General features: G+C 31.6%; 5 protein-coding genes across 5 annotated transcripts; 1 reads left to right on the forward strand and 4 right to left on the reverse strand.

The window, feature by feature from the left end:
• Positions 1-1795: 1795 nt before the first annotated feature.
• On the forward strand, positions 1796-2832 carry HELRODRAFT_167893 (hypothetical protein; the record flags this gene model as incomplete). The annotated part of the gene is made up of 3 exons (XM_009013615.1): positions 1796-1858; positions 2056-2171; positions 2703-2832. 3 exons carry the CDS (start codon positions 1796-1798, stop codon positions 2830-2832), a joined length of 309 nt encoding a protein of 102 aa, XP_009011863.1.
• A 315-nt stretch (positions 2833-3147) lies between these two features.
• HELRODRAFT_190363 (hypothetical protein) lies at positions 3148-23244 on the reverse strand (the record flags this gene model as incomplete). The annotated part of the gene is made up of 17 exons (XM_009013616.1): positions 3148-4656; positions 5037-5114; positions 5400-5540; positions 5953-6035; positions 6302-6401; positions 7259-7399; positions 7607-7760; positions 8373-8596; positions 9006-9371; positions 10570-10795; positions 12700-12833; positions 16416-16552; positions 17134-17239; positions 18589-18721; positions 19353-19497; positions 21492-21641; positions 22995-23244. The coding sequence occupies 17 exons, from the start codon at positions 23242-23244 to the stop codon at positions 4534-4536; spliced, it is 2691 nt and encodes an 896-aa protein (XP_009011864.1). The 3' UTR covers positions 3148-4533.
• Positions 23245-26569: 3325 nt separating this feature from the next.
• Positions 26570-26950, reverse strand: HELRODRAFT_72732 (hypothetical protein; the record flags this gene model as incomplete). Its single annotated transcript, XM_009013617.1, has 1 exon — positions 26570-26950. A coding segment is annotated over one exon (381 nt), but the record flags the coding sequence as incomplete, so codon positions are not given.
• A 3196-nt stretch (positions 26951-30146) lies between these two features.
• HELRODRAFT_167896 (hypothetical protein) lies at positions 30147-30981 on the reverse strand (the record flags this gene model as incomplete). The annotated part of the gene is made up of 3 exons (XM_009013618.1): positions 30147-30263; positions 30347-30658; positions 30745-30981. The coding sequence occupies 3 exons, from the start codon at positions 30979-30981 to the stop codon at positions 30147-30149; spliced, it is 666 nt and encodes a 221-aa protein (XP_009011866.1).
• A 29414-nt stretch (positions 30982-60395) lies between these two features.
• On the reverse strand, positions 60396-60656 carry HELRODRAFT_72750 (hypothetical protein; the record flags this gene model as incomplete). The annotated part of the gene is made up of 1 exon (XM_009013619.1): positions 60396-60656. A coding segment is annotated over one exon (261 nt), but the record flags the coding sequence as incomplete, so codon positions are not given.
• Between the last annotated feature and the right edge of the window lie 11433 nt (positions 60657-72089).

Raw genomic sequence — 72089 nt, forward strand, 5'->3', positions numbered from 1 at the left:
AATGGCGCCGTCTTCAATTCTCAAGTCATTCTTTCAATACTGCAATCACGTTGTTACTTTTTTAAATTTCATCTTTTTAGAAAGCTCACTGTCTTGTTTATCCATTCATCGGCGGTTGTATTAGTGATGCAAACGAATTCAATCGGACGATGTTGAATGTTCGAGATTTTAATACTTGAAAGCTTCTTTCGTTCGTCCGTGGCACATGAAAATAAAATTTCGCCCTCGCCAACAACTGCTTGCTGCCCAACAAATCAAGACACGCCAACAACTGAGACGATGCCGAAACATGTAGTGGAACTAATTCCTTGTTGGTGTAGGTGCGTATAAAGGTGACTCAAACGCATCTGCGCAGTAAACGGAGGAGAGAAATAGAAAGAAAAAGAGAGAAATACATGGTGCCTCGGTAACCATCTCTATTGTTGAACCTGTCACACTTCGTTACTCAGTAGCCATGATTTATTTATTTACAATTATATCATGGATGTATATGCATTATATGAATTATATGCAGAAGCAAACGAATTCGGCTCTTGATAAGAGACAACATTTTAAACGTTCGTCTCGATCTCAACGTTGATCGTTCTATTTAAAAGTCGAAACGATTTGAAGCAATGACGTAGTTTAATTTTTAAAAATTTGAAAAAAATAGAAACAATATTAAAATACTTAAGGTCAAATAAACAAAGGTCTGTATGTATGCAATAATATAAACTCACATTCGCATTTATCAATTTGTTATTCATCACTTCATAAGGGACGCAGAAAGACAAGGATAGGAGGGGACGTGTTGACAATCATTTTTATTTCACGAAAATGTGTATCAAATAAAAATAAAATGTTGATATAAAAAGTTTGAACACATCATAATGGGAACATAACCTAAAGATACAAACATTCTGTGTTTTAAAAGCAGCGATGATAAATAAAGATATTTTCATATTATAAGCAATAAAAAAAATATGATCGAACTAACATTATTTAGCGATGTTATTAAATTAAAATTGATTATTAGAACAGTGCATGTTTGAAATCTTAAATGTTATCATCACCATAAAATCTAACTTCAAAATAAAATATCATAGATATCTAGAAGCAAGTCGCCTGCTAAAAAACGTGTCATTAATAATTTGATAATGAAATAAAAATAAAGAAAATAATCATTTGAAGCAATCTACATAATATACACCGCTGGCCACGAAACCAAATGAAAGATAAACTCAAATAAATAATTCACGTTCAGACAGACATTCTTCAGAAAATGGAACAGATTATAATGAAACAAATGTATGAATGAATGATAGAATAAATAAATGAATGAATGAAATAAAAATATTTAACAATATTCACACATTTAACTAGTAAGCAGTTTGCAAGGCACAAAAGATTTTGAATTTTGAGTCCCATTCTAAAATAGCTTGGCGACACAAAAATATTGAATTTAATAAACTTAATTTAATGTCTCAGGTGTCGTGAAGAATGATGAGACCGACTACAAAACTTGAATGATTTGTAAATATACAGCACGTTATTCAACATCAGTCAGGTGATGCCACATCGTAAAATCAAGAATAAACAAACGATTCGAATTTTTAAAAATTATAAACCTGAATTTCTATTCATTCCTAACTAACTTACTTACAACAGACATGATAGTGCTCGTTAAATCGAAGGAAACATTTGTATGAACGATGTTGCGTGTGATCTTACATGAATGATGTGTGCGATTTGAAGTGAGTATCTATCTATTGCTTTCACCGCCAACGAAAATTGATGATGCATGATGTTTAATGAAATGATCAACAAAAGAAACGATCAGCTGAGCCAGGCAGCAAGAACTTTGAATGAGCCATTGAAAGTAAGCTACTAACATGAACAGTCTCAGACAAGATTAACAAACGAAGCGTACTTTTCAAGGTCCCCCAAGAGAAACACAAAGAATCATACATTCCAATTAATGAATAATACACTCAAATTACATTAAAAACTGTACACATGACAATGAAATTGACATAAAACACATTAAACATTTTTGAAAAATATAAGTCTCAACAGTTAAACGTAATTAAAATTAAAAAAAGACAAAATAAGGGTAGAATATCGAAAACAAAAGCCTTAGAAAAAAGAAAGTGTGCGTGCAGACAGGCAAGCACGAACGTTCGTAATAAATGGTGAGACGTTTGGATGTAGTTGGAGATAGGAAGGTGAAGATCAGGAGATGGCAGTGGACGACGAACAAGCAGCAAATTCAAACAGTGTACAGCCTAACGATTGGACTAGATGATGTTTGTATGAGCCTTTACTCTACGTGCATTTTCATTTTTAGTGATATTAATAGCAATAAGAAAATTTCAATTAATAAAATATAAATTAAATAAAATGATAAAAACAGCAGAAATAATATAAATGAAAATAGCTAAAAATTTAAAAATTAATTGAACACGGACACAGTTAATATTTTTTTTAGCAATAAACATTAAACATTGGCATTTCAACATTAAAATAAGAAACGAAAATGGAAATGACACAAAAGAATGACGATAAAAACATGGACGAAGAAAACATTTTGTATGTTGCCAGAAAAAGTGGTGCAAAAACTTGCCAAGTGGACGACACAACTCATTCCCAAATCAAAACTCACCTCCAATCTGTTGAGCCTAATCAAACCTCTTCCATTCAACAAAAACTTTCCATAACAAAAGGAAACGAGTGGTTGTGTCGAACACGAAAGCGAGTGATTCGAACTGGAATAATATAAACAATGCAGTTAACACACTGAGAGGAAACAGCAAACTTGCGGCAGACGTGTATAAGAGGAACCGAAAAAATTAGAATAGATAATAATAAAAATTCTTCTGAGACACGCAGTAACAAGGATGTAACTGGGGTACCCACTTGTCCATTCATGGCAGAGCAATGTTGGAGCAAGAAAGCAACGTGACAGCTATGTAAAAATCCTGTCAGTGTGTTCTCTTCATTTCATGACAGCTACCCTGACAAGCGTCACAGACCCTGATGACGTGAATGTTTATGCAAATCAAATACACAATGTCATGTCCCATGTCCATTCTTAGCATAAGTGGCACGAGTGAAGCACTCCTAACGACCATTCACAATCACAGCAGAGAAAAAAATGACCATGAGACAAACCAGTCAGAACAAATATTACGCAACTAACTTCAATATAAATAAATCTGTATATGTGCAAACAACATTCGAATGATGATATTGTAATGTAGATTTAGAATTTATTTAAAGTTACAATTAGACAACATAAAATGATCAACTGAAAATTTAATGTGCAAATCATATTCATGATCGGTTTAATTCAAAGACAAAGAAATAAATATTGTTGGAGATAATCAATATTTCTAATAAACTGGTAAAGAAAGATAATTCTTTAACATATTTCAAGCTGTTAAACAAAAAAAAAAAAATCTAAAAACATGTTAAAAAAGGTTAAAATCGAGAAAATAAATTTCGAATACTGTTACTGATCCAAACGAAGGGTGATCTACTTATTAAAAAGATGGTCACAAATTTGAAATAATTTTTTTTTTGTAATATACGTACTTCTAATTGAAAAAGTAAAATAAATTCATGAAAAGTGTATGAAATAATAAATTAATATCTTTACACGGAGAACAAGGAGCGCAATGGATGGAACGAACGAAATTAAACTATCACGGCTTGACCTCAGAAAAGATAAAACTCACCCAAACCTTACAAATAATTGATCATTAGCAAACATCATTAACATTACCCATTATCACCACATCTGTCATCATCATCATCACCACCATCATATTTAATGATCTCTTTTATCACTTTGAAAACATTTTTCCTCTTTCTAATTCTTCATTCCAACATTCAATTATTCCATTTTAAAGCTGTTTAAAATTTTTATTTCTAATAAATATATTTCATATTTCAATGAACAAAACGTGAAATGACGTTGATAGCACTATCATTATCACTGATACCATATAAGAAAGAACTATGAAATGGTTTACCAAAACATTATAATCATTGAAGATATTATATCACATCATCAGAATCATCATCAGCATCAGAATCGTTATCACTATCATCATTCCAAAGAGGCAGCAGTCAAATTGAAGAAGTAATGTGTGTGATCTATGGACGGAAGATGATAGATGATGATGGCAGACGATAATGGCAAATGGCCGGTGGAAAATTATAAAAATCTTGAAGTATAAAAGATATAAAATTAAAAAGAAAAACGTAAGTTGCGTCGCATACGTGATGGCCAATCTCACCATTTTTATGACCACCACCATCAAAACATTTATTAGGACTACAAAATTAAAACCCAACAAAATTTCAATAGACCGTACATCAACTAAACCAACAAACCATGTAAATGAACTTGATGTGATTGAAGAACAGTAATGAAAACATGAACACGTGTCAGATGACATCAGCGTAAAAGGATGACACCAACATTAATATTAAAAAAATATTTAGTCACTGTTCGTTATTATATAAGCAAAAATCCACGAAACATCATCATCACAGAACTGTAGGCTTAGCTGACGGTGAGGACGACGATGATGAGATGAGCGCGTTGACGGTGGTGGCGATGGCTACGATGTTGAAGTCGTCGGTGACGCTCGACGCTGCACATATGTGGCTCTGTGGTTTGGTTTCAAAATTCATTCAATTACAATCAATAAAATTCATTTTTCAAAATTTTAATAAAATGTTTTATTTCTCAATGTAATTTATTACTTTATTAAAAGATATCTATTTTTAAAAATTAGTTTTGCGAGAATAAAATTATCAACCATAAAATTATCAACCAAGAAATCCGCCATAAACAGACTCAACGCAAAAGGTTAGGACTCAGTGAAACAGCAAAATATAATAAGGGTAAAAAAATTCCTCAGTTTTAGATTGAAATGATTCTACAAAAAATAACTAAAGAATGATGGTTCATCAACTAAACAACAAACAACAACCATCACACAAACACAAACCAACCCCACCAGACAACATGCAACAAAAGTAGCAACCTGATCGACTCCAAATTTTCTACAAGCCTGCAGAAAGTTGTCAACATTTCTTCGAACTTTTGGAGCACTGAGAACCGGCTGTGAGTTTGAAGACAAAAAAAATTCATGAGCAGTTACTAAAACAAAAAATGAAAATTAATTACAATTAAATACGATGTTATTTTCATATTAATGTCACCAACATTCCAATTACTTTTAAATATAATATTCAATTTAATAATTTTAAAAATAATCAAGCGAACAACTTGCATTAATGAGGAAAATTTGAATAATTACTGAAATACATTAAAAAAAAACCAGAATGAAAAATAGAGCCATGAGAGTTTTATTTACAGAAAAAAAAAGGAAATGACAAAAACCCACAGCTGTATGTGAGGTAACGTGAATGCATGGAACGGCTCTGGGCCGCACAACATTGATGAGGTGACACAAGATGACCCCGTCCTTTAAAGAGGACTCCAGCGTTTCGAATGGAAGATTCGTCTTCAGTAATGTTTCCATTGACTGGATGGGTGGTGGGTTAGCGTTTAGAATTTTTAATAAGAAGCAAATTATTTGAACCCCAAAAATGAGCCAGAAAACAAAATTGAACTCAACGTGGGCGCCATCTACATGATCTCACAAAACAGCTGAATCTAATGAATGAGTGCCTCTTAAAGCCTAATAAACCTTGCGCCTTTGACAGCCTCTCATTTAAACCACCCATCGCAACAACTAAAATATATTGAGACTTCATTAATTTACCAAGTTTCCTACTATAAATGAACTGCAACAAATTACAAATCTTTCTACCATGCTTGTTGATTTCTAACCTCATATTTCAATGAAAAGTACTAGGATACCAGTCCAAAAATAACAAAAACATATAATTTATTAGTTTCATGAATAAATTGAAATATTATTAAAAAAAAATTACTTTTCTCATTTTTTCAACTTGCGCTTTCTCCTTGTCGTTCATCACATCCCTCGACTTGCTTCCTGCAGCGTCTTGTTTTGAACCTGTGTGAGAGTAAGAGAGAGATGGCCGATGAATGAATGAATGTGTGCAGCGTGAAGGATAAAATGCAAAACGATAACATTGTTTTGAACCTGTGTGAGAGTAAGAGAGAGATGGCCGATGAATGAATGAATGTGTGCAGCGTGAAGGATAAAATGCAAAACGATAACATTAAGTGCATTGATGCATTAATGCAGTTTTATCGATTGAATGCAGACCATACAAAATCATAGAACACAAATCATGGAAGACATACAATGATGCAGACCTGCATTAACGTTGTTGGGGCCACTAGATGTCAATCCATTCAGGCGATTCGCAGATGTTTTTGATTGGTTCGAGTTATTGCTGCTGCTGTTCGTCTTCAACTGGAAACAAACGTCACTTTATGGTCAATTTCAAACAAATCAACAAAACATTACTTTGAAAAGAACTCAAATGAAGCTTTAATTAAAATCATTCAAGTGTATTTTATTACAAAGAACTATAAACAATGTATAATATTAAACTATCAACAATACATCAACTTGCCACAACATTGAAAACAGCTAAAATCAAGCTACACTTTAAAAATTTCCAAACAATGCTTGCACATGTTGGCAGCATTGACTATGACACAACTTACCTCGTCATATACCACACATGCAATGTTAAAAACCAAAGAACATGACAAAATGAAATAACATTTGAACACAATTTATGTATGTCCTTCCAGGAACATTACTTTCCAACAGATCATATAAAAAGTACTGCTTAAATTCAGATAGTATTCTTAACAGCCCCTACAAAATTGTATTAAAAATAAATCTTATCAGATTGAAAAGATTATCAGTCAGCCCACACAAACAAACACAAGGCAACAGAATTATTAAAACTAGCAATTATAATGAAACATCCTGCACACAAAATTTGATTATCTTAACCCGGGCAATTATCTGAAAAATGAGCCATCATAAAATATACACAAATGAAACAAACATCTATAATAGTTTAAAAGGTCAGGGACGAAATGATCAAATTTACTTGTGACAAAATCAACGCAATTAACATCAACTTTTGTTAACTAAAAACGCTTCTCATTGAATCAATGCAAACTTTCATTGAATGAAAAGAAGGTATGAAAGCTTTAAAAGTTATATACATCTAAAACCACCCAGCACAGAAACATCAAGCAATAAACATTAATAACGTAAAATTTATTATGCAGAAAAATGTTTCCACTGACATTAGATGTTATGCTGTTAGTTGCTGCACCATTCACTCTTGCGTTGTCTTCACTGCTGTTCTGCGTTATTCCTGGTGCTCCTGCTGTTGATTTGCGAAGGACAGGCACTTTGAAGTTTTGAAGTTTCGACTTTGGTTTGGCCTGGTGAGGTGAGTGAGGGGAAAAATGTTTAAATATTTTAGAATATATAGAGTTATCAAGAATCTAATTTACAAACGCAGAAACTGTATTTTTTTATACAAAAATATTGGTATTGATAAGTATTGGAATAAAGACTGCAAAAACAAAAACGTGATAGAAGTATATTAGAAGATGTGAACATATCTGCGAAGAGAAACGCATCAACACCTGTTCAACAGCTTCCCTGCCGGAGCCACAGCGAGGCAACGTGTTTGCATTGGACGAGGGCCAACCATTTGGATAGGAGGGCAGTGATGTTGATGAGGAGGAGGAAGCTGATGATGGAGAAAAAACTGTTGATGCACTCTGCTTATCTTCAGCACTGTTGAGTATAACATGTTGTTCATATCACGTTAATACATAACTTTGGATAACGCTGATAGAATGTTAATAATAATTAATTGAATAAATAAAACTTATCATTGTTTCATTTAAATTTTCTCACATTAATGCGTCACATTATTGTGCAGTAATTGAGTTTCAAAAGCAAATTCAAGATAACTAATTGGACCACGCATCAATGTTATCTCACATACACCATCTGCTGTTAATCGGCTTTGTCAGCACAATGTAAAGAATGGTACATGGAATGACAAAATTAGTTGACTGATTTAAACTGCTTTACAGAAAACTTCAGCAACAATTTAATTTATTTACGGCAGAAAGTAATGAAAAAAATTAACCATCTTCAAAAAAAACAGATGAATACAGAATCTATTTAAAAAAATTAAAAAAACATAGAAAGGAAAAAATGGAGAATAATGTCGAGAGAACTGAGGTAAACAAAAAGAATAACTAAACAAACGAGTTAACTAGTGATGAGATATTTGACAGAAGGGCGAACACGTATCTGAGGTTCTTCATAAAGGGGCGCTATATAAATCATCGCATACAAATACAAAAAGAAAGTAGCGCCTTCTCCACAATGGCTTACCTAGACCCATTAACGAGACAGTCTGTTGTGACACTTTTAGTAGTGCTGCTGCCACTACTGCTGCCGTTGATTGTGAGGTTGTTATTAATGGAATTGACTTCATTGAGATAGTGCTGTAGGATGATGTTTCGCTCAGCATCATTCTTAGCAGTGTCCAGCTTCTGCTTCAACAGCTCCACCTTCTTTTTCTTCGATTCATACTCGGCCTTCTGCCTCTGCAGCTCCTTATTAAATGAATTTGATAAAAAATTCATAAAATTTTAAAACATTGAAACGTAAGCGTGGAAAGACAATATGCAAATAATCAAGGCTGTTAAGAAGGAAATAATAGTAGAAGTAGAAGTGATGTACGGTGTGCAAGAAGAAATGAGATACTTTGATACTGTGAGAAACAAATAAAATGAAAAATGAAGATAAATAAATGAAACATTTTAAAATATAAAATAGACTTAATAGTAAATAATGAAAAATTAAACCTGCAAAGACAAAAAAGAATCTTGATGAAAAATATAAAGTGATATAGCTAAAAATAGTTGATAAAGCTTACAAAAATATTTTTTATTGAGAGTGTTGTTTAAAGCCTAAACATGAAAAAGATTTAATATATTTTTTCACATTCTCTCCTTGACCCACCTTACTTATGGCATCATTATCAGGATGTTTATTTCTTGCATCTAATAAATTAGGCTTGTCACTTCTGAGAAGGTTGTTGTTGTTGCTGCTGCTGTTGTTGTTGTTTTGACGTTGCTGTGAGTGTTGAAGGCCAGTCAGCCACACTTCCAATTGATGAGAAGCAGCACTCGCTTGACTTGCCAATTTGTTACTTTTAGATGCAGTTGTTGTTGTTGTTGTTGCTACTGCTGCTACTGTGGGGGTTAATGATGGGCTTATGTTGTTGTTGTTCATTATGTTTTCATATGCAGAAATGCTAGTTGAGTTGTTGGTTGTCTTTTTCCCAATGTTGTTGCTGTTGTTGTTGTTTGAATCAATATTTCTTCTCTGTTAAAGATTTGAAATAAAATATTAAAGAATTCTTTATTCTGTTTAATATAAACTAAAATGAAGCACTGATCTACTATTATCTGCATGCAGTTCATTTTCTACCTCATCAGCATCATCCAATCAAGCCCAACTCAAGAGTTTATCACCAAAGTGAACACACCCAAACAACAATACATTATCCAGACTGTTGTTGGTGGAGAAAACAAATCAAAATATAACATGATAAAAAGAACCAAATAAAAACCAAACAAAACAAAAATCATGATAAAAAACCATGATAATGCCATGGAGATACATAAATCATCACTAAACAAATAATCACATAGAAGGTTGCACTCAGCATTATTGCAAATAAACAATTGGACACACCCATATCGTTAATACTAATAAGACATAATTCATTCTAGCATAGCATATTTTTATATCTACATTTATTCTCAAGTATATTAATAGTAATTCAATTATATACTTAAAAAATAACGGATAGTTAGCTTAGACATAAAAAAAAGAATAACACCACAAGAGAGTTAAGCAAGAATTTTTGTAGAAGTAGCATATAAAGAGAATAATCTCTAGATTGCACATGTGCACATAAACATTACAGGATCGGTTTATAGAACTTTGAAATATGAACTGCTTACCCACCAGTATCAGATGATGATATGATTGATACTGTAAGCTTATTTATGATATCTTTTAAAAAAGGTTTTGGGCATAAACAAGTCTAAGTATACAAAGAACATTATTTCGCATTATGGGAAATATCCAACTTGAAATGGAAAAAATGATGTTAATGTACAAAAAAGACATCAAACAAAGGATATCATTGAGAGAATGGTTAACTAACATTATCACAGGTTAAGGAAGATTGCTTGGTACTATTATTGCTTGTTGTGGCTATATTCTGCTGTAAAGGAGACCTGTTATTGATGTGATTTCTCATGTTGTTGCTGCTGCTGGTGATGTTGCATTCCTCCAATATAAAACCTTGCCCATTGGCTTAATATTTGTTCATGGTCAGCAAAAAAAACGTATTTGTAATTAATTATTCAAGATAAAATAAAATAAAACCTTTAAAAAGGTTTGACATGACAACAACAACTCTTCTTACAACAAAAACAACAAATAATCCGATAACAACCATAATAGAATGAAACAACGTGGTAAAATATCTAAAATGAACAAGTGCACTGACATCCCCTTTCAATGACTTTGATCTCTCATAATAATCAGCCATTGAACTTTTAAAACTTGTTGATGGGTTTGTCATGCTGTTGAGATTGTTGTGGTTGTTGTTGCTGCTGATATTGTTGTAGATGTTTACATGATTGCCAGTGTAGTTGGTGCTCGTATTGTTGATGACGTTGTTGTAAAAAAGTGAACTGGTATTTCCTATGTTGTAAGATTTAGATCTATCGATTCTGTTAATGTAAAAATTATAAAACTGTGATTAAAAAAGTTATCAACGTTTGTAGATGTGAGATTCAGGTCAGGAAGCTAAATTAACAAAACATGAAATAAAGTTCAACATTCTCAGAATCAATGTGTAAATGTTAATGTGTCCATTGTATAGGACGCTGACTGCTAACTACTACAATTACATTTCCGGATCATGATTAACCCAATTTTATTATCACATAATAACTCTTAAAGTTTTAAAGTTCATCAGAGATAAATATCAATTATCTTGAGGTAATGATAAACCATAGAAACATGTACGGCTGTGGACTAAGGCTGAAGTGGGCCCTAAGCAACATTGTAATTCCGGGCCTGTCTTTCGGCCAAGACACATACTTTGTCAATCAAGTTAATTATCGGATACCATAAAAAGTATAAAAGTCAATTCCATGCAACATCAAATAAACTAATTAAAATTTATTTATAAAAATTAAAAAAGTTAAGACCTAATTTTAGGGCCCTAAAATTACGGACCCTAGGCAATTGCCTAAGCCTTAGTCTGCCCCTGGAAACACATCAAACATTCGAGTTATACTGTGAGTATACTTATTTATTCCACTATTTTCTCACAAAAATCTCTTAAGAAGCCTTTAAAATAACAATTTGGGGAGTTCCCTACAAATCTGAAATAATGTACAACCAGAATGTCGGAATCGGAGATATTCAAAGAGCCGAAGTCGGAGTCGGATATTTTTCATCCGACCCAAAAAGATTTAAAAATTTGAAATTAAAACAATTCTTTTAAAATATGTGCAGTGATATGCTATCATCTTTAACGCTGAAAATAAAAGCTAATAACGAGGATAAAACCACATAAATATGTTTCAGTATATTTTAAAACGTAAATATGAAGTAATTTTACAAACAAAAACAATTACATTGACTGATTTCAAGTGTTTTTTAAAGTACTTCTCATTTGGTAGAGATAATTGAGATTATGATGCAAAAGTTGAAAATTTTTTCATGGACTGGGAACTAGGAATCGGAAATTTGTAACGTTAATTGGAAATTTTAAGGCGCCTGAGTCTGATACTTTTCATCAGACTTCGAAACCCTGGTACAAACACAACACAACACAGCACAACACAACACTGTACAAAAACAACACAATCATTGTATGTTGTGTTGTAATACAATACAACACAACATACAATGATATTTTGATCAATAGTGCCTGTGGTTTGAATTTTATTTTAAATCTTTCAGACTTGTCAACATTAATATAACATTCCATGCATAAATTTTTGTCAAAAATATTCTTGAAAAAATTACATTAAAATTAAATTGTGGCCTAAGGTTTCTAAACAGCAGTGTATCATTTGATTCCATAGCATGCAGAGATGGTGTTGCTTGGAAGTGCATGGTTGGATCAGAAGGTCATTCCACTTATTTAATAAATGCACGAAATCACATGACTGATCACCTTAAACTAGTTCAAACATTCTTTGCAAGTTTCATTGTTAGGTTGATCAGTTTAATGAAACACAGATTTCAAACAAATAGCATTATATGCACGCATTGTGTGCATGCCAACAAGTACATACAAATAAATTTGTTTAACTTAATTAAAAAATCTGACCATTAAATCGAAAAAGCTATAGATTTAATGAGTGATATTTTCAAAAAAGCAGTCCCTCAAACAATTGAGACCTTCCTAAAATTTTAGTATTGTTGGGTGTCATTCAACAGTCACATCCATCAAAATATTCAAGAAATATTTCATGAATTTAAATAGAAGTCATTTAAAATTTATTTTGGAGAACAGAGCTGTAGTGCTGTTCAAATAAAAGTCAAAACAGAAGCTGAGAAATTTCTACAGTACCATTTAACAACACAAAAGAGATGGAAGAGAGAAGGATGTACTAACGTTGTGGAGAAGGAAGATGATCGTTTCATGCGCCTGTGCAGCGAGCCACCGACTGCAATACTCGATCGAGATTCATGTTTCGTGGCTTCCTTGTTCAAAAACTTCATGATGTGCACCAGACCTCGCAAGCACAACTGCGTGCGTGTAATTAATTATTAAAATACAATTTCAAACTGGGAATTGATAAATAAAAAAGTTCCACATAATGTAATTAATTTCGGTTTTTGATGAAAATAAAACCAAACTGTTAATTCACTAAAAAAATTAGCACACAGCAACACACACACACACACACACACACACACACACACACACACACACACACACACACACACACACACAAACGATAGTTAACATATTAGGAAGTGACAGATGACAATTAACTGTTAATAAACAATAATGAAAACTTGTTCAACACTTGTGTCACATTAATACTCTCCACTGAAAACCAGATGGGATGTTTGTGATGATCTGCGTTGTCAGCTAATTATTATCACATGTACAATTGTACATAAAGAAAGTTTGTGTCAACTAATTGTCATCTTTTGTGATATGTACAAGGTACATAGAAGGTATCAATGTTGCATTATTTATTGTTAATCACAACTGTCATTGGAAGTTGATGCATTTCACTCAGCCCATGCTAATTAATAATATGTCAGAGCACAATGTAAATGCCTTGGTGCACATAAGAGGTTCAGTTACTAGATGTTTTAAAACAATAACAATAATAATTAATATCATAATAATAATAAAGCTATAATATTCACCTACCTAATAGACAAATAATGTGGCATATAAAAATGATAAATAGACATCATTATGTCTAATGCATTATAACAACAAATACATTTATATAGAAGCAAACAAAACAACAGGTTTAGAGGTTTTGGTTCAACATCATCATTCATCATTGGCGTCAACAGAATAATTTGTAGGGATCAAAATAAATTCAGTAAGTGAATCTAATTCCTCTGTGCCTATGTTGAAACACATCATCATGAAAATATTGTTATTATTTTTATTGTTGTTGTTGTTGGGTGTATTTCAAATTTGAATTCAAATGTTTGCTAGCACACACAGACACACACTAGCACACACACACACTAGCACGCACACACACACAAACGCACGCACAGCATAATATATTACAAAACAATATAAAATGTATTTAAATTTATTTATTCATTTATAAATGTAAAATAGGTGAGATAAAAGCACACACACAAACCAAAATCATTCGTCAGGGTCATACATATTAAGAGCTTAACCAGAAGAATGTAATGCTGTGCAATCACACATATAACACATAAATGTCATGATATAATATATAAATGATATAGATATGATATAAATGTAATAAATAAATGATATAGTGACAACAATAATCTCAATGTGCGAATATATATATATAAATATAAATAATAGAATATTAAAGTAAGTAAATGAAAAGCTTGAAACCCAAAACTTATGTGTGATAAAGTCTGAAGAAGTTGCAAAAATTTTCTAATAAACATTTTTCTTTTTAAAATTACATATAAGTAGGTAAGTTCTATTAAAAAAATATTCAACCCAGTAGAACATCTTCAATGATGGAAGTTTTCTAAACAAGAGATCAATGATCCAATAAACCATCAAATGCAAAGGTTGTTGTTTGAATCTCATGTGCTTTACTTCTGTTAGGTCTCTTAAAAATCATTTGCATTACTATTCAGTCAGGAATTAGGCCATGCTAAGTCTTTTTATGTGAAGCATTTTGACATGTGCGTGCGTGTGTGTGTATGCGTGTGTGTGTCATCGACAGAGTAATGCTTCATCATCATGATGATTTTGTTGTTGGTGTAACTGATGTTCACCGTTAAAAAAACAATCAACTATCAATTATTATTGAGAATCAGTCACACAAGTATGGATTATATAATTATAAATCACTCTGGAAAGTATGGTGAAAATCATAATAACAATGACCACAACCACAATAAAAAAACAACAATACAAATAGCAATAATAACGGCAATAATAATAACGATAATAACAACAACACAACAACAACAACAATAATAATAATAATAAAAGAGGCCAACGAAGCCAAGAATATTATGACTGTGAAATATCAGGAGCCTAACACAAAAACAAAAAAAACCATTATTAAAAATACAAAATCAGGTACATCTCCATCAAACCAAGAGAAAACAATCAATGTTTGCATTGGTAACATGTACTTGAGAAAAAAAATCAAGAAGTTAAACAACAGCTGATCAAATGAATACCAGCACTAACAGACATCACATTATGATGGTTATGGCCGTTTATAACATGGCATGATGGTATAGCCATTTATTGCAGATATTGTAGCCAAATTTTAGTTCAATATAAAAATTTGTTTAGCTTATAGTTTTATATATGAAAAAATATTTAAGTGGTTTCAAAGCTATTGGTTAAGGCATGCGTATTGCGTATACTTATACATACATACATACATGTATGTACCTATGAATGTATGTATGTATATATGTATGTATGGTATATATATATATATATATATATTATCTTCCTTACAACGTTATGCAATCGTCATGAAGCTACACTAAACATTTTCTAATCATTTTATTACATGGAAGGAAACTGCAACATCAACCTCCTAATCTCACAATGCACACACACAAACACGTTCACACAAACACACAATCTTTAATATCCGTATAAAAATGTACATGATACGGAATAAAATGTGTAATATGGATGTATGGTACACACACCATATCAGAAAGTACACACACACGCATAAAAAAATATTTATATTTATTTATCTATTTACACACGCACACACACACACACCACAACAACAAAGACAGCTTGAAACATGTGAGATCTCAAAATATGCATAAAGATATGAAAGTTAATCAGCATTTCAGACGTGTTTATGCCAGGCAGTGTAGATTAAACATGTTAATTTGTTAACCCTAAGAGTTAAGATAAAGGTTACCAATGCAGTTAAAAACATAAGATAGTAAATTTAGAATTCTAATTGTAGAAATTCAAAAATAAAATAATACTTTTTAAGATGAGCTTTACGGAATAATTAGGTGATAAATAAGACTTTGAAGTAATAAAAATCATAGTAAATATTAGAAAAAAAATAGATAAAGCAACTTAACATGAACATCACAACTTGAGTTTATTTGACAAGAACCATGTTCACCTAATTTAATTTACTCAGACAATGTTTCTAATAAAATTTTACATTTGATGGGTCATTGCCCTAGTGGTGAAATATAAAATATGTAACTTTGATTCAGTCATTTTCAACAACAATGTTGTCCGAACTAAGCATCAATGTTACTACATATACATAATTTGTATAAATAATTTTATATTAACCATCAATTGTTACTCCACAAATTAGACATAGCAAAAACAACTGTTAAACATATTGAAAACATGAAACTTTATGAACCTTTATTGAAAAAGTTAAATGTTAAAAAACAACTGTTAAACATATTGAAAACATGAAACTTTATGAACCTTTATTGAAAAAGTTAAATGAATAGATTATATATAGAAATACTACAAAAGCACTTTTAAAAATAGTCTACTAAATAAAAAAACGAAGACAAAAATTATTCACTATGACAGCTGCTTTAAAATGTAACCTTGCATAAGGTGTAATGCATTTAACAGTAAAATGTAATGAGACCTATAAGGTTAAGGCTTACCTGAGCAGGTGGTGAAACGAATGGGTTGCCTTCCAATTTGATGACCTCCAATGTTGTGACCTTCCTGAAGTCACATGGTATATGTGCTATTCGATTACACGAGATGTCCAGTTTTTGTAACATTAATCGACTTAAGCCTGTTCAAATCACAAAAATAAAATTAAAGGTTACAATTTTATGATTAAAAACAAACAACATTTATATGAAATGTAAAATAATGTATCAGACAAATGATATTGGACCGGTCTCTATGATGTTGGTGGTAACGTTCATCTTCTTCAAAAAACATTAAAACCTTATGTTATTTTTTACTTAAGAGCTATCAGGTAATTAATATTAACATACTATCTTCTCTTTTTCAACATTTTATATTTTCATTATCTGTTTCCACATCAGCAGTGAACTGCAGCAGCACTTGACGTGTGTGGAACCATTTTTCCCAGAAAGGCAGAAGACTCTTTGGAGGATTGCCGTAGTCCAATCTCATGATAGAATTAGGCAACTATCAAGAGTGCTGAGTGACAGCAACATCATTCGTCATTGTATGTCCTACATGTTTTTTAGTGCAGAAGTGGAAAATCCCAAGACTTGTAACATATATGAATTATGGTTACATGAAGTCAAATATTTTCCAAATAGAGTCTGAAATTGGCAGTATAAAATATAAACACGCAGACACCATAAATAAATGATTTAGGGGTTAAAATTTAATTCTAACAGATGGGTAGCTCAATAAGCATGTTTCTTCTGAGATTCAAATCTTTCAATGAGCACAGGTCACCAATTTGGTTAGGCAGTTGAGTTAGTTCATTATTGCTGACATCCTGCTTGTGCATTTCAATTTAATTAGATGTATGAGTGTGTATAGAGTTTGTGTGTCATAATTTTTTGTTAAACATGAAATAACATGAATGCATAATATTAATAATAATAATTTTTATTATTAATATAATAATAATTATTACTACTATAAATCATATTCTATCCCAAACCCAATAAAATCTAAAAACTTGAAAATATAACAAAAATCTGAACAATATCGAATTGAAATCAAATTTGATGTATTATAAGACAGTTGTAGGAGTGCATGTAGTTAGTAGTAGTATAGCTGGTTAGTTGCAGACAAGATACAGATAGGGACCATGGAACAAAATGAATTAAATCTTATCTCAGATATCTAATGTTTTAGATAGCTGCACAATATTGAAGTAGAGTGAAAGATCTCTTAAAGATAAATAATGCATATAACAAGGAACTTAAAATCTAACCAGAAAATGTTTTGGTGATCAAATCATACCGCTAATAACATTATGATACAAATAAATAAACACACCAGCTATATCATTGACTGAATGTAGACACATAAATGTCATGGATACGTCTTCAAGAAAAATCAATAAAACTAATATATTGAAGAAAAGACTTATGTATTCATATGACAACTAAGAAAGAGAATGTTTAAATATATATAGAATACAATAAATAATATGAGCTGATTTTCGTTATTTCGTCTAAATTTCAAAAATAAATTTTGTTATTCCAAAAAAAATTCATCTCATTGGTATTGCATTTGTAGATAAATAAAAATGATGAATACAAAAAGCAAAACATAAAACGGTGAAAGTGATCATCATCTGCCAGTATCAAAATCATGTTACACATAGTAATGTAAATACACTTTACAAAATATTTTTTAAACAAAACAATTTTGCAGTAAAACTGGACCAAAAAATAAAAAGGCCAGAGAAAATGTTTAAAAGGAGAAATATCAATAACATTACAAACATCATTGGCATAATTTCATCATTCAACAATACAAAAAAACCCAACCAAGATTGGATGTATACAGCATTTTTTAAGTACCAGCATTTTTCTTCAAATAAATTAAACATTAGCTAGGAATAGCATTGCAGATAATATAGCTAAAGGCAGCATGCACTCCTAACATAATTTCAAGAAAATTTTGAAACTATAACCTACCATACAAAAATGATGATTAAATTAAAAAGATACAATAAATGAAAAATGATGAGTATTGAATAACCTTAAGAATTAGTGCTGGTATTACATTATTATTAATCATTAATGACATATGACTAATATGCCTAAAAATATTTTGTAACTTTTTCTTTTATTACAAATTTTAGAAAAGAAAAAAAAGAAAAAATCTAACGAGAAGGGAGAGCTTCAGGAGCTGACCAATCTCATCGGGAATGGAGGATAATTTGTTTCCACTGAGTATGAGGATCTGCAGATGATGTAGTTGCTCACATATGCAACCAGGAAGACTGCTCAGCTGGTTGTTACTGCAAGTTAGAATTATCAAGTTATTTGAAATTCATCAAAAAATACTTTTAAATAAAACAAGGGGATTAATATTAATAAATTTGTAAAAATAAAACCAATAAAAGTTAAAAATAATTAAAATTGAAAGCTGATAAAACACAAAAATATATTCAACAAAATGATAATATATGTAAGAACATTAGCTATACATCCACGCTCAAAAAAATCATGCAACGACAAAACTGACAATATCAAACAACAGCAACAACTTAATTAGAAACATGTAAATATTGCAGAAAAATACTGCAAAATTTTTTGCAACAAATAAAGAATAATTAAAATATCTCCATAATGATGTGAAGTGCAACAAAATCATCCATTATTAAAAACACCAGCAGCTCCTAAACTTATTGAAAACAAAAAGATTTCCAATAAATAATTATGCTGGAAAATTATCTAAAAAGGAAATTAATCAGAATAAAATTTCCTCATCTACTTTTTTGAAAAATTTAGCTTCATCAAGTCAAGTTGCTATTAATTTGAACATAAAACCTTTATAATAAAAAAATGTTAAGAACAAAATTAAACAAGATAAATAAAAACAAAAAATATGTAAAGTATAAACAGTATAAAAACTATGAAGTATGGAACCTGATGTTAAGTTCAACAAGTTCTTTTAAATCGGTGATGGCAAAAGGTAAACTTTTGATGGAGTTATGTGATAAATTGAGGAATTCCAATGAAATGAAAGAGCATACTTCAGCTGGTACATCGGAAAATAGGTTGTGTGAGAGTTCTAAGAAGATAAATGTTTAAATCAAGGGTGAAAAATTATGAAAATTAATAAATATTCAAGAATTAGGTTTCAAATTTAGAAAATATAAATAATTAAAGTAAAAATATTGATGTTATTTTATACTATTGTTAATTAAAACTGTTGAACATCATTTTGAACACCACCAAATATTGATATGAAAATGTGATTAAACATCAGTCTGGGTATAGTATGATATCCACTCAGCATTCCTTTCAACAGAGAATGCACTACAAAACTTTAGTAAAGATTATTAAACATAAATGTAGATTACAACAATTACAAGGCTAGAATTACAACATGCTAACAAAACAAACCAACATTTCATTTTATATTCTGTGGGAATGATTCATGTGCTTATTTGAATGAAGGGAACAAAATCACATTAGTTTGATTTTCATGATAAATAAATCATTATGCAATTAAGCTGTGTTGTGTTTCTAGAGGAAGTGCATTTTATAATTAATTTCTTTCAGATTTTCACCACAAATAAATCATAACCCAAGTAGAACAGACAAAAAAAACAAAAAATTGATTTGAGTCCTTAATGCAAATTATAAAAATAATAAAGAATTGATAAAAATTATTGATGACATTGCAGTTGTTTTGCATCATATCTGTTTTGTTTCATAGCAGGATTTTAACCACATTCCTGCTAAATATAAACTATTTTCCTTCATTTTATCAAGTTACGTCACAATCCGGACAGATAAAACTTCTTTATTTCTTTCTTATTCTTTTACCATGACTTTTCTGAGAGCAATGAAACTTGCACTACCATGTAGTTCTTTCTTTTGTTCATAGTGTGTTCTGAGTAGATTGTCTTCTACCTGGCTACCAAAAATTTGTCATATGCAATGGGAGTCCTAGTAGTCATTAATACCATATTTTTCCATCATTTCATCTATTAAGGTTAACCTGAACTTACTTGTTTAGTGTAAGCAACTAACGAATCCCAAATTAAATCATCCAGACAATGAGTAAATAAATAATTTATTCAGTAATATTCAAAGATGACGATGATAATCTACTCTCCGAGTTTGACAAGGACTCTATCATCGACAACACCACATCATGCAGCACGGACATCAACAAAACATTCAACTCACACACAGACAACCCAAAACCATCACTCCAATCCAGCAGCCATAAACGTCATTCCAAAAAAAAACCGATAGGAACAAACACACAAAGGAGGGAGAAGCAGAAAAACATACACCGTCCACAACAGCAACAACAACAAACACATCAACGACATCTGACACAAAACCAATCACAGCAATCATATGCATATTGCCGCCGTTTAGCATTGTAAAGTTTATAAGAAAGCATGGAAGTAATGATGCCAAAAGGCATCAGTATGCTGTAAAGGGTTAAATATAAGATAGCTTGACAGATGTTAGTCTGTTCTGTCAATACCCTCCACTTAATTGTTTTAATTATTTTCAATTTTTTAAATTTATTTTATATCAATGAAAAAACATCATTTTAATTAATGGTAATCCTTTTGTTTTACTTTATGACAGAAACCTTTTCTCCTTGACAAGCCTAGCATTAAAAGTGATCTTGATTTAAAAAGCCATTAAATAATGAACAGCAATGATATGATGAGAGCCATTTAAAAGCCATTTTCAAACTGGATAATAGTTGCAATTAGTAAATCAAAGTAAAATTAAGAATGTAATATAAAATAAATAAAATCTCTTTTAGGCAGATATTCTCAAATCCTAATGACCTAATAATCTAATAATAAATAAATGAATCACACTTACAACAATAGTTATTATTTAATTATTAATATTTAATAGGTAATATTTAATGTAAAAATTAAAATAATAATTAATATTGTGTACACTTTTAATTTGTTTTTTAAAAATCCAACCAAACTGTCAATAAGTCTGGGAAGAAACTTGAAGACAAAATTACAAATTTTAAAAAAATTTGACGCCGCTGTCAAACAAAAAAATTTAACCTACCTGCTTTGCAAAGATCAATCAAATCAAATCTGGATGAGTTCCTTGGGAAATGTTTCAGCTTACGTCCTGTTAATATCAATTCCCCTGTGAACTGACTCTCTTCAAAAATTTTTTCAATGTTTCTCATAAAACCAGTCTCCAACATTTTAACTACAATTAATGTTAAAGAAATAGATCCATTTTAAAAACCGACGAACAACAAAGAGGAAATGTACTCTAGAGTAAAAAGCTAAACATTACAGCCGGAAAATAGTTAATTCACTTTTAATCACACGAAGAGTTGGCGTGTAAAGCAAGAATAACTAAATATATTTTAAGCATGCAGATTGCATACCAGAGATATTTGTCACATCAAAAATATGTTTAAATATTTGATCGAAATTGGCATCATAAAGAATATATAAAAAACAAAACAAAAAAAAACAGTTCAGTTCAGTAAAAAACAGTTCAGTAGACTAGCATCTTTGCAAAAACCAGTACAAAATAAATGTTCTAGACCTAGCCCTACTTAGCTTGATTTTAAAATTGTTGATTGAATCCACTGAAAAAATTTCATCGCTCAGCTCGTTCCAAGCGTTTACCAACTTGCTGCAAAAGAATCTTTGCTTTATTGGATTTTCCGTCATCTTGAAGAGCTTGTATCTACGACCTCTTAATCTTTTTCTTTTTTCTAGTTGAAAGAACCTAGTGAACGGTGTTTCCTCTTTTCCAGTTATTAACTTATATGTCAGATTTCTTCTGCATCTTCTCCTTCCTAGTGTTGTTAATCCGCATTCTTTCAGTCTATCCATATATTCTAGTTTTCCAACTCCTTCGATCATCTTTGTTGCTGTAAGCTGTACCCGTTAAAGAATGTCTTTGTCTTTTTGCAGATCTGGACTCCAAACCTGTGAACAGTATACTCGAGATGAGTGCAAACTAATGTTTTATACAAATTTATGTTAATCAACTTCTCTCTGCCCACCACCATTCTTCTAATACATCTAAGTATTTGATTTGCTTTGGCTGCTGCCAAAGTTTATTTTCTTGATGTTTTCGTGTTTTTATGAATAGTGATTCCGAGGTTTTTTTTCTTTTGCAAATCAAAGGTCCTTATACTGCCCAGTTTATACTGAAAGCCATTGTTCTTTCTTCCCATATGCATAACTTTACATTTGTTTATGCTAAATAGCATTAGCCAATCTTCAGACCATTTGTAGAGTCTTGTCAAATCTTGTCTTTGTACTTCCGCATCTTCCTCTTAGATTTAAGGCTAAAATTATTACGATTATTTATTATGAATTATTATCATATATCTTTTATTTTACTTTTTAAGACAAGTAAACTTACGTTTTTAGTTTTTGAGTTTTTTCTTCTCATATGGTTTAACAACTTGTCTCTAATTAGTATTTTGTCTCTCGTTCTATTTTATTTTAATTTTTTATTGCTATTTAAAATTATTTATTTATTATTTGTTTATTTAATGATTTTATTAAACTTGGTTATATCATTTGGCTATGTTACCTGGATGTGAACATAAGGACCCGGCTCGCGCCCACGATTTTTCTCTTGAGTAGGATATTTTTCCAAATTTTACTCTACAAAGCCAGGTAATCAAAAAAGACAAGCTTGTGCGGATTACCTTAACTAAAGTGCAAACCCTATCAATGTGCTCTTTATTCTTTAGAACGCTATTCTTCAAGCTGATATTTTTCTTCGTTGAACATTTGGAACTTTGTTGGAGGATGTATTTCGTCTGGCAGAGGAGATACATTCAGTCGATAGTATTGTAATTTTCGTTGGAATTTCTGAATAATATATAATTGAGTAAGTTTGAAAATGAAGCATTTAAATTGTAAATAAAGTTTATGACATCAAAGCTGCTCTTGTTCTGAGTAATGTTTATAAACAACAAAAAACAACACGTCTAATAATGTTGTAATAAACAACACGTTAATTCTTATCTGAAATTACATGGCTCCAATCTCTAACATTAACTAAATTTATTTACCAGATTATAACTTTTTTTTAACAAAGAATGTATTAAAACAATATTTTTTTAAAATAAAATTAGCTGTAAGTTGGGTGAAACTAAAGTTTAAATGCCTTAAATTATTCTATTAAATATAATTTTGGTTATTCCTATTGCTCTATGCATTGTTCAGAAATTTAATTTTTTCAACTTGGCTAAAAGTGAGATTTGACGCAACCATCAAAATAATATTTGCGATCACTAAATTGTTATTTTAAAATGCAATGTTGTAAATTTTACATTATTTTTAAAGAAAAGATTTAGAGTTCAATTTTGCATGAATAATTCAACACAAAATTCAGGGCAAATAAAATATATTCGCAGGTAGATGATTTGTAATTGTGAGTTTGAAATTAATACGTTAAATAATGTTTTCAAAGTTTGGCTATATAAATTTTATTCAATAATTATTATATGAACTAATGTATTAATAAATATTTCGTCGAAGTTGCATAAGAAAATGTCAGTGCCAATTAAGAAAGGACAAACGGCAATTATTCCATCAAGTCAGAGGAAAGTGAATTTTTTATATTTTTTTTATTAACAACTTCCCAGAATATCTAAAAATAAATTATCAATAAAATTTAGTTTTTAATTTCAATCTTTAAATTTTAATAATATTGAATGAAAATACAACTAATTAATAATTTCTTTTATTTTTAAAACCTCTCATTAGGTAATGTCAAATTTACGGCGTAAAATAAAAATTTTAATGGAATTTCGTAAGGTTTGTTTTGGAAAGATTCGAATGAATATGTAAATTTTCATGTTCAATTATCATTTTATGAAAAAAATTAAAAAAAATTAAATGAATAATTTTTAAGAGATTTTTGCGTTTCACCGTTTGCAAACGTTTCAACACGTGAAATAACAAAAATGAATAAATTTTATTACGAGAGAATTGTTTAGAATTTTATTCTTCTCCTTAATGTTATCAAGTGTAGTCGTTTTTCTTGAAAAATGTCATATCTTTCAATTATTTAGTAAATCATTATTTCGAAAAATTGTAATATCAGATGTGTGTTAAACACTTTATCGCACAATAAAGACGTGATAATAAAATTGATTACTCAAGTCAAATAATTTTTTGTTTCACAAGAACAAATAAAATAATTTGATTTAATACCAATGACAATTATGACAACCAATCATGACATTAACTACAACAAAATTCAAAGTGACAAAATCGTCGAAAATAATTTTGCAGTCATCATAATTTCGATTTTGTCCAGACGCATGGCGCGCAATATCCGAGAGTTAGAATGCGAAGGAAGGAAGAACGAAACGAAGGATTGAATACCGTGTATATGATTGGATTGATGAGACTCGAAGTGTAGCCCAACCAGAGTACGTACTTGAAGAAGCTCTCATCAAATTTACATTGAGGACAGACGCCCATGGCGAAGTTGACGCAAAAAAAAACAAACCAGCAGACGACAAACATCAGAAACATCAAACCAAGAACTTTGACTGCTTTGCGTTCGTTGTTGACAGTTTTTGACGTGCTGTTGCTGCTGACGTTGTTCTTACTGCTGCTGTTGCTGCTAAACGTTTTCAACAACAATCGACTCCCATGTTGTTGCTGCTGGCGAATGTTATTTGTGTTTCGGCAGTAGCGAGAGTTTGTGGTGGTTGACGACGAGGCAGATGCCGTTGATGAGCGATTGAATGATTGAAGTCTGATTCTGAATGTTAAACAATTTTTTGACTTTTTGTTGTTGTTGTCGTCGTCGTCATTATTGACGATGTAGTTGCAGCTGTGAATAATGTTTTCCTCGGTGCTAGATTGATCGAAATTAGTTCCTTCTCTTTGTGACTTAGAATCATGGCAGTTGCAATTATTTCCAATCTGTTCATTAAAATTAAAAGAGCTGCCAGCAGAGATATTAACATCTTCTTCTTGATGGATTCTACGTACAGCCAGATGTTTCTTAGCGTATTCGCTGCGTAACGTAGAAGCTTTGTTTAATGGTTGTTGTGTATTTGCACTAGTCATGCTGGTTTTGTTGCTGGTTTGTGTAAATATATTGAATTCAGAGGAATCGTGGGAACGAGTTGAATGTTGCTTTTGTCGGGTGAGTTTATTTCGCTTGTTTGTATGAGGAGATGAATGTTCACGATAATGGTGACGTTGACTGGGATGTGGATGCATGATTTTTATATCCGTCATTTCCGATGTTTCTGTTGTAATTTTTTTATGGATGTACTTACGATACCACTGCAAATAAGGTTGCTCGTTGAAACTCAAATTAGAACTTGGGTTCGACAAAGAATGAGATAAATTATTTTTCGCAATGTCCTTTTCATTGTTCTCATAATTTTTAGTATTTTCAATTATCAAACCGTTCATTGAAGTGGTGAAGACTAATGATGGTGGCAATGACGAAATGACGCCTAATTTGAGTTGCTTCATATTTTCGTCGTGCTCTGCTTCTTTTGAAATATTCATCATTTTTATTTTAGCAGGCTTTTTGTTTGTATATTGGCTGCTTGCGCTGTCTCTACCATCGTTGCTGTTGTCACGGCTATTGTTGTAATTCATGCCACTACTATTGTTACATATACTTGTTTTGTTTGCATAACCATCAGTTTCAACAACACTTTTTCGAACTTGACTTGATTTTATTTCGTAACATTTTTTATTCTCATTACTTAGCAGCGTTATTGTGTTAGCTTTGTGCATCTGCTTTTTCATATCTCCGTTAGTTAAATAGTAAGTAAGATTTACATTTGGTAAGTTAGCAAAGGAGTTACAACGACTCTCCAGGCTTGTTTTTTGGCTGTTTGCGTCGCAGGCACAACGATCAATGATCGATACATTATTTGAACTTCCAGTTTTTACTTGATTTTTTATTAATCTATCATCACTGTTGGAATAATATTCGTCGCTACTGACTGTTCTAAATCTTTTCAAAACGTGGTTGGGTTTGAATGTGTTGGGTGTTTGCGATCTGTTTGAGGATTCATAATTGAATGAGTTGGCGTGTCTAATCGTTGTTTCCAATCGTTTCGTTTGCAACCGTCTCTTTGAAACCGTTCTTCGCAGACCTCCACTCTTTTCAAGTTCTTTTGCTTTTTGACTGAGCAACCTAATTGTAAGTGAATATGTTAATAACATGACGACCAGCGGTAAGAAAAATGCAGCAATCGAACCGTAGACCAAAAAATTTGGATTTGATATAATACATTCTGATTTTGAATTGAGTATGTCCAATGGTCTGAATGTTGCTAAAAGAGCGAGCGGCGAAGATATCGATATGGCGAAAATCCAGACAGCAGCGATCCTAAAAGCCACCGATCGTTTGGACCTGTTTCTTAGGGACATGGGGTCTCTAATGCATTTGTACCTATCAAGGGAGATGATGCACATGTGCATGATGGACGAGGTGCACATCGTCACATCTGACATTTGCCACAATGTACACGTCACCAGCCCGAATGCCCAGAATCCTGTTGGGAATGTTTGTTTAAGATTAATGATAGGTATAATTTTTTAAATAAATACATGTTTTCAAAAGGTTTTTAATTATAAGTACGATATGATACTAATTGGTCAAAAGTTATGCAATGATTATAAATTGGGTATATATCTGAATAACAAACAGACGCTCACACGCATAATATTGAATGAGATCAATATGCTAATGTTTCTACTTAATTTATTCAAATCTTTTTATCAAATCATTTAAAAAATACATTTTTCATTTTTAATAGTTTTTTTTGTAATTCAATCCAATTCGTTCATTTTTTTAGTTTTTTCTCAAATTTATGACATCAATGTAAATTTATATCTATGGTTCTAACAATTACGATTCATTGTTAAAATAAATATAAATGCCTTCGCATCTTTCCAGACTGCGTATTATATACATAATTAGTGCAGAATAAAATATATTAAGTGGAGATTGAAAATATCTCAAGATGGATTCATGTGTTATCGAACGAACCATTTCGGATAACAGAGATAGTGTTGCAGAGAGCAAAACCTCAATGAAGAAATCAATTTACAAGAAGTTCTTAAGGACGATTGAGAACAAGAATTTTTTCTACTGTCAGCAACGATATAGAGAAAATAACAAACCACGTTTTAACGGTAGGGTCGGTTAAGAAGAACGAAGAAGCAGTGTGATCGGGCGCTTCTCGATAGTAACCAGCAATCTGATATCTACAAAGAAATCCAGAAAATTTTTTTCAATTTTCCGAAAAAAATTACGGTAAAATTTAAATGTATAAGTCAACATTTCTTTTCAAAGATTCCTACTTTGAAACGATTGTAAACTAGCGAATGTAAATACTGCCCTGTTGAAACGGGAGGTTTCTGCGAGTGCTCGATTTGCCTGGAAAACTTTAAAGAAAAACTACTCGTGTGTTAATTGAAATGCAAACACGCTTTTTACACAAATTGTTAACATGGTGGTTCAATAATAAAATGACGTGTTTGCTTTGTCACTAGGAATCAAACGCTCATCCGCGCCCGTCTTATTATTACACGGTCAAAGAGCCGGGAGGTAGTAAGAGGAGAGTGGAGAATTATATGGTTACTGGACCATATTTATTACGCTAGTGACAACTTGCTCATTATTTGTGGTTTTGTTATTAATTTTTTTACATATACTTATTAGAAATTGTAATCACATCTAATGATTGAAATAAATATTAAAGTTACAAATTTGTGATGTTTGGCGTTTTATCTTGTGTTTGCAAGAATCGTGTGACGGGTTATATCTATCGTTTGATTGCAAATACGTGAATATGTATAGGGAGTGAGAATTTGTCGACCTGTTTCATCAAGTACGATGGGCAGTACGGGCAAACAATTAATAATCGTTTTAAGATATTAGTTGTAATAATAATAATAATAATTGCAATTAACAATATGATTTTATTGTTATAATTAATACAAATATAAAAGCGGCATATGACAACTCATGTTAAAATAATGCAATGCAGGCAATGATCTGCCGTTGATTTACTTAGTTCAAGTACAGGGTTTCTTCAAGTTGTTTGCAAAAATGTTTGTGTGTGCGTGCGCTTGTGTGTATATGTGTGTGTAAATTTCAAACACATGTTTACAAATATTATTTTAAATGGTTTTATCGTTAGAAAAAAATGAACAGACAAAACAAGGTTATTTTGACAAATATTTCATGAATGAAGTATTAATATTTTGGAGGCTAGTGTTAAACAACTGATTAACAATGTTTAATGACAATGATGATTTTAGATTTTTCCTACTTTTTTTAATTTTTTAAAATTTGTAATTCCTTGAAAATGTTACGATTTGCTTGGATTGTTAATTGCTTTATTTTGATCTTTTTGGTTACTTTGCAAATCTATTTTTACATGTTAAACTTCAAGTGAAAATCGGAAAAAATTGTAAATACTTTCCAGTCGTAAATTTAATTTGTTGTCTTTGCCAGCACTGAATTTATCGATTGCTTGTCAAATGATGGTTTTAAAAAATTGCTTTTATTTTTGTTTTCAAACATTAAATAAAAAATTAGCAAAGAAATTATTATTTTTCGATTATTTTCAGGTTTTCATAACAGTAACAAAATTCAAATTCATATGATATGGTTGTTCTTATTTTCAATGAAACCCACCAAAAATATAAACCTCCTGATAATCTAAGGAAATAGTCACGGTCGTATATCTACACACATTCAATACGTCTGCAGATAAAAAACGCTTGCTTTTAGCTACACATGCATACACACACACATATACACACAAACATACATTCAGACACACACGCACATATTATTATTATTACTACTACTATTATTAGTGTGTTTGCAAGCGTTCTTTTAAAAAATTTCAGAGGTGCTAACTATTATAGAAGTACATTGCGTAGCTCTTTATTACAGCAACGCAATGAGTAAGCTTCGACAAAAAGACGGTGTTTTAACCTTCTACAAAATAATAACAGACAAAGCAAGATTACGAAGATCCCTAGACAAACCATTCAAAACAGCAGGACCCATTACGAAAAAATTTCAACGACCAATAGCTAAGTTAGTGTCAGGTACAAACAGTAAACCTGACTGTCAGAGAGGAACGTTTGACTCAGCAGTGGCATTGTTTTAGGAGTGAGTCTGTCAGATAAATATTTAGGGGCAACTCTCGTAATAAATTTAAATGCATAAACCAGTCAAATAAACTTGACGCAGATGCATCATTAGCTCTCTCAATGTGAACATTGAAGAGTCAGCGTTAATCAAAGTATTGCCAAGAGTACTATATATAGTATATGTTCCGATACAGACGACAATTCACTAAAAAACAATGGCGAGGCAAGTTTAGAACCAGGTCTATAAATACCAAAATAATTTTTTATGCTTTTGAGTAAATTCTACTACTTTAAATTAAAAAATGGAGAAAAATGGAAAATCTAATTTTCTAGCCCTGAATCTACTATTATAAAAAACAAATTAGACCCCCATAAGGAGGATTATGAATGTGCAAAACATAAAAAAATTGAAACCTGAAGACATGGTCAAATGAAGAGATGGATCATCAGAAAAACCATGCCACGTTTCTGTCAAAAGAAAAATATCTAAACAGCAGTTCCTAAATGTCATTCAGACTAGATAGGATTGACCTGACGTTGAGTAAAACAAAGTTTAACTAAATTTTAAAAGAGTCTATGGAAGTTTTACGATCTTCCATCGACCGGCCACTCCCCTGACCCGGTACAAAAAGTGCTGATTGCCAGCTTCCTTAAACTTAGCATCAGCAATAAGACCGCGTAGCTCAGTGCTCTGATTGCAAGTTAAATCATGACTAAGTCTGATCTTGCTATGATTTCCGTTAAATGATTTAAATTCAAAATTGTAAACATAACTTTCATTTTAACAACTAAACTGAAAAATTTAACAATGACAGGACGCGGAGTATCAGCTCTAGCGACTCTACGACCCTGTCCGTAAATTTTTAAGATATTATTAGCTTTTATAGAATCACCGGTCAGCTTATTAACAACCGACAAAACGGTGTTCTTATCCTTGCCATCAGTCTCAGCAAGATGAAAAATAGCAATATTGTTTTCTTGATCCTTGTTGTCATTAGCGACATCAAGGAATCGCTGAACATATTTGAGGTCATTGCTAACGGAGTCAATACCCCTTTTTGACAATGCCCGACCATGACTTTTTAACTTTTGTCATAAAATCAGCAAGTTCAAATTGACTGTGCGATTCAGATCATGGATATCATTCCCTGAGAGCAATTGTGACATCCGACAATTTTTTTGATGTCAGAACGAATTTCATCACTGATATCATTTTTAGCAATAACAGGTTGGATGAGACAACGAAATCCATCCAAAAGTTTAACGCAGTCTTCACAAAAGCATTTCAGGTTTTTAAAATTTCCCGGCAAGTTGGCATTAAAATTAATGTTGCATAACCAATATTCAACATTAGAGAAAGCAGATTTTAAAGCTCTGCCTTTTTTTGTTTTAACCTTGTCGTCAGCCATAGTTAGCTAAAACGAGGAATAATCCCATAGGAGCGACCGAAATGAAGTAACTTCACTGTTCACTGTTTTAGCAAAACTGTAAAACTTGCAACAAACCTCTAGTACCTCTAGTTGTAATTAAGATAACGAAACTAAGAATTTTAAAACATCAAATTCTAGACAACAAAACGATGCAAAAATATATAATTTGCAACGAAAACAATTATTAACACGGAAAAATACGAAATAAGCGTGAGCCAAAAACAACGTGCTACGTCGTACGTCAATAACAAAAACCATATACATTATACATACACATTATATATATATAATATTTATGATATATACAATATATATTATATATAAAATATATGTTATATATTATTGTTGTTGGTATTTATATAGCGCCAATTATAATTTAGAATTCTCATTCTAAATTCTCATTGCTAAAACACCTCAATATCTTGAGATGGTTATCAAACAAGTATATGTTTTAAGTCGTTTATATATATCATTATATATAAGTCGTTTTTAGTCGACCATATATAATATTATATATATATATAATATATATATATGCTAGTAAAAGACCATAATTAATGCAGAAATTCATGATAGTTTCTTTATTACGTTTCTCAATATTTCTAACCAAATTCTTCTCTCCATTATTTATTTTATTAAAGTTAGAATAATATACAGTTTTCAAAATTCATTCTCTAGTACATAGGACCTATTTCGATTTTTCAATCATCTTCAGCACTTGTTGCAGTTTATATAAAGAATATGTATAACCCAGCACTTTAATAAATAGAAATTAAAATTGTTGTGAAATAGAATAAAAAAAACTATTCAACGCTAGAAACTCGGAAGATTTCATAAATAACTGCATTAATTATAGTCTTTTACCAGTATATATATATATATATATATATATATATATATATAATAGGAATAATAGATGATATAAACATACAAACAGGCATAAAATTGCACGCACACGCACGCACACACGTACCTGCACATTTTGTTATGTATGATGGAGAATGATGAATAAACACATTCCACAAATAGCTGTTACAAAAACTGTAACGAGAACAAAATTGTAAATTTTTTGAAACGAGCAAACTTTTGTGTGTATGCATAATTTGCTGCTGATGTGTGCATTTCGACGACAATTGGAGTGTACGTTGATGGTAATGAATTTTTTTTCCCTGCATTCCATTCGCGAAAATTTTTTCCATGATGAATAACTTTGCACGTCGTCTACGTAAACTAATCAATTATTAATTCCGCTCGTGCGTGTTCAACGACATTCTTCCATTTTCACACACATGCTACAAAATTATTTTGTCAGCTTTTTGTTTTCCCTCTCGGTGCAGTTACATATTTGGAAGATGTTTCTTTCCAACATATCAAAATTAACACTTATATAAATTGTAATTTTTCAACTTATTATTTCTAGTTATAAATAAATACTTTTAACTTGTAAACAAATTAAAGTAAAAAGTTAATTCAAAGTTGCTTGGTTATGGTAAAGCATATTTTATTATAAACTGACATAATAAAAAAAAAAATTGCGGTTTATCGCTTGTCAGTAGATGTTAATAGAAAATTTCCAAACACGACATGTAAGAAATGAACGATTACGGAGTCATGGAAAGATAAAAACTAAATGATTAAACGATGACAAATGACAAAATGATTAGAAAATCATGACGTAACATTAACAACTGACAAATAGGGGAAAAACGTTTGAAAAATTAACAAAATGATGAAATGGTGTTAGTTTAACATTTTACATCAACAGCGGAACGAAAAAAAACGACAACATTTTTAAAGAGATCATAAAATTGTCCTTTAATCAAAATCGTTGAAATTATTTTGAACACCACTCATTTGTTTGCAAAACTTTTAGAAAAGTTGAATGAACAATTATAATTCACCCAATCAGCAGCTGATTATTATTTTTTCTCCAGCGACAAGACAGCATCAACACTTATCAACATACATACAAAGCCACACTTTTTAATTTCTCTCAACAAATATATTAGCGCGAAAAATAATCTATCAATTTAAAAAAACTCTAATCTGCAAAAATGAATTTTTTAATCATTTCATGTTACACCAGGAAAAATTGATAGTGGAAAAAGTCAACCTAGCAATTAATCTTTTAAGAGTTGTTGGCTTCCATTACGTGCATGCAAAGATAATGTTAACAGCAACAAAAAAATCAAATGTTCCTATGGACTTGAGTATAAAAAAGAACTCTTCAAATTGGAGACTGTATTGGAGTCAATATATCCAAAATGTTATAAATACGTTTTACGATAATTTCAACCAACTAGATTAAAATAATTAAAGACTTGTTAAACTAATTGAAGAATGTAACAAAAATATTTCGACATTAAAATTTCTGCAGATTTCATCAACTACAATCTCATATTTTTATTCATTTTATAGGCATCTTTGTTTATTTTTATTTACTTATTTAATCACATTTATGCAATTGCAAACCGATGTGCCACATTTATCTGGAATAAACAGGCGATTGAAAAATAGAAAAAAGAAGAAAGCCCGTCGTAAAAAACGAGGTAGAGAAAGAAGGCGGCATGGCAAGAATTGTGCACTAAAGCTTGTGAAATCGTATGTTATAAAGTGTGCAATAAAGAACATCTGCCATGTAACCTCCACTCCACTCCACACAACACACGATGACCAATACTGCTAATGAAACATGCTGACCACTGCCGCGTTAACGGTGCTTGTGATCACCGCCCTGTGGGCTACTTATGATGTAATGATGACATGATGAACAGATGACAAGCAGTGAATTGAGTAGCGGACTTGAAAAAATTACTAGATGATGATAATTTGTAAGTAATTTGAATTACTCGGTGATGAAGATGATGAAATGATATGACAAAGGGAAGATTACAATGATAATGATAACAATGATTATTTCTAAACGCTGATGACATAATGATAATATGATGATAACATATTGATAATATAATGGTAACAAATTGATAATATCTCGGTGATATATTAGCGACAGTAACAACAGCAAGAGAATCCTCGTATAATTCTGGAAATATGAATCATGTGTTTTCTTTGTTGGACCATATTAATAGAAAGTAAAGAGAGGTTATACAGAAAAAAGGACAATGGTATGTGGACATTGAAACTGCCTAAGACGACTAACATTGAAATACGATTCTTTCTAAATTACTGAGAAATGATTCTGTGCGATTTATAACGCGCACAAAACTGTGAAAAACCACAGAAAAAAAACCTATAATAATGGGTGCGAACAGCAGCTTGATGATGACGAAATGAGTCAATGAAAAAGTTGCAACAGTTTCGAAGGAGTTAGGAGGAAGTAAAAAGAGTGCTTCGTAATAAAAAGTCGTTAATTCATAATTGAAAGGCTCTTTGAAGGGTGTAAACAGATGTATTGACCTGCTAACGATGGGCTTGTGTTGGCTGCTATTTGTTGTGTAGTTGGCTGTGTGTGGTGGACTGTTGTGTGGCTGCTACTGTGTGGTTAGCTGCTGTCTGGCTACTGCTGCTGTGTGTGTCGGAGTATGCTTCTGTTGAGGTTTGTCGGCTGGCCGTCGATGATGATGCCATTAATTAATTTATTCAAATTTTGTTTAGGATTTGCTGACTGGTGAATTTTTCAAGAGCAAATAAAATATTTTAAAAATGGCCCTTGATACAACTGTTCGTAATTTAAAAATTAAAATGGCTAACTCGGATGTCTCAAGTTAAATTTCATTATTTCAATTTTTTTGTTTAAATATTATTTGTCCCTCCAATAAAATGAAATGGTTAAAAAACAAAAAAGTGTGAAGTTTTGAATTTTGTAAATAAAAAAATATTAACTAAATATTGAACATAAAAATGATGCTGATAAATTCAAGAACAAAAGCATTTTTATTTTTTAAAATTTGACAAGAATTCACGAAGAAAAAATTTGACAAGAAAGCATCAACAAAAATGAAAAATATCACATCACATCGTTTGAAAAAAATTTTGTCATTAGCAAGTAACAAGTCTAAAAATATTTTTTGAAAACTTTCGTATAATTAAATAAAACAACAAAGCAAATAAAAAACATGTTATTCGTTAGTGAAAAACGCTCGCAAACTTAGAGAACGTGTCACTAATTGCAAAAAAAAAATAATTCTTCAAATATAAGTGTAAAAAGTAAAACAAAGAGATTCGGAAATGTTGTAGAAAAAAATTTGACTGAAACAAGTTGAAACATTAAAGTAAAAACAAATTATCAGATAGATTTTGAAATTAAATGTAATGTACGCCAAGTTGCGAAGAAAAGTTATTTGCGAAGATGAGTTATAGAGGCGATAGTGTAGCGGTAAAGGGCCTGGCTCTGCTATTGTAGTGACCGCATTCGATTGCAAGGATATCCCCATTTATCACATGCAATGTGTGTGTTGCGTTGTTTCACTTGCACTGTGTGTGTTTGTCAGTAGCGGATCCATAGGGAGGCAATAGGGGCAATCGCCCCTTACTGAAAAAAGAAGAAAAAAAAAACTTGAATAAGAAACAAATTGGCGGGTCGATGGGGAGAAGCGATGTGGGCAATTGCTCCCTTACAAAAGTTGGCAAGAATTTTTTTAGAATTTGTAGTTTATTTTTGTCAACTCTTTATTAATGTTTATAAAAAAGCATGCAATGTCATCAAAAATCTGAATGATGTATATGAGTCTAGATTTAATACTTTATTAAGAAACATAATTATCCCATCCTTATTTATTTTTTTAACCCCATCAGTATTTTCATACTTATAAATAGTATGAACTATAGCTGCACCTACAAACATAATTCATTCTCAGCTAACTTAAACCAACAGTAAACTCATTAAAGGTTAAACTATCATAATTTCCTGTCTATTCCTATTAATTATTATAGCCAATCTTATAGGAATAATTTCATACTCATTTAGAATCTCAACCCATCTGCTATTCTCTTTAACTCTAGGCCTACCACTATGGCTATCAATTTATCACCTCAAGGCTTATGCACAATAAAAAACAATTCATCGGTAAATAACTACTTGATGGAGCACCTGACTGACTTAATCCATTCTTAGTCTTAATTGACATGATACGTGGCCGTCTTTGCCGCTGCAGATACGATCGCGTCCCATATGATGTGGTGTCTTAGTCACATAGATTAATATTCAAAATGAAAAATAATTTAAACGTTTTTTGATTTGTGGGCTTTCCCCGTTGCCGGAAGTTGTGGGTTGCCAATGCTACCCAAAAATCGACCCTCCCATTACTAGATGACCTGCATCTGCCACTGGTGTTGGAACCTCTGAGAAGTGTTGATGAGAGATTCATCATGATAATTTTTATTGTTGCTGTGGTTGTTGCTGTGGCGGTCGTCGGGACTCTTGGGTCAGTCTTTCTTCTTTTTGTATATTTTCGTGAACTCTTTTATTATCAAAGCCAAGTAAAATCAAAATAATCAAATAAATAGACAAGCAAAATAAAATATACAAATAAATAAATACAGTTAATTGTTAAAAAGATATGGCTAGTCATCGCTGCTCGTCATTCAAAAATGAGTATAGTGATGATAAAGTAGTATAAAAATTATATATTGTTCACGCATTATTTCTATCGCAATATATGGCATACATGGATTGTTTCATTGATGCAACAACCAACTACCAGATAACAATAATGGTAAGAATAATAATAATAATAATAATAGATTTCATAACTTTTGTAGTTTCAACACGTCAGAGCATCACTTCAAAATTTTGGCGCCCGTGTGAACAGCAACGCATTCAACATTTTAACTATTATAGATGTTTTACTTAGATCGTGTCATGCTATTGGGAAAGCGCTTGTAACCGAACCAAATGTTTTCAAAATTGTCGTTGTAGACTTTGGCAATGCCGCAATTATTTTATTTTTTTTTCACATTTGATTATATATTTTGTTTTTAAAATTACTTATAAATGAGAATCTGTAAAGAAAAACTATATAAAAGCAATAACCATTGTGTAAATTCTGTAAGTTTTAACATATTACACAGGTTATCCAGTATTAAATTTATAACGAAGTTTTAAACTTATTTGTAAGATATTAAAAAATGATAGCATGTATGAAATAGTTTTATAAGCGGTACTTAAAAACCTAAATAAATTATAATTAATTATTCATATGTAATTAATTTAAATTAATGTCTACATGGTGATTTCTCGTCAACTTTTCACCTCCTCAAATTCATACGATATTAATGCTGAAATGATTACATTAACAAAGACGAAAATCAAAAAATTATTTTTACAAAGAGTTGTTATCATCTAGAAGCAAGACACTTGAATGCTACATTTAAAAAATTCGAATTAATAAGAATGTGCTGGTACTTTTAACAGAGGGTACAGTATGATGGTGCTACATGTTGCTCTGAAGTTTCTAATATAATCTTTCTAGAAGTTACGCACAATTAATTGCTTAAGTTTCCGCACTTGCCACATCATAAACACAAAGAGTCGACGATTATGATCCATGTGTAAGAAATGTAATAATTTTATAAATTTGGTATGAGCCATACTTTTTTATAGCAAAAACTAATTTTGATAGATGCATTTTGTTTGAGTAACCGCGAACCAATCAACATGTCTTTACTTTCTTTCGTGCACCTCTCTCCTTCACGAGGAACATTTTATAAAAGTTTGCTTATTTCAATCACTAAATCAATCAATAAATCAATCAATCAATAAATCAATCAATCAATCAATAAATAAATAAATCAATAAATCAATCAATCAATCAATCAATCAATCAATCAATCAATCAATAAATAAATCAATCAATCAATCAATCAATCAATCAATCAATCGATCGATCGATCGATCAATCAATCAATCAATCAATCCACCGATCTGACAACGCAACAAATATGTTGACACCATCAGTCTTTATTTTTAAGCTCATGGCATTTTGAGATGTTTAAAATTTGTTGAAGAAAGTATGAGACTCTATATGCTTGAATACCTAACTGCAAAATTAACATTTTGAATACCAGCTCTAACATTTATGAGGCAGGCCCTTCTTATCAAACTCACTAAACACGACCACCAATTTTTGGTTGAATACAGATGTGTGTGTGTGTGTTTATGTGTGTGTTTATATGTGTGTGTGTATGTGTGTGTGCGTGTGCGTGCGTCTCGATGTTGTTTACAACATAATCAATGCTTACGCACCACAACGCAGTGGATGGATTTAATGTAGAGTTCAGTGCAGAAATTGTTGCGAAGTTCATGAAGACGCCTAATAAACAATAGAATAAAGAAATAAAAAAATGTATGTATGAATGGATGAATGAATGGATGGATGGATGGATGGATGGATGGATGGATGGATGGATGGATGGATAGATGGATGGATGGATGGATGAATGGATGAATGAATGAACGAACGAACGAATGAACGAGCGAACGAACGAGCGAACGAAGGAAGGAAGGAAGGAAGGAAGGAATGAATGAATGAATGAACGAATGAATGAATGAATGAATGAATGAATGAATGAATGAATGAATGAATGAATGAATGAATGAATGAATGAATGAATGAATGAATGAATGAATGAATGAATGAATGAATGAATGAATGAATGAATGAATGAATGAATGAATGAATGAATGAATGAATGAATGAATGAATGAATGAATGAATGAATGAATGAATGAATGAATGAATGAATGAATGAATGAATGAATGAATGAATGAATGAATGAATGAATGAATGAATGAATGAATGAATGAATGAATGAATGAATGAATGAATGAATGAATGAATGAATGAATGAATAAACAATTGTAAGACAGATAAATGTTTTGTTTGTTTTAAAGTCTTCGATTGATTGAATATGTTCTGTGCCTTGATGTGACACGAATGTGTAATGCAAGATATATGTAAATAAAGTAAACGTTACTTCGATTATCACATATCCATGCAAATGTTTATGAATTTAATTTTAGAAAATTGTTCATAAAAAAAAACTTTTTCATAAAAAATAAATGAATTGGTTTCGCTTGAGAGTGCACGAATTGTCATGGGGCACGTTGCTTGTGTGCACTGCTTCAAGTACAAGGAAGATTTGACCGGCCTTGTTATTTATTCATAATTTGTTTTGATAGATGCTCAGAGAGGCGTGTCATCTGAATGTCATCTGAGACATTAGTTTCTTGAAGGCTAATGTTCAAAAGAAGATTTTTTTGGAGAGTGTGCAAATTTGAAGTGTTTTAATTTTAATTATGGTTTATTCAATGAAAAAAAAGTAGAATTTTTCACATTGGTGCAAACTTTTATGAAATATTTCAATGAATCAACAACATCGTTTCTCGTCATTGAACTTAAATTCTTCAAAAAATATTTCTGCAATTTGTCATTTGAAATCAAAAAATTGTAAATTCATTTGAATGACAAATAGCGTGAATTAGCTCAGCAGTTTCACTATTCAACTTCTCTCGTCTGATGCGTCGACAGCCAGTTCAAAAGCAAGATCAGTCCAACATTATGTTACCGTGATAGAATAATTGTAATATTATGATATATACATTGTGCAAAATCATCGTTAATTGTATAGTACATATTTGTGGTGATGCAAATGTTGGCTGCCAGCTAAACCATGCGGAATACACTTCAACTATTATTATTACAATTAGTTTATACATATTTTCGAATAATAAAATTTCAAAGTTGAAAAAAGGCTTTGTTTTTTCTTAGTTTTTGTAAGCGGGAGTCATTTGAAGTTGAAAAATGTAAATTTCCGAAGTGAATTTAAATATGAATGACAGCTTTGCACGCAAGCATTCATGGAGTTTTATTTTCATTCTCTTGTTAGAACCCTCGGTGTCAGTTTTGAAAAAATATCTTTCAGTTTACATATTGTGAAGCAACATGAAAACGTTTGTAACCAAAGAATAATTATTTTTGTATTTTAAAAACATTTTGGCTGTTCAGAATGATAATAATATTTGTGTTTGAAAGTTTTCATGAAGCACGCCATTCAAGACAACAACATTCATTGCAGTACACCTTTACTTCCAACTGAACAATCATCATCGTGATTACATCAAAAGTAATCGTTGTTATTATTGAAAAACAGCCTCAAATGGCTTCTTAAAATGTGTTTTTGCTAAAATTTGTATTAATTTTCTAATAAAAAAAACTCAACTTTTAGAACAATAAAATTGCTCAAAACGTTCTCTGACGCATCATCTCAATTTTAATTCTTATTACTAAATGCCAATGAAAATATGAATGCACCAGATTCATCTACTTGCTGAAAAAAGTTTAACAAAACTTCAACAATATGCAACATAAATTTTGAAAACGTTTCTAAAAAATTATAACTGTTAAGAACCTTACATTTGAAAGTTTTTTATATAATTTTCTTCCGCCAGACTCTCATTTTGTTTGTTTAACCATTTGTGGCATTAAAAATGTTTACTGAAACTGAAGAATGCCCACGTGTCTGGATTATTGAAAAAACACATAAGTGTGTGTGTGTGTACGTGTGTGTGTGTGTGTGTGTGTTGTGTGTGTGTGTGTTGTGTGTGAGTGTGTGTTGTGTGTGTGTGTGTGTGTGTGTGTGTGTGTGTGTGTGTGTGTGTGTGTGTGTGTGTGCGTGCGTGCATCTGACGCAGACCGTGACCACACAAAAATTACAAATTCAAGTCAGGGTGGCAACTATTCTTTCCAACGTTTAACTGGCATTTCCATGAAACTAATTTTTCAGATGAGATTTTTAAACAATAAGACGACCTTTTTGATTTACTTGACTAACAAACAACCATATTTAAAAAAGTATGTGTGGTTATTTTATATGGGGTAAAATTTAATTGCACATGGAAATGTATGTTGTCACTTGATTTTGGCATAAAATATGAAGATGAATTTCTTTTCAAAGCTTTGTTAAAATGCAACATCGTAAGCATCAACATATTACAATCCCTTAATCATTTCGTAGAAGTAGTTAAACAAAGGTATAAAAACTTTTTGCTTATATTAAAATTAATAAATTGTTGTTACTCAAACTTGTGTAAATTAAAAAGAGTGACGAAAAGTAATTATAATTTAGAATATTTGTTGAGAGGGTTTGTGTTAAAAATTTGGCGTGCATTCTAGATTGGTAAACTGGTACACATACAAAACAAACAAACATACATACAAACATACTTACATACCTTCGTACATACCTACATACAAACATACAAACCTACATACAAACATATATAAATACCTACATACAAACACGCATACATACCTACATTCAAAACTGCCTATGAACAGTTTAGGTTTGAAAATTGTTTAATTTAGTCTCCTTATAATAAGTAATGTAATTATCAAATGATAAAAAATCATAATTGTTAAAAAACTCAACTCATGCTGGGGCACGTTCTACATAATCCTGTTTGTAATGTTAACAAATTTTAAATCGTAGTTATTTTCAAGTAAAAAGTATTACAGCAATATTTATTTTCAATTATCACAGATGTTTTTAATAATTCATTAATCAAAAGTTTAAAAAATAGAAAAATATTTTTTGGAACAATTAATTTGTGTGTTTTAAAATCAAATCCATTAAAACTCAATCGTAGCATGGCAATGTTTATAAATCGAACAGAGGACTGTGATTTAACAAAACTTGGCTGCCTAAACAAGCAAAAATTAGTTGAATATAAGTTTGTTCTTTGCATCTTCAATCTTTTTTAAACTGATTAATAAGATAAACTCTATCAAACAAGATGCAGCGTACAACGAACACATCAACACGAACGAGAGTGCATTTGAACCCAGCTGCAGTGGATGAACTTCATCAACAGCAACAGCAGCAGCAACAACAACAAAAATATTGTTGCCGTCAGTATGATATATTCCTATAAATTTGCAATCTCTCAACATACGTGCTCGTGAAGATCGTCTTAACAAAACAAGGCACACCATGTCAACGAGATTTAGAGGCAGTGCTGCCAGGAAATTGTGTGGGCCATAATAAGAGGAGCATTCTGACGTGTTCCATGTTGTTTATTGTTATCCAAACCTGTGTTAATAATATCTCAAATGATAATTGAATAATAATAATAGTAAAATATTAAACCTTTCGTGATTATTGTTTAAATATATTAAAAGGAAAATCCATCAATAAATTATTACATGTATTTTATTAACGTGAAAAATATTATTATTCGAGAATTAAGAAACGCATTGTTTTCATTTACAATCAGCTGTATTTGCAAACTTAAATAATTAAATATAGGTATATTTTCAGTTTAATTAATGAGCAACATTCATTTAAAGTTTGGTCAAGCGATGTCGTACGGAGATCTTATTAAAAAATTTTCATAAGTTACTTTGAAGCAAAACTACAATTTAAAAAAAGATAGATATTTGGATGTTACAACTCATCGTCAAGGATTTTGTTGACAGTAAAAACGTCATGAGTTTAAAAGGTTCATAGGCATTTCCCTTCCTACATGATTAGTCTTTGAAGAGACTGAAAACTTTTGTTCAGCCTTTCGTGATGTTAATAATAATAAATGAACTGCTGGTTGTTCGTGTGGACAATCTGGAATCAGCATCTCATCGATTCGTTGATATTTTCCAAAATGTTTACAAATTTATCATCATACGGCAAATTCATTTCCAAATTTCCAATTAAAGCCTTCACACTGTTTAAATTAGTCATAAAACTTTAGCGGCCCAGCAGTGTATGTGACATAAAATTATGGGAGCAATAATAATGCAATGAAACGTCCTTAGTAAATGGTGTTTGGGTGGTGCCGACGCTTCCAGCTTTGTCCAAGGTACCAACTTTAATATTTACAAATTTAACTTTTGAGTTAATTTTAAAGATAGCATAATGAAAATTTCAAAAAAAAATGTATATTAAGAACTTTGCAAAAAATTTATAATTCAAACCTAAATTGTTAAATAGAGATTAAATTATTTAATTTAAAAAATCTCCTTTATCTACAACAATCTACAACATTTATTGCAAACTGTTTAAACTAAGCTGAGAATTGCTGATGTTTATTTGTAACATTCATTCAATTCATTCCCGTGAAATTACTTTTTCAACACGTGTCTGGTGAATACTATCTGTGAGACTTTTCAAATGATTAGAACACGAAACACGAAAACCTGTTTGCACGTCTTATAAGCATGACACCCGCACAGACTAATAAGAAACAAATCGAAGCGAGTGCATGTCAAAGACCGGATAAAATTTAAACGCAAGACACGCATGTACGTTGCATGCGAATGTTCGTCTGAAAATGTGTGAACTAAAGTGACTAATTCCATTTTACACTTAAATAATATCCACAACACTGTTTATATAACGCATGCTCATTAAGAAGGATGGATAACGTCGTCAAATCTTATTAGGTAAAAAAAATTTTGCCGAAAGGATGACACATTATCTTAAAATAATCTGCTAGTCATCAAGTTGGATGTTGCGTGGAGAGACAGGCATTTCAAGATGTTTCTTAATAGCTCTGTCAGTACTAAGGATTGATAGCCAGGCAGGCAGGCATGCAGTGACGTCGTCGTTGTCAGACCGACAGCACGTGAAATGGATTGCACATGCACTCATTCATTCTGAACACCTATAAATTTATATGACGTTTTCAAGAATCACACGTAATTAAAGTGGCCTGTAATTAATTCTCGAGAAGACGAAGAGATGTACGTACGTCGTATGTGAGGCTGCTTTCCAACAGTCCGCTTCAAATTAATTCCTCGTGATAATTATTTTTACAAAGCCTGTTGTTTGTACCAACAGCACAATTTAATATATTATAAAGTTCCACATTTCAGCCATAATATATAAGTTACTTACAGCATTGCATGGATATTATCACGTTATGTTTTCAAACGCAAATAACATCAACCGAAGTATGTAGCGATCAATAATGAACATTTGCGAATGTTTTAAAAACATTTAAATTGTGTGTTAAAGTAAATGTAAAGATTAGATAGTTAAAATAGAGCGTTCATTGGTTGGAAGACATTAAGAAGAACGTTTCCACTGAAGCATCTTGATTAGTTTTGTGAGCAGAGAAATTGTTGAAGGAGATAAGTTTTGATTGACAATCATCGTCGGCATCATCGTAGGAATGATGACTTGGAACGATGATGATGATAAGACGGAATGATGATGATAAAGTGGAATGATGTTTTGAGTCCAAGAGAATGTGATAAGATGGTATAAGATGATGATGACGACGATGATGATTATGTGAGGTGATGATGACGATTATCAACAACATCAACATCATCAACGACAACATCAACGACAACAAACAACAAAACATGCAGAATTAATAACATGCGACATCTTGCTCACAACACTTCCAACAAAACTTTGTTAACTTGGCGAAAACAAAATTTTACCTTCATCCATCATGCCAACAAAAAATTTAACATCACCGATAATCATCAAACACATCCGTCGCATTAAATTATCATTCAGAACATCATTAACAACAACATTAATTAAAACAACATCAGTAACATCAAAACAACATTAACAACGTTAAGAAACATTAAAATAACAACAACATAATTAGAAACTACCCCTTGCAACAACCATCCAATAAATGCTTATCATTTATTTTTATGATTAAGGATTTAAATTTTTAATAGAAGCAGTGTGATCGTTACGATTGAAAGGTTGGAAAAACTTCAATTAATATTGAAAAATATTGAAAATAATTCATGATGAATAATAACAGCGTCTTAATATATGCCAAACGAGACACCTGTATCCTATAGAAAGTTAATTTGTCACAAGCAAGCAACACTCCCAACTAACACGCACACACACACACATGTATATATATATATATATATATATATATATATAGTATATAACATGTAAATAATCTATATATATATATATGCACACACATTAATTTTAACGTTGATGATTCACTTTTGCACATACATAATGATGTACGTGGCCATATGTGTCTGCCTGCCTCACACAAGTACTTGAGAATTAATTTCAGTTTATTTGTTCTATGCACTCATTTCAGGCTGACGTTTAATGACAACACTGTACCGTATCAAGTGAGCCACTGGAGCCAGAGATCATTCATAGCTCTCTAACAACTTCTCATCACATCTAAGTGGTGTACTTTTTTAAATAATTATAATTAAGAAATTGAAGTTATTAAAATTATTCAGCGTTGGTGTGAGTGAAATAATAATTTATCCAACAAATTACATTTGATCCTTTATAAAATTGCAAGAGAAGAGAAACGAACGTAAGAATTCAGTAAGCACGAAGCTGATGTTTGCACGGAGGGCTTATTAAGTTTGTGTGACGAGTTTGTTACTTCGAGAGCGTCTTGTTTGTTTTCCTCTAACGAATTCACTCTCAATTTCTTCCAGCAGCTGAAATGTTTGTTTTCACTGTCGGAACATTCTTCTACAGTGGAAACATTTTCATCAAAAGTTTATCAGCGAATCCAATATTTTTGAATATTTCTTTCGCATTTAGAATCGAACGAGAATAAACATACTCATTGAGAAAATTTGTTTAACAATAATTTTCTTTGCATACATGCAAACATACGCACACTTACACAAATATATATATATATATATATATATATATATATATATCAAATCATATAAATTATTTATATTTATATAGCGAGCGAAGGAAAAAATCATCTTTCTTGTTATAATTTCATCAAACCCAAAAACAACAAAAATTCAATAAGAAAATAAAAATTTCTTTAGACTTTTCTTGAATTCAGCAGCAATCATTTCGGGTTTCTGACACTAGATTCACAAGCAAGTTTCTCTTTTTTCTCTTTCTCGCTTTCTTTCTCTTTTTCTCTTTTTCTCTCTCTCTACATATATATAAAGAGATAGAGAGAAAGAAAGAAAAAAAAGAAAGAGAGGAAAAATATGTCTGCATTGATCATGTTGCATGTAAAGATATTGCAGAAGTGTAAATAACCATCAACATGTATAAATGTAAGGTAAACAGTAAATGAAAAAAAAATCTTTTTTTCAATAACATATGTTTTGTATGAAATTGTTCTCCGTCAATTTTTTTTTCTGCTAAACTAGTTTGTGACTTTCGGTACAGGAGTAAAAATGTTGTGAGTGATTGAAATATTAAATGTTTGCAGGATGAAGGAGGTGCTGTTTGTCTGCTGGCTGGCCTACTTAACGACTTCAACAAAATGTAGCCGAAGAATCAAGCGCATTAGAAATAAAAATTTAACAAAATTTTGAACTGGAAAATTTCTAACTAAATGAATTTGCTTGTTTGCTTTTTCGCGTAACAATTCAATTCAGAAGAAGCTTTCCGGGCAAAACTTCTGAGCTCCACGTGCCAGAATAATGAGGATGTCGTATGCAGGGAGACCAAACTACTCAAAAAAACTTTTAATTCATTTTTACACTCAGAAGAACTACGTTATAAAAAAATTTTTTCTTTCTTTCTTCATTTCTTGTGCAATTCTGTTGGGTGCCGCTTAATTAATTGTATTTTTACACCAAAAAATTTATGCACAGACACCAATGTTGTCTTAGTGCTGCAGTGCGTTTATACAATTTTTAAGAACACAAAAAACATACAAACATACAAAGCATCCACACAATGCATTTCATGCACATAACGAATTCACTCCTTAATGCAATGTCTAACATTTTAATTTGTTGTTAGAATAAATTGATTTTATCATTCAACGTTATTTTAGGTAATTTTAACCTAAAATAATCAGCAAAATTTATTTGTCTAAATTATTAGATTATTTAAATTGCATTAACAATATATTGCATTATTTTATCTTCAATGTCTGTTAGACATTTTTTAGGGTCCAAGGTGTCTGCTGTCTAATAATTTTTCAACTTATTTTTTTATCAGTGGCCAAGTTTAAAATGAATAATGTATGCATATGGTATGTGCGTGTGTGTGTGTGTATGTGTATGTGTGTGTGTGTGTATGTGTGTGTGTGTATGTGTGTGTGTGTGTGTGTGTGTGTGTGTGTGTGGTGACAATAAACCTAAGTGTTTGTTGCAAGTGTTTGTGACAAAGTACATTAACTTTTCTAATTATTTTATTAATTTTGATTATGGTTTGCTTATGCTGATTTTTTTCAAATAAGAACTTAAGTGTTCTTTTTCAAAATGTATAATTACACTGATTTTTTTTTGTCAAATGTTTGAAGTTCATTGAACAATTATTTTTGATTATTTGATTTTTTCAAATGTTTGAAGTTTATTGAACAATTTTAAAGGTCAATTCAAAACCACTGGCTGTGACGAAATGTAAAATTTTTTCATTCATTCCATCCATGATCCCATCGTAAATTCTTATAATCTTTGCTAAAATCTGCTTAGCTTGAAACGATAAGGTTTTAAACATTTATTACAACTGTCAAACATTTTTTACAGGTAATTTAAATGTTGCCAACCAACTTTTTGTGACCCTTCGGTAATTTTTGTTATTTTATATATTTATTCAAGGCTTTTGATCTAAAATATATTCCTAAACAAAAATAAACAAAATACGTCGTCCTATAACTTATCTACTGCAATTTAAAATTATACCAAACTGCCAACTTCAACGGCATTAAAGGAATGTCGGGTGGGTTGCAAAGAGAAGCTATTCTCTCTAACAAAAAATCTAACTATCCAGCAAGATTTTCGGTATCTAAAAACAAAATATTGAAAACTTACATTCTTTCAATATTGCAAAAAAGGGCAGATTTGTATCTATTCAATCTATTGATCTTTCTTCAAACTTTACATACATTCCCAACCAAACCATCCATCATAACTTGATTAATAAATTCGCTAAAGATTGGTTTGCTACAGTCGGCATCCATCTGCTCACGATCCCACATGAACACGTCAACCAACCAAGTTTGCAAAACCATTGACTTTAACCGTTGTCTTTAATCGTAATTAATTCGATAATATACACATCATTAATTTGTTGTAAAACAACTGTTGGTTTTTTTTGACTTTTGCGGCCAGACAAACAAATTTATGTTTTTAAGTTTTTGCCAAAAAAAATTATTTCAATTTTTTTTTCTTGAAATTCCAATTTTCAAATTATAATTAAATTCAGCGCGAATATTTGGAACATGATTTTTAAAATAATGTTTCGCAAAGTGTTGGCAAAGGATTTTGATCTTATAACTCCAGTTATAAAAACTTCTTATATAATCGTTGAGTTCAAGAATAGCATCGAATGAAGTACACGGGCTTTACATGCCAAAAAACAATTATTTCCGAACTTGCGTGAGCTCTTTATGCAAATAATTAAAACTTGATACACCATTAAATTTTCAACAAAAGTATTTTGCAAGACTTGAAAAAAGTTATAAGACTGAGTGACACGGTAATTGAAAGCGGATTAATGACTTCTAGAGCTAGCTGATAACATTCTAAGAAATTTTGTTACAGTTCAATTTTATACGTAGTTCCTTTAAAAATAATGGTTTTCAAGTAACTTTAAATATAGATAATTTTTGATATTATTTATTTGGCAATAATTTTTAACAAAAAACAGCAAAATCAAAAAATTGTGATTAAAGGCAGTTAATTAAAATTTATTACAAAACATATTTAAAAAAAACAATGATTGGATGAAAGCAAACGGATTTTATAAAATGTTTGCAAATAAAATATAAAACAAATGAAATTTAATTTAAAATTTTCAAATCTCATTGTTTGATCAAAATAACATGATATAAAACTTCCACAATTCTTCTAAATAATAATGCACATAACAAAATATGATCTCATTTGGAGAAAAATATTGAAAGGTGCATGAATACAAGATAAAGAAAAATATGCAGACGAAAATTCAGACATGAAAGAAAGAATCAAAATAGAATGAAATGCATGACATGACAAGCATTGCTGTTTCACTGGCTAAAATAATATGATACATTATTGTATAGTACATAAAATATGGATGTACAAAAAAATTACTTTCGAAAAATTGATGAATTTTTTTAGTAATGCATTCGTTGGACAATTTGATTTTTATAATTTCAATAAGTACAAAATTTTTATAAATGCGCTGAGTTTCATTACTTACTATACATTACAATTAAAGTTTGAACATTGTTTTTAACTCTTTATCAGGAGTTGGATAAAAAATATGCTGAAAACTTGTAGGCAGGGCAAACCAAGCAATTACCGCGTGCATTAAACATCCGTTTATTCTCATTTTACAACTTTAAACGCACACTTTATCAACATTTAAATGCAAAACATCTTGAAACCACATCACATCATCATAGCTATTTGATTACAGCCAATTTTTTTATTATCTTAATTATTCTATAAATATTTTACTAGGAAAGCTGCAAATTTTTGTAATTTTTTGTACTGAAACATGTGTAATAATTAACTTTGATTTTTTCAATCAACATTATTAATAGGCCTGTTATTCTTATTGATTGATTTCTTGCAAATTATTGAACTTAAAACAACTGCTTTTGAAACTAATGCCAAGTTGTTTAACAAACATTAAAATTATATAATTAAAACATTATAATTGAAAAAATTATCTGTTATTTTTATAACTTGAATCGCAACAAATAGCACCCAAATGTTTTCCTAATAAAATCCTCAATACGCTGAGAGTACTTCAACTCCATGCTACTGTGTAAAAGCAAAAGATGGAAACCATCGGCATCGATCTGAGATAACTGAATCCCGCAATTAAAGGGTGGCTGCACAGAATCCTTTTTATCTCATTGTAGCCACGTCATTAACGTCGAAGTAAGAAAAAAACAACCGATTATTGTCTTCACACTCTTGTTAGGAGTTGCCTCATTCTCTTCAGCCATTCATATAGTTCGCGTTTATCTATAGAAAACATTTTCTATCTATCCCAATCAGCTGGTTGGGCCCAACCAGCCTGGCCGTCCAGTGAAAAAAATTTGTCACTCATCAACATTGGCCTGCACTCGGTTTGGAGATTCATTCTAGGTTTAATAAATGCCAACCATTGACAGCCGTATGGTGGATTTCTAAATTTTAATTTAAAATTAACAAAATTTATTATAAATTTTAGGTAAAAGATACAAAATTGCAACATAGGCGCAATTAGAAGTTTTAAACTTTTTCTTCAATTTTATATTTTTATATCACTGTTGACAACAAAATGTAATGAAGCTTAAATTTTTTAATTCTGGGAATATTCTCCGAGAACATTTGAAACGGTTGGTTGAATGTGCACAATGATTTGATCAAATTCGTCACAAAGGAAATGAAAGAATGTTTGCTGGAAATTTTGCTAGCCAGAGAACAGGAAATAGAGAGAAAGAATGGTGGAAACATTTTTAACTGATAAGAAGTTAGCAGCAAAAGAATATCGGACATTTTTCGATTTGTTGGCAAATGACACGCCAATCTTATTCTTTCAATTTATTTTCAATTTGTTTCCGTTTTTCGACGATTTTGTCACCTTTTTTTTTGTTCATATTATTTTTGTTTTTTTGTACTTGAAACGTGGGCGCTTCTGTTAATGCCTGTGAGGTCGACGAATAGGAATTTATTATTGTGTAACAATCTTGTTGAAAAGTCGAAGTAAAAAAAGAACACAACTGATTATGTGATTATTGCCTTCATACCCTTGTTTGGTGTTGCCTCATTCTCATTGGTCATTATATGGCTTGCGTCCAACTTTTGGAAACATTTCCTATCTATCTCCATCAGCTGGTTGGGCTCGGCCAGCCTGGCCGTCCAGTGAAGAAAATCTGTCACTCATCAACATTGGCCTGCACTTGGTTCGGAGACATGCTGGTAATCTCACCAAATGGAGACATTTCAAGGACACAACAACGTCTCTCTATGTTGCACGCCTTCGATGAAGATAGTGAGTAGAAGGAGGATGAAGAAGATGATGTTAAAATTTAAACTAATAAATGTTTTTTCAAGTTTCCATCTTTTTTATGGGAGGAATGATGACCATGGTCTACTCATTCTAGGTTCAATAACTGCCATTCCTTGACTGCCGTATTGTGGATTTCTAAATTTTTATTTTAAATAAACAAAATTGTTAACATCTAAAATTGTTACATATAACTAATTTTTCAAAGATAGTTTTTAAGTACAAAATGTATGTTTTCTAAACCTTGTTTTGCACATGCATTTAGACCAATGCCAGCCATGCTAACATTGCTTTTAACGGAAGTCAAATAAATATAATAAAATCTTAAGCTTATTTTACTCACTCAAGTTTGAGCAATTAAACCTTTTACAAATTTTATTTTAATATTTATACAAAATTAAAATTAAAATTATTTTCTATTTCAAACAAATTTTTTGGCGTAGATTTGTTTGTGGTTTATTTATTCGTCATAAAAATGAACAACGCCTCAGTAATTCCAAGTCCGAATGTTTTTCTGCAGTTTCCTTTTTCCTATTTTATTTTTGTTAAAATGGTTGTTTTATGTTTGGACTAATAACATCGCTTGCAACAAGGTCTGCAATCTTTTCTTTCTCTTTGTTGTCGTCATCTCAGCAAATGCTCGAGCTTTTTGAAGTTTTGTCTATTCAAGCATGCATTCCTTCATTTTTTTAATGCATTTTCAATGTTTATTCATGAATCACTTCAATTTTTTCAGTTTAGCAGTGTTTAGAAACTTCATTAATTAAAAAATTTTGTAAGCACTAGACAAAGGTAGAGTTTGAAACTCGATAGAAAAAGTTGCTTTCTGTGCGTTTGTGCTAAGTGTTACTTTAAGTTAGCACCTCAAATAAGAGCTATAAAAAATAACATGGCAATGTAATGGTAAGTGGACTGCAAGTATACATAAAACGTGCAAATGAACATACTCCACATGCAAACAAAAATAAAAACATGTAAACTAATTTGAAAACAATTGTACAGACATGGAAACAAACATACAAACAAACATACAACAAGAAAAAAAGCAAACATGCATACTGTACAGACAGGCAAATATGTGCATTTTTTCAACTATCCTCAAAGAGAATAAATTTGCAAAAACTTAATTTTTTGCATGAATGCAGAGGCAGCTATCGCGGATGCATGAATGTGTGCACAGTGGGCACCTACAAACGACTAGGATGACCGTTCTGTTGATAATGATGATGGAAAATCGGCGTTTATATTGATAGGTATCATTTGTTTGTTGTAGTGTAGACGATTCCCTTGTTTGATGTCATCTTCATCGCTTGGTTTGACATTTTTCAGTTGTTACAATATATCAGTGAGTGTAATTACAGATGTACACGGTTTAACACTTTTTTTTAAATAATTCATTCCTACGTACTATCCTTTACATTAGACATGCATTTTAAATATACACCTAACTGGGTGCCCGCATATTACCGACTTTCAAGAAATTGTTGTCACAAAAAATGCAGTCGGTGCGTTTACTATGTAAAAATTACTGTCTACCGCCGTGCAATCTTTCCTAAATTCTATCCGCTTTCGCTTTACAATGAAAAAAACTTCCATAAATTTTTTCCCCATTTTTGCACAAGTTCTTGTAGAATCATGCATGCGTCGTGTCTGTCGTGATTTCATTTCGTGGTGAACATTTTTTTCCTGCAGTGATTTTTTTATAGCTGTGATGATAAGTACTCGGACACTTACTTGAGGTCTGGTTTTCAAAATGGATTTAGTTGATTTTTTATATAATTTAACATTTGAAACCAAAAATAATTAAACGGTATTTCTTATTGAAACTTTACAAAATTTTCAATTTTAGAACTAAATAAATTTATACGTTGGTTCAAATTGAAAATAAGTGAATTTTCAAAAGATTACAGATATATCACATCATGTTCGATGCGTTTGAAAGTGAAATTTGCTACAATATTGTGTTGAGGTTTCGAGCTGCACGTTTGATACTTCCAATAGAAATTTAGCTTTATTTTATAATTGAAATTAAATTTTAAAAACTTGAAAACATTATTGGTAGGCTGATATGTGAAAACTTGTACTTGCTTCAAGAATAAACTGCCCAGTGTTTCAACAAAAATGTACCATTCAAAAATATCTTAAACCTTGTTCGAATCAATTTCAAGAATTTTTAAACAAATTTTAACGTTCATTTTGAGCAGTTCAGTTTCGATGAATTTTATTCAGTTGTGCAAGTGGGGTTTCTTTTCTTTAAAACACTTTAATTAAGTAAAAACTTATTAAAGAATAAATGCCATAAATAGTTTACAAAAATTTAATTTTATCACAAAATTCTTTTAAAATATTTAAAATACATACATGCACTAGCACTAAACTTTATGTCAATAAATTGTATTTGCAGTTGTTTATTTGCTCATGATTCACAGATCAATCGTTCGCATTCATACGTACTCCTCTTCATATTTGCATTCAACAATAACAGGCTCACTTTTAATTATTTTATGTTAATAAATTCATATTTGTTGTTCAACAGTTAGCATGTTAACAAATTAAGTATTATTTAAGTTATAAACGAACCATATAAAAAAAGCTACTTTATGAGCGTACATTTCATTACACTTGTTTAAACTGCAGCGGACAGTAGCACAGGCGTATGTGCAGAGTGGAGTAATTAATTGCTGGCCGAAGAAGGGCAGTGAAGAAGTGCAGGCAAGATGAATTGAATGCGAAAATGATGAATGACTGCAAGACTGCCACGCATTAACGATGTGCAGATGTACAAGTAAAAACGTTGGCTTGATGTGCGACAAGGTCTGCAATGAAACGAAATGTAAAAGTGATTGATGTTAACAAACGTCTGTAAAAACGAATGTTCGAATACTTATTTTTAAAAAATTCTAAAATGCATATTTTATGTTAATTTATTGACAAAATTTTTCAAAACATTTTTAATTAACAGTTTTATATGAAAAAAATCATTTTGAACAAACTAAAAATTATTCTAGGATGACATCAAATGTCGATTATGTGTTATGCGGCGAAATAAAATAAAACAAGTTGATTGTGTGTGAGCCTGTCATATATTACATGACGTTACTATCTGTAAATCTCAGTAAATAGTAACCTTGATGTTGAACATGTACCGCTACATGCGCGCTTACTCGTGCAACTAGCTACTTTATCTACTATCAATCATTTTGGCAAGGAACTATTTAAAACCATTTTCGTTGAATCTTGTTACTTAAATTACTTTAATAATTTAACGAATGTGCGTCAAAATCATCAGCAAGTAATTTAAATTCATTAGTGAAACGTCGCATCGCTTTGAAAAATATTGAAAGTTCATTAATGGATGGATGGATAGATGGATGGTAGAGGATCTCTTAACACTGCGTGGTGCCCTCTTAAACTCAGCACGATGCAAGTTCTTACAGCACGCCGCTGAGTTTTACTGTTAAGAACACATTATGAAACTAGAATTCAAAAGCATTCATTATTGTTGAGCTTATTCAACTATCATCAGATATAAAAACATCAATATAACACCAATAAAAATATCTAAGACATAACGTTATTTGACATTTAGAAGAGATGTACGTACATATACAGCAGTCACCTGCATGCAACTGACATTGAGGAGAAAAGGAGTTAAATTCATATAGCAGTACAGAAACCAGAAACATGAAAAACAAACCGAAAAAGTCAAAAATAAACACTTGAAGTGTACTAGAATAAAGAAAAGATTATTTATTTTCTAGATCAACAACAAAATTGCAACTAATCGAATAAAATTTAAGTAATGCAAAATCTTAGATAGTGAAAAATCTTAGATATAATATATATTTAATATATCTAGTCAACAGTGTAGAGGGCAGAAAAATAATTGATGCCATAAAACAGAGTTACATGGGTGGTGTCAGAAGCAATGGAAGCATCATCGTGTATTTGGAGTTGGCATGCCTCGGTGGGATGTGTAACATGAAAAGCAGATGGAGCAGGTGGGGGCTGGGAAGTCATTTTTGGTGAAAAAAAACTTGTTGGTAGATAGCAAAATATACAAATTATATAAGATAATTTAGAAAAAGGTCTAATAAGTCTGATTTGATGAGTTTTTGGTCAGCAAAATACAGTCAACAAACGTTAAATAAAAATAAATACAAAATACAAAAAATGTGACTGCAGATACAAGTAGGAAAACATCAATCTATCGACTGAACATAAAAACCAAATAACGTTCACAGTGTTAACGATTAGAAGTGAACATCGGAACGGAAATTGCTGGAATCACATGGTTTACATGGGAATTGGTAAAACTTAATTTTTGGGAATGGGAATTTTATGGAATAGAGAATCGCTGTTTGGGAATCGGGAATGATGGGCGGGAATGGGGAAAAAATGGAAAAATGACATCTACATGCGAAAAAAAGCCTATATATTTGTTTATATTTGTATGTATACTCGTATATCGACGCATACACATAGGCACACAAGTTTGCGTTAACAAAGAAGATAACCATGTGAAATCACATGAAATCAACAAAGCTGCAAAGAAATTTCCTGCGCGGTTACGGTTTTTGGTTAATAATCTCATTTATTTTTCCACATCGATTTGTCTTCGGAGTTTTGTTTGTCGAGTTGCACTTGACTACAATAAAGTTATTAAATTTAAATTAGTTATTGAATATGGCAAAATATTCGATGTATCTTCAACTACTTCAACCGTAACCAAAATTGAATTGCAGCGTTTAATAGATAGTTTGGTCGGCGAGTTAGCTCAGTCGGTAGAAGTACCATGTCTTGTGCAGTTACACAATGGCCCGGTTCGAATACTGTCGGTCCGAAGTTCAAAGACTGCCATGCGCGTATGATGAGGTGCTTGCGCGTGCATGCATAATGTGTGTGTACGTCGTGTGGTGTGGCTAGTACAGTCTATGTGGCACGAAGGTTTAAATACAGGGATGATGATATGTAAGCGGTTCTGCGTATGTCAGAGCAGCATAACAAAGAACAATAAAAAAATGTCCCAGGCAGGCTATTATTGAAAGAAAACAAAGACAAGTCTCTTAGCCTTTTTGTGTGTTTCTGCATTTAATTATTTGTTTGTGTAAATAAGGTTTTTAACCAACACTGATGTTATACAACAATCCTCCTCACGACTATGTGATTGGCTTATGCTTTTTTTTATTCCTCGAATGTTTATTCCTCGAACGACTACTAATTGTTTTTTAATTAATGCAGTGCATTATTTCGACCAAATGTTTAATTTAAATATTAAATTTTCTGAAAAGCTTTTAAAAAATAAAAAAGTTTTAATTTATGTTTTATGACTTTTTAGAACATTGAGATTATTACTTCGTTTGGTAATGAAGATGTGTTTATAAATCTGCTTTTTCAAAAAAAAATTGTGTTTTTCTTGTTCAAAAATTTTGAAAATGGGAAAAATGAGAAACGGGAGGGGATGGGAGGGAAGACGCGGGATTGAGTTCAAAAAATAGGGAATGGAATTTTCGGGAACGTTGTCAAAAATGGAAATTTTGGAGGTAATCGGGAATGAGAGAAAAATGGAAGGGAATTGGGGACAAATTTCAATTCCATTTACCTCTATTATCGATCAACACTGAACCTTCACAAGCAAACATAAGCAAAAATTTATTATAAGCACCAGGATGAAAATCAATTTGTAAAATGAAACACTCCAAACATCGCCGCATCAATTTTAACCAAATTTAAAATGTGACAAAAAGATAAGTTGACAAAAATTTTATTTAATAATTAAACACTTAAAAAATAAAAAACCAAACAGCAAATAACCAATTTAAACAAATAATGAAAAAAAATCAAAGAAACATTTGAGTAACCATTGAGCGAAAGATTTTAAACAACTCATTCAACAGCTTGAATGCTTGAAAAAGTTCCCACAAATTAAACTACATGAAAAATATATTAGTAGCAGTAAGACACCGACAAGTTAGATTAGAAGTAGTTCAAATAAAAATTTTATTTTATAAAGAATGCACTATAAATAGTAATGTGTATAGGAGGAATGTGATGTATGTGTGTGTATTTTATACATATGTATGTTTGTTTGTTTGTTTGTTTGTAAGTATATGTTAAGTATGCGGCTATGTGTGTGTATGGATGTGTATGTAAATTTATGAATGTGTGTGTGTGTGTTGAGTGTATGTGTGTTGAGTGTGTGTTTGTGCGTGTTGTGTTGTGCGTGTGTTGTGTTTTGTGTGTGTGTGTACCCGTGTACCCTTCTGTACACTAGTTATTATCTAAAAGTTGTGGACCAGACGTAAAAAATTGAGCAAACACTTATACGAGTGTGTTGTGTTTGTGTACGTATGCGTGTATTTTTGAGTGTACGTTTATCTGTGTGAGTGTTGGTTCATGTTCATTAACACAGGTGTTTGCACATGTGTTTTGATTTGTGTTTGTTTCTACTTTCTACGTGTGTTTTTAAGTGGGCGTTCGTATCCAATACCTCATTGCAAGAACATAAGATGATTTTTAAAAGAATTGTTCATTACATACGACGGTTTTTACATTGATGTGTGCGGTTGAACTTCTATGTCTATACTTCATTTCCACAGGACACCTTTGCAAACATTAATTATAAATAGTTGAAAAGATCACATGGAATGAATTGATGCAGTTTTATAGAAATTGTCTTAACCATACCTTCAACCTCAGTTTATAACTCAACGTTGCACTCCTAGCATAACATATTCAACTATTTAGGAAAAAAATTGTTTTCAGGTCTGGTAAGCTAGAAATTCACATGAACGTTTAGCGTAGGTAATAATAATTCGCATAAAATTGTTTAAAAATTTTATAAAATTATAACGTGAACACTTATATTATTTTTATGCAACCATTTTGCAGAGGCTTAGCTCTAACTATTACTCATTATGACAAGCCATCATAAACATGATGTGACGTCACATACATGACTCCGCGTTTGTGATGTCACATACACGGCATCACGTATATGACTCTACTTGTGTGATGTCTCATCCCACATGCAAGTAACATCAATCACATCCCACCACATCACACCACACCATGCAGCAGAGTTGAGAAGAGAGATCTGGTGAGCGACGAACGACAGGAAGAGATGCCAGTATACACAGAAGCGGTTGCCATGGTCATGGAGTCATCAATTACTCATCATTGTCCTCAATTTGTTTCAACGAGACTCACCACGTTTTTATGCAATGACCATTTATCAATCCACGTTGGCGATTGAACGTGGCTGCATTTGTGTTGTAGTTTTTCTTCTTAATGTTGTTTGTAACGTTAATGCTGCAGCTGTTGTTGTTGTTGTTGTTTGTTATTATGGATGACGTGATTAGTGATGTCGTATTTGTTTTAGTTTCTTTTGTTAAAATTACAGACAAAATATATTTGTTGAGCGTGGGCGATGAAATTATTTGATTTTAAAATAAATTCATGTGATGTCGTTGTTCATTAAAGTGCACACGTTGTTGTTGTAGTTGTTGTTGGGCGGGTGATGGCTGTGATTGATGTCTTGTTTACGTTGGAACATTTGTTCGTTTCGAGTCAGTGCACCACCGTGTTGTGTACAAACTTGTGACTGTGTTAATGATGCTCTGTTTGGCATCATCATCTTCATCTGCGTGTGTTGTTTTTTAGCTGGTGGCTGACTTTCTGTGAATGTGTGTTTGCTGGGGTTGTTGGAGATCAAGTTGCATGCATGTATATGTTTTAGTACTTAGTTGATTCGCAATTTTGTTACTTCTGGAGTATGTTGAAAAGTTTTATGCCCGTTTTGTCGTTCATTTTATTGTTCATTATTAATGTCACAAAAAATGTACTAAAGCTTATTTCAAATTCTTCTGTTTAAACGGTTATATCTTTAAATTTTTTGAAATATTTCACAAAATTGCAGTTCAAAATTTTATTGCTAATAAAAAATGAGATTTTTATTTATTTAGGATTTTTTGTGGCCTAAACAACGAAAAAACTTTTGTTTCTTTTTTCAACTTACAGGACAAATGACACGTGATCTCTTCCAAGAGAGAGACCTTTCATGATGACACTTACTTTATAGACGCGTCATTATATTCATGTTTAGTACTGTCTCAAGTATAATCACATCGATCATTAATTTTTATGTGTGTGCATTTTGCGTATACAGAAAAAAACAAATGAATATAACGTATTTTGTATTTGTATTTTGTGTATGCAAAAAAAATGAAAAAAAAAACATTTTTTGAAATAAAAAAAATTATTTTTTCATGTTGGTCTAAAAGATGGTAAATCAATAACTCAAACAATGTAAGGCATAAAACTGTTTAAACCGTTTCCATTTAGCATGCATGGAAACAAGTTGTCAATCAAACCTCATTATTGCAACTGTTCCTTCCTAACGCATGGACACATACACAAACACACACAAACACACACAAACACATACAAACACACACAGACACACATGCACTTCCAACAAAACGAACACAGGCACCACACTTCTTAAATCACGATGAACAACGTACGTTAACGAGCACAGAAACGCACGCACACACGCACACACACACACGCGCACACACACGCACGCACACGCACAAATGAAAGTGGGAACATATTATATTTCAGGAATCGATCAATCAATTAAGATTTATGCGCTGTAGCGAAGGAAGGCAAACATTGAAACACTCCATCTGAAGCTGAGTTGTACAACTAACAAATTCGCTGTTTTCAAATAGAGTTAATGAAAGACTTGGCAGATCGCATTAAATAAAAGAAATAAATTTATACGCTAAGTGCTTACTTGTGCAATTGTGCTTATGATATATAATTTGTTCAGTCTGTATATATATATATATATATATATATATATATATATGCGTGTGTGTGTGTGTGTGTGAGTGTGTGAGGGTATGTGTGTGTATGTGTGTGTGTGTGTAGTGTGGTGTGTTGCATGTGTTTGTGCGTGTGTGTGTGTGTGTTCATGCATTGAGGTATTCAGTGGCGGATCAAAGAGGTAATGACTTTTAAAACTCTGAAGTAGATGACATTTTTTGCTAATTCCTTTTAACATTTTGCGCAAAATTTTCAGCAATATTTTCACGGTCTGCATTCTTGTACCACCACCCCACTCCGCTCTTTTTAAATGATGATAATGATGATGATGATGATGATAATGATGATGTTGGTGATGATGATGATGTTGATGATGATGACGATGATGATGACGACAGAGATGATGATGACGATGACGTTGATATCATAAGTTCGCATGATGCGGATGAAAGCAAATTATTTTTACTCCATTGTTATCGGTATAATGATATTGTTCATAAAGACGATGATGACCACGAGTAAGGGGATGCTTATTATGACCATGATGGTAGCGATGATGATGATTATGACGACGACGATGATGATGATGATGATGATGAAAAAGCTAATTATGACGATGAGGAAGATCTAATTAATTATGTAGATAATGATGAAGACAATAATTCCGATAAAGTCATGATATGTTGATACCAACAATACAATGATAAGATGATACAATGATACGAAGGTACAAGGATACAATGATACAGTAATACACTGATTCAACGATACAATGATAAAATGATACAATGATACGATGATACAAGAATACAAGGATACAAGGATACAGTGATACATTGATACAGTAATACAGTGATACACTGATACAACGATACAGTGATAAGATGATACAAGGATACAGTGATACAAGAATGCAGTGATACATTGATATAAATTGATTGTAGCCATGATAGTGATTATAAAGATAATGCAGGTGATGAGGAAAATAATTATAAACAGATGATGAATACGCCTGCAAACAAACATCATCACATGCATGTACACTGCTTCACGTAGATGAAGACAGACTGAAATTATATTTCGCCATTCAGACGTCGTGTCGTCTAGCGATCTTGTATCATTGTATCACAGTATCATAATCATAGTTATGACGTCATCTTAAGTCGCCGGCTTTGTATCTTTGTATCACTGTATCATTGTATCACTGTATTATTGTATCATATTCAAAATTATGACGCCATATTAAGTCGCCGGCTTTGTACCATTGTATCACTGTATCATTGTATCACTGTATTATTGTATCATATTCAAAATTATGACGCCATATTAAGTCGCCGGCTTTGTATCATTGTATCACTGTATTATTGTATCATATTCAAAATTATGACGCCATATCAAGTCGCCGGCTTTGTATCATTGTATCATAATCAAAATTATGAAGTCATTATAAATTGCAGGCTTTCTACTTCCCTGTCTATAATATTTCAATAACAACGTTAAGAACCATGTGACGATGAATGTTAGAAACGTAATACCGCAAGATAAGAAAGAGCCCTGCTGAAGTTAAGCGTTTAGGTACATTCCATCTTGTGACAGTTGCACACCATCTAAACATAACCTGAAACTTAAAAACATGCCAGTGTTACATAGCACGTGATATGGTGGTGTTTGTACTATCGCTTTAGAGAAACTATTTTTATAAAGAGCACGCTATACAAAGTTTGCTATAATTGTGAGAATACATACATACACACGCAAACACACATGCGCGCGCACGCACATACATACACAACATACATACAAACATACAAACATATATACATACATACATGCATACATACATACATACATGTGATGCGAAGTAACAACAGCCTGTGTGGCATTGATAAATGATTCCAGAAAGCATCGCGTCGCTCTAATTGAAAGTCTTTGAAGAAACTGTTCGCTAAATAAATGATAATAACAAAATAATTATTTTTATTATTTTTGACAGATATTTATTTTGTAATTTTGTCGTGTTTTGTTTATACTAAATTTAATATGGTGCCGTGGAAACATCACGTGACACCAAAAAAATACTTTTTCAACACCCGCCTCCGTAACATTTTCCTAAAAAATCACTTGACCCTTCCCTTTCTTACGACAAACACAAAAAATTGTAAAAACTTAAGTTTCTCTTTAAAATTTTTCTCACATGCACCATAAAAAGATTCAATTTCAACAACATTCTTTCTTTCAAGGTTTATGTGTTAGTTGTTTTTTTTTTCAAAAAATAATCAAGAATCATTTTCCAACATGTTTTGCAGATGAATGAGTGTAGATAAAGAATTTTAGCGTCTTGTTCTAAAGCTATAATGTAATTTGCGTTTTTCAATTTATAACGGCTAACTTAATTTATTGAAGATATTCTGACAACTGATAATTTTGTTATGATTCTTGGTAATAAAAGAAATTGTTTGTTTCTTTGTCTGTCTGTCTGTCTGTTTGTTGTTCGTTCGTTCGTTTGTTTGTTTGTTTGTTCAAACAAACGAACAAACAAACGAACAACGAGCAAACAATAGAACAAACAAACGAATAAACAGACGAACAGACAAAACTTGAATCCGAAGCATACGGAAAAACTTTGGAAGCATCTTCCTCGCAAGATTTTTATTATTTCATTCTCGTCCTTCTTTCTATCAGATTTTTATTCATTCAGTTTTTTCTGTTTTTTATCAAATTATCGTTCATTCATTTCTCCCCTCATTCTCATGCTTATCCTTTAATCCAGTCAGTTATACATTCTCAGCATTAAAATATCTCCCCCGTCTTATTCCAGGCAACAAAATTGTCTCGTTACGCGCCTTGCTTACATGAAAATTTTTGGAAAAATGATCCTCTGTATGGATCGTTGGCGAATTTTATGACCAGCCACCAATGTTTCTTATTATGTCTCTTCTTCTTTTGTCCATCTGTACGAGCCATGTGGTGCGGTTGGTGATGCGCGTTTCAACATGCACTTTTCTGTTGGTTTGTATTGACTTGTGTGTATGTGTGTTCGTGTGTGTGTGTGTGTGTGTGTGTGTGTGTGTGTTGTGTGTGTGTGTGTGTGTGTGTGTGTGTGTGTGTGTGTGTGTGTGTGTGTGTGTGTGTGTGTGTGTGTGTGTGTGTGAGTACTACTGAGTACATGGTGCGAGTACGAACGCGCCCCCGCCTGGATAACGTGAAAAGAAAAGATTTATAATTTTTTACTCAAGTACATTATTATTTCTCAAATGGTTTTTTTTCTGTTAATGTTAACATCGTGAAGCAATACAATCTCGTTAAAAATTTGTTCATTTCAGTGTGAAAAAGAAAAATGAATTTAAATAAATTTGAAATTGATTTGTAGAGACATCTTCGAAAAGATAAATTTTATTCCATTTTTGCTTTTTTCGCAAATTTGTCATAGTTTATTATTGCTAACTAATTTTTCTGAAAATTTTTTGAAATATTAAAAACACTACTGGCTTGCCTTCTGCAGAAATTTACATAGTAGGAATGTCAACATTTCAAATTACGAACAGTTGATACGAATCATCGAAATTTATATGAAACCGCTGGGATCATCTTTTTAAATTGATAAATTCATTATAAAATTTGCAGAAATATCTCTTAATTAGCTATTTCGTTTTTGAAAAAATTAATTAGATCCTTGAAATGGGAAAAAAAGCTTTCATTTTAGATTTTGTTGCTATAACGTAATGCAGTGATTTACTTGAAACTGATGGTTTTAATAAAAAAAATATTCAACGCTGAGTAATATTTTATGTGAAAAACTTTTACATGGGACAGTAGCTATATACTACATAATGTATGTACAAGCCTGGATATAAGTATAAGCAGTAAATACAGATAGTATTTAAATCCTGTTGTGCCATTCAAAAGCAACAGAAAAAAAATTATTAACTTTATAAGTTAAACTGTAATTCAATAAAGAAGAGTTGAAAAAGTTAAAGTTACACAAAGAACCTAACAATTTTAACATCTCGTAGTGTCCTATCCTCTTTTGAAAATTATTTTGACTTGTCTCATCGCTTGTTAATAAATTTATTTCGTTTGTTCAACTATTTGCTAAAAAATTCACGTTTATAATTTGCACTATATTAACACATGAATATTAAGAAATTTAAAAAATTGTAACGATAAAATAAAAAATAGCTAAATGGAAATTTTGTAACCTTTGTCAGTTCATATGGTTGGGTATTATTTCACTTGTTGGTTTGTCATTTTTTTTTGTTGTTATCATGTGATGGGGTATTGTGAGGCAGTATGTTAGTGCAAGGACTTGGACTGATGGTAAAATACGTGATGAAATATTAATGCTATGATGTGATGGGGTGGTATGTGATGTTATGTGATGATGTAGTAATGTGATAGTTTGTTGGTGACGCTGGCACATGACTGGAATTGAATATTAGCATATCAGGTCCATGTTTTTTGTCAGCTTTAATTAATTCTTTTGTCTGCGTTTAATTAGTTTTATAAATTTCTTTTAGAAGCGTACATTATTTTGCTTGTTTGTTTTTATTTTATTTTATTTTACATCGGAATAAAATAGTTGAAAATAGCTATTTGTCTTTCTTCAATTTTTGTTCAAGTCCAAACCCTATTTTAACAAACATATTCATTACTTTTATTCAACAACTGATCTATCTGTATCATTATCATTTATTTTCAATACCTCTATGCTTTTTATTTTGAATAATAAACAGTTACTTCATATTTCGATCATCTACAAGCTCTGCAACAAGTAACATTAATTCCTATAAATATTGTATTCACTTATTATTAACGTGCTGATGGCGTTTGTTGAAGTTGCTGATGCAAAGTGGTGGCGAGAGGATAATTCAGAGGAAGTGAGAAGGTGAAGACTCACTCGAGCAGCAGCAGCAGCAGCAGCAGAACTAATAGCAGTAACAGCAGCCAAGAACGTGGACTTGATTGATTTTGACCGAGTGCTCGGTTCCAAGATGCATCGAGAAATAATTAAGTGGAAATATTTCTTCCGCACTCATTAGGCGGCTGCCATTTTGTATTTTATAAATCTGATTTCCCATGCTTTATATTTCGTTGAGACATTGTACTGAAACATTCAAAACCGAAATTATTCTGAATATTTATTTAGCTACGTGTAACAAGTTTAGATTCAATACAGTGCAAGATGTAGTATGTGTTTGTGTGTGTGCGTGTGTGCGTGTGCGTGCGTATGAGTATTATTGTGATGCAGTCAAGTGCAGACATTGATATGATCATTGCGTTTCTTTAAAAACGTTAGCGTGCGCTATAGTGCATTTTGTTTAACACGCAATGCTGACATAATGAACAAATAAATGAATAATTTTCAACAACAACAATAGTAATAATAATAAAAATAACAACAATAAAAAGACGATTTACATAACAACATAATAAACATAACTATATAAATAACAATAATAAGAATAATAAGAAGAGCAGCAAAAAGTAGCAGCGAACGTAAGGACGGGCGGCAATATGCTGCTGTGTTCATTCAGTGTTGTTGTGTTGTTATGGAAGGATATTTATTTACGCTGTGCGTGATCAATCAAGAAGCAGCTTTGTATTGTAATAAGGAGATGATGATGAATAGTACGCCGTTAACGATAATCTCAAGGATGACGATGACGATGATGATGATAACGACGATGATGATGACAACGATGATGATGACTACAATGATGGTGACTACAATGATGATGATGACAATATAACGGTGGTGATGGTATGATGATTAGAATGTTGATGATGACGACTACGATGATGAAAATGATGATGATGATAGTGATTAGGATGATGATGAAAACGATGGTGGTGATAATGATAATAAGATGATGATGACGGCTACGACGATGATGATGATGACAATAATTTTTGTACTGAATCACTGATGATGTTACGTTGGCACTAAATAGTAAAATGATGATGATGATAAACCAGAATGATGACGTTTCTGTTGCGTGTGATGAAGATGATGATATTGACTGTAATTACAACGTTGTCAGTAATAATGCTATTGAGGATTATTTCTCCTTGCTGCTGTGATGATCTGATGTTGCTCTATATTAATGAATGGCTTTTATGCTATTTATTTAAGTTCATTATTCAACTTAATCAGTATGTGTGTTATATTATAGTTTAATTGTGTTATATTTATAAATTTTTATGTTATTTTTTAAGTTGTTTGGATATGTTGGTTGACGTTCTAGCTGATGTGATGGTCCCACCATTCATGCCGTTGATGTTGTTGTTGTTGATGTTGTTGTTGTTGCTGATGTTGTTGTTGATGATGTTTTAACGAGCATTCCTGACCAACATAAACGTTGACATATTATTATTCAAGCCTACGCTGTTTTATTCCATTCTGAGAAGAACATGTAAATTAAGATCATCAAACTTTTACGAGGACATTTATTAGCGTCCACACGAAAAGAGTGCAAAGATGCTGGAAGGCAGGTAGGAAGGTAGGTAGGAAGATAAGTAGGAAGTAGATAGGAAAGTAGAAAGGAAGGTAAGTACAGCTATTTTCATGTATATATTTTTCTATTTATATATTTTTTATTCAAATTTAATTCACATATTACAAATCTTTTTTTTGGTATTTCTCAAAGGTTTCAACAGCAACAACCAACTCAGTGTATGCAAATACACGTGAATCCAGGCGCCCGAAGCAGTGCCTGTGATGGGCGAGGATGCTTGCGTTTGAACCCGATCACTGCAACAGCCTTCACCATTTTAACTTTTTTCATTTAATTGTTCATTACAAAGTTTTCATCATCATCATCATCAGGATTGTCAAAAAAATAATTTATGGTGATAATGAACGCGATCTTGCTGACGAGAAAGTTACGACGGCGATGATGATGATGATGATGATGACGACGACGATGATGATGATGATGACGACGACGATGATGATGATGATGACCACGATGATGAAAAAGATATGACAATGATGGCAGTGATTGATTGAGTAGTAAAAAAATCTACCTTAATGCAGCAATGCTTTGGAGACGTAGTTATTTATTGTTAAGAATTTAAGCAGAACATAAAACTAATTCAATAGAGGATAAAAAACAACGTCAAACATAAACCTAATACACCATAAACGCATTAGAATAAAAGCGAAATGAACCACAAACAAACGAAATGAGAAGCATTAGACACAAAAAAATCACAAATACGGTCAAACCTATACAAACACAAACAGCCCAAACACACAATTTTCACATGCACACATCACACACACAATGACACACAGAGATAAACAGTGACACACGATGATTATTGAGCGTCATAAACTTTAAAGCATACAAGTGAAATCTTTTGTTGCGTGGCATCAATTTTTATGGATCAAAACTTGCATTTGCATCGGCCAATGTTATGGATGGAAGGCATTGTTAGTGGCTGTCAACAAAATGTATTGAGTTGACGGTGGTGGGGCCAGGGTTGGTGGAGGCTGTGTTAGTGGAGACCGCGTTGAAGGGTAGAAAATTATTGGGGCTAGATTGATAGGTGGATAAGTTGATGGTGACTGTGTAGGTGGTGACTGTGTTGTAAGATGGATGTGTTGGTGGAGAAATGTGTTGGTGGGCGAATGTGTAGGTGGGTGGATGCGTAGGTGGGTAGATGCATTGATGATGAGTGCTGCGTGGATGAATGATCAGTTTTAATTACGGTTTACTTACGTAATTTTTTTCCACGTTTTTCACTTCGCAAAATTTCATTACATTAGCTCAGGTTTGATGGTGTTGTAAAAAATGAAAAATATGCTTAATGGCTTTCCGCATGAATGAGAGAACAAAATTTTCAGCGTGGGAGAAAAAAATATCAAAGAATTGATGCTGTTTGAATTTTTTAAATAAAAATTAATATAAAAATTATCAGAAAATAAAACAAATTAAATTACTTAAATATAAATAAATAATCCAATTGTAATAATATTTTGAGTATTTGAAATTAGATGCAGAGAAAAAAATAAATAAACTGAAAAAGAAACTGAAAGTAAGTTTTTAATGGAAAAAATGAGAGAGTAAAAACACTAAATAACTATAAAGTTCAAAAAAAAAGACAGGCGCTATGCCACTAAATTTTTCGTAACTCAGACGAGTTTTTGGTAGATTGCCAAACAGTTCAACGCCGATGGTTGATTCCGTGTTGAAAGAGTCTAACGATTTTTATGTTAACATATAACAGGAGTTTTAAATTTTCAAGAAAATAACGGAACCAATAAAACAGTGTTTCTAATAATGATTCTAAATTAACAGGTACAATAACTGGAGCGGTTTAAGCCTATCCTAACTCTGACTTGAGATGAAAACCAACAAATTTTGCAAACATTTTCAAAACCAGGCCAACTTTCACGAAGTTTTTTGACTTTTGACAAGTTTGAACTATAAATGTTTTTACAGAAATTGGGTTTTGTCGCTACTATAATAATTTTTATTTTTATTCAAAAAACTTTCTACAAAATAATAGCTGGTGAAATGTTTCTTGAAGCTGACCTGAAAAAATTTGGTAGAAAGAACAACGTAAAATTATTTTGCAAAATGATGAATACAACTTGAGATTTAATTATTCAATATTCAATATGCATGTGATGACGTGTCCACCAGATGATGATGATGATGATGATGATGATGATGATGATAATAATAACGACAATAATAATAATAATAATAATAATAATGATGATGATGATAGATGATTATAATGATGATTATAATGATGATAATAATAATAATAATAATAATGATAGATAATGGTGAAACATCATGATGATGATGATGATGATAAATGATGATGATGATGATGATGATGATGATGATGATGATGATGATGATGATGATGATGATGATGATGATGATGATGATGATGATAGATGATGATGATGATGATGATGATAGATGATGGTGATGATGATGATGATGACGCTGATGACGCTTATGACTATGATGACGATGTAGATGACAGATGAATATGATGATAGATGACTAGGATGATGCATAATGATCATTTTTTGCCCTTGCCGTAGTAATGATGTGGACGAAGAATGTAAAAATTTCAGTGATGAACTGGGGAATATCATTGACAGACTTGTACCCGAAAGTGTGGATATTGACAGGAGTGAACGAGCTGCTCCCTGGTTCGACGACAATTGTTTGCTAGTCAAACGTTGTTGCAAAAAGATGGAAAAGCTTTTTAAAAATTGCCCAACAGCTATAAACAAAAACAATTGGGTGACTTTGTTGAAAAATAATAGTAGAATTTTTCTGACAAACGAGAACAATGTAGGAATAACTTGATCAGTACAACCGTACTCATGGCAATTGTTTGTTCTGGTGAATTCTTGATATTATGCCTACACATATCTTTAAAAAACATATAGATCTGTTCATCTGTTTTCTTACCAGTTTCATAAATCTTCGCTGTGCATGATCAATCAAGAAGCATAAATTCCCTACAGATTTCAAGCATGCCGTGGTTCATCCGATCCTGAAAAAAACTAATTGTGATGCTAATGAAATTTTGAATTGCAGACCGATCTTCAACTTGTCGTTTATTTCCAAGATAATGGAACGAGTTTTAGTAAAAAAAATTTTTAGACTATTTAACGGAAAATGGTCCAATGCCGGTTCTACAATCAGGTTACAGAAGGTTCCATTCAACCGAGACCGCATTGCTACAAGTTTTATTAAGTTTGTTTTTGATAGACAATCAAAATATTTAGTTGATAAGTTCAGCAGGAAAGTACCTGCGACAGGTTCTCAGCTCAGATCAGGCGATAGTGGCTTGTTGGTGGTCCGGCGACGAAGTCTCATATAGGTTCTCAAAATATTTCTGTAACTCGTCCTACTGTGTGGAACAACCTGCCTGCATCATTAAGAAAACCTGGACTGTCTCTTATATCGTTCAAAAAAGAATTGAAAACATTTTTATTTTTATTGAAGTTACTTTAAACTGTTTTTGTTTTGTCACGTACAGTTTATTTGAATTTGAGGGCGCCCGTGAGAATATTTAATAGATGTTTTATATAAATAATCCGTAATAAAAAATTATAAATGATGATGACAGATGATGCTGATGCAATAAAATGAAGTAGACTGATTGTAGCTCATGTGGTGAAAATGAGGATGATGTTAAAATAATGATAACTATGATGATCAAGAAGGAAGGAAGTTACATAACAACAATGATTACGGCGATGATAATGATGGTTGTAGGGAAAGCAGACTTGCATGCTTGTTGTTACATCCACCGTGCATGTAGGATGCGGTTGTTGGAGGTTCCGACGGATGGTTGTGGTTACGCAGTGGAGTTATCTTTGTGTGTAGCCAGTTATAATATTTAATTGCGTTAATGGATATTAATTTTTTAAATTAGATTAAATTAATAATTGAATACTTATTATTTTCAGTTTTTTTTAATGTTTTAATTTTAGATTTAATTTTTATTTTCCATGATTTTTTTCCTTTTTATTTTAATTTTTATCAGGTATAAATGTTGTTATTAAATGCAGTTATCAATAAAAGACGGACGACACGCACGCAATTGTTACCGAATAAAAGTACACCTAAACATTTCAATAAGTAGATTTAATTTGATTTCATATAACAACGAGTAACAAAACATTAATTAATCAAAAGAATATTTGTTGGCGCATAGAAGTTTTATTATTTCGAACATGGCTCACTTGATTTAGCATCTTTCATCGCATACCATTTATTCGTATTCACGGAATGCGCTCACTTGATTTGCAGGCATTTCCTTTAGCCTGAGCAAGCGCCAGGATGAATTGTAATTCACATCAACTTACACTGCCTACTGCGCAGTTGATGTTGGATGTTGCTTACATCAACTGATGTTGCATTTACACACAATTGCTGCTCTTACAGTCAAACCATATTTTTTCATTAATGTTGTTCACAACAACCCATGTGTTGCTGTTTGCACTGCATCAAATCACATTACAAACCGTTCTATTGATGTTGTTTACAACAACAATAGACACAGATGCATTTAGAGGTACCTTCAGTGAAAACGTGATAGATGCAAGTGTGCGCTTTGCAATCATAACAACAAAGAAAGTTAATTAATGGCATTCACGTTTGTTTACTATCCATAAATTTATAAAAATTATTGCCCCAACATTCATAACTCTTAAAAAATGTGGCAAATATATTATTATCTGTCAAGAAACCAACGAAAACATTAACACATTTTTTTTCTCAGATGCTACAAATAATAATTTAAAATATCCAAGATAGGATGTCAACAGCAAGGGCTCACTACCTCCCGCCGTCAACTGTTGAAGAAGGATTTCAGTTCTCGCTGCCCGCCTGTCGCTTCTAACAGTACATTATTTTGCTTTTAAAGTTATTAATATTTTTTTATTGTGGGGATTAAATTAAATGTAAGTTTTTAATTAAAACCTTTCAAATAAGTCAAAAATATTTAACTTTAGATATTTTAAAAGTATTAATGTTGAAAAATTGAAGAAGGCCAGCTGATCTGCTTGCCGACCTGGTCTGATTTCTGTAGATGAGCATTCGTCAGAGTTGACTGCATTCGAATCTGCTGCATGGAGCATCACATGCAACTACATCCATCCATCCATCCATCCATCCATCCATCCATTCGTTCGTTCATTCATTCATTCATGCATCTTCCCATTCGACAGCTTCCATTATGACGTTCATTTCAAGAGCGATTGATCGGGAAAGAAAGTTTCATATTGTTTTCATTATCATTTTTATTACTTTGTTTCTCAATTGTCAATATTATTATTTTTATTATTATTGTTGTTTATTCTGATAAGTTCCATTCTTGTTTTGATTTATTACAAACATGGTTTCATAATTTCTAACGCTTTATAAAAAGTAGTGTTGTAAAATTGAGTTAGTATTTATATTGTTCATATCTTAATAATATTGTTATTTTTATAGATATTTATTTCTGAAACTGTTTAGTATTGTAAATGTGAGGACGTTTCTACTCCCATTAACCTTTCAATTCATTTCTTGGTTTCTATAAATTTCGATACCAGTTGGATTGATTAGCAATAAATATTGAGTTTCAATGTCAATCTACTTGCTATGAGTGTGGTCGTGCGTATGTATGTGTATGTATGTTTGTTGTGTGTGTGTATGTGTGTGTGTTTGTGTGTGTGTGTGTGTGTGTGTGTGTGTGTGTGTGTGGTTGTGACGTGCTTGGCTACGCGTGTGTTTGTGGACTTTGTGTAGAGTGGTTGAATGTTTATTAACCTGGTTTTTGCAAGTCTGTTATTATCTTGCTTAGAAATTTTCATGTGTTTTGTATAAATTTGCATTCA

The sequence above is a fragment of the Helobdella robusta genome, assembly GCF_000326865.2.
Source record: "Helobdella robusta unplaced genomic scaffold HELROscaffold_12, whole genome shotgun sequence".
Lineage (NCBI taxonomy): Eukaryota > Metazoa > Annelida > Clitellata > Rhynchobdellida > Glossiphoniidae > Helobdella > Helobdella robusta.